Below are 69228 nucleotides of genomic sequence, written 5' to 3' on the forward strand. Positions count from 1 at the left end.
AGGACTGGCTGCTCCCTCAGAGCTGTGGCTCTCAGCAGAACCGTCTCATTGCTGAGGATGCACCTGTCCAGGAAGAGCATTGCAGAGGAGTAGGAGTCCAGCTCATTGCAGTAAGGGAATGGCTGAGGGATGTTTCCCAGGAGCAACTTTGCTGGAGGTGCCAGTTCCAGTCCGTGGCTCGCAGGATGCTGCAGCACTGCCATAGGAGAAGGGGTTTTGCATGGTGCTAGAGAAGATCCTCGAGCAGCAAAGGCAGGTGTTTGCAGCTCCAGGGAATACCCTGACGTCAGCAGTGGAGTAGCAGGATGAGGAAGATGTCCACGCTTGGGCTACTTGTGGCAAGAGCCTCCATCCCTGCCCTTGCCTGGGTGAGAGTTGCCGGAGCGCAGATGGAGGAAGGCCTTTGGACAGGTGCAAGGTAAGAATGATGCATGGTCGGCAGTCGTGGTGTAAACAGAAACATTTCTTGCAATCATCCTTACTGTTAGAGTAGTTTCACTTTCCGGTTTGAATAGCGAGAGCCTGGAAAGCCAATAGTCTAAATGTTCAGATGTCTGGTTCCCAGTAGTAGACATGAACTCAAGTCTCTCATAGAAACATGAGGTTTTTTCCTTAAGCCAAGTGCTGGGAAGGGAATTTCTTCTGCAAAACTACTGTGCTTCTGCTGCTTGTTCCATTTTAGAAAGTTTCCTCCCTTGGCCCTGCCTTGATTGAATAGTCCTTTGTCTTCTATCTAGGAGCTCCAGGTTTTCTTCTTACAAGTTGTCTTTGTTTTCTTTGTCCACAGACAGGAGTCCCTGCTCTCCCAGAGCCATGTCGATCATCAGAAGCTGCTTGTGGCTGCGGATGCAGATGGCCACGAAAGGCCTAGAAGTAAAAACTGGAGCAATGTCGTGTCCAAGAAGATTTTCCCAGAGAAAAGCATCCTAGGAGCAGAGAGTGTCCTGTAGCTGCCAGTTTCCAGTATATGACTCTCAGGATGCTGTGGCGCTGCCAAAGGCGAAGAGGCTCAGAGAGCTGCCAGACACGATCCTCGAGCAGGAAAGGCAGATTTTAGGAGCTCCAGGGAATTCCCTGACGTCAGCAGTGGAGGAGCAGGATGAGGAAGATGTCCACGCTTGGGCTACTTGTGGCAAGAGTGTCCAAGGCTCCCAGTGCCTCCGTGGGAGCTGCAGGAGTGGAGTCAGAGGAAGGCCTTTGGACAGGACTCGCTGCTCCCTCAGAGCCATGGCTCTCAGCAGAACCGTCTCATTGCTGAGGATGCACCTGTCCAGGAAGAGCCTTGCAGAGGAGTAGGAGTCCAGCTCATTGCAGTAAGGGAATGGCTGAATGATGTTTCCCAGGAGCAACTATGCTGAAGGTGCCAGTTCCAGTCCATGGCTCGCAGGATGCTGCAGCACTGCCATAGGAGAAGGGGTTTGGCATGGTGCTAGAGAAGGTCCTCGAGCAGCAAAGGCAGGTGTTTGCAGCTCCAGGGAATACCCTGACGTCAGCAGTGGAGTAGCAGGATGAGGAAGATGTGCACGCTTGGGCTACTTGTGGCAAGAGCCTCTATCCCTGCCCTTGCCTGGGTGAGAGTTGCCAGAGCGCAGACGGAGGAAGGCCTTTGGACAGGTGCAAGGTAAGAATGATGCATGGTCGGCAGTCGTTATGCGAGCAGAAACATTTCTTGCAATCATCCTTACTGTTAGAGTAGTTTCACTTTCCGGTTTGAATAGCGTGAGCCTGGAAAGCCAATAGTCTAAATGTTCAGATGTCTGGTACCCAGTAGTAGACATGAACTCAAGTCTCTCATAGAAACATGAGGTTTTTTCCTTAAGCCAAGTGCTGGGAAGGGAATTTCTTCTGCAAAACTACTGTGCTTCTGCTGCTTGTTCCATTTTAGAAAGTTTCCTCCCTTGGCCCTGCCTTGATTGAATAGTCCTTTCTCTTCTAACTAGAAGCTCCAGGTTTTCTTCTTACAAGTTGTCTTTGTTTTCTTTGTCCACAGACAGGGGTCCCTGCTCTCCCAGAGCCATGTTGATCATCAGAAGCTTCTTGTGGCTGAGAATGCAGATGGCCACGAAAGGCCTAGAAGTAAAAACTGGAGCAATGTCGTGTCCAAGAAGATTTTCCCAGAGAAAAGCATCCTAGGAGCAGCAAGTGTCCTGGAGGTGCCAGTTGCCAGTATATGACTCCTAGGATGCTGTGGCGCTGCCAAAGGCGAAGAGGCTCAGAGAGCTGCCAGACACGATCCTCGAGCAGGAAAGGCAGATTTTAGGAGCTCCAGGGAATTCCCTGACGTCAGCAGTGGAGGAGCAGGATGAGGAAGATGTCCACGCTTGGGCTACTTGTGGCAAGAGTGTCCAAGGCTCCCAGTGCCTCCGTGGGAGCTGCAGGAGTGGAGTCAGAGGAAGGCCTTTGGACAGGACTCGCTGCTCCCTCAGAGCCATGGCTCTCAGCAGAACCGTCTCATTGCTGAGGATGCACCTGTCCAGGAAGAGCCTTGCAAAGGAGTAGGAGTCCAGCTCATTGCAGTAAGGGAATGGCTGAAGGATGTTTCCCAGGAGCAACTATGCTGAAGGTGCCAGTTCCAGTCCATGGCTCGCAGGATGCTGCAGCACTGCCATAGGAGAAGGCGTTTGGCATGGTGCTAGAGAAGGTCCTCGAGCAGCAAAGGCAGGTGTTTGCAGCTCCAGGGAATACCCTGACGTCAGCAGTGGAGTAGCAGGATGAGGAAGATGTCCACGTTTGGGCTACTTGTGGCAAGAGCCTCTATCCCTGCCCTTGCCTGTGTGAGAGTTGCTGGAGCGCAGACGGAGGAAGGCCTTTGGACAGGTGCAAGGTAAGAATGATGCATGGTCGGCAGTCGTGGTGTAAACAGAAACATTTCTTGCAATCATCCCTACTGTTAGAGTAGTTTCACTTTCCGGTTTGAATAGCATGAGCCTGGAAAGCCAATAGTCCAAATGTTCAGATGTCTGGTACCCAATAGTAGACATGAACTCAAGTCTCTCATAGAAACATCAGACGTTTTCCTTAAGCCAAGTGCTGGGAGGGGAATTTCTTCTGCAATACTGCTGTGCTTCTGCTGCTTGTTCCATTTTAGAAAGTTTCCTCCCTTGGCTCTGCCTTGATTGAATAGTCCTTTCTCTTCTAACTAGAAGCTCCAGGTTTTAATCTTACAAGTTGTCTTTGTTTTCTTTGTCCACAGACAGGAGTCCCTGCTCTCCCAGAGCCATGTCGATCATCAGAAGCTTCTTGTGGCTGAGAATGCAGATGGCCACAAAAGGCCTAGAAGTAAAATCTGCAGCAAGGTTGTGTGCAAGAAGATTTTCCCAGAGAAAAGCATCCTAGGAGCAGCAAGTGTCCTGGAGGTGCCAGTTGCCAGTATATGACTCCTAGGATGCTGTTGCGCTTCCAAAGTGTAAGAGGCTCAGAGAGCTGCCAGACACGATCCTCGAGCAGGAAAGGCAGATGTTGGGAGCTCCAGGGAATTCCCTGATGTCAGCAGTGGAGGAGCAGGATGAGGAAGATCTCGACGCTTGGGCTACTTGTGGCAAGAGTGTCCGAGGCTCCCAGTGCCTCCGTGGGAGCTGCAGGACTGGTGACGGAGGAAGGCCTTTGGGCAGGACTGGCTGCTCCCTCAGAGCCGTGGCTCTCAGCAGAACCGTCTCATTGCTGAGGATGCACCTATCCAGGAAGAGCCTTGCAAAGGTGTAGGAGTCCAGCTCATTGCAGTAAGGGAATGGCTGAATGATGTTTCCCAGGAGCAACTATGCTGAAGGTGCCAGTTCCAGTCCATGGCTCGCAGGATGCTGCAGCACTGCCATAGGAGAAGGCATTTGGCATGGTGCTAGAGAAGATCCTCGAGCAGCAAAGGCAGGTGTTTGCAGCTCCAGGGAATTCCTAGATGTCAGCAGTGGAAGATCAGGATGAGGAATATCTCCAGGCTTGGGCTACTTGTGGCAAGAGCCTCCATCCCTGCCCGAGCTTGGGTGAGAGTTGCCAGAGCGCAGATGGAGGAAGGCCTTTGGACAGGTGCAAGGTAAGAATGATGCATGGTCGGCAGTCGTGGTGTAAACAGAAACATTTCTTGCAATCATCCCTACTGTTAGAGTAGTTTCACTTTCCGGTTTGAATAGCGTGAGCCTGGAAAGCCAATAGTCTAAATGTTCAGATGTCTGGTACCCAATAGTAGACATGAACTCAAGTCTCTCATAGAAACATCAGGCTTTTTCCTTAAGCCAAGTGCTGGGAGGGGAATTTCTTCTGCAAAACTGCTCTGCTTCTGCTGCTTGTTCCATTTTAGAAAGTTTCCTGCTTTGGCCCTGCCTTGATTGAATAGTCCTTTGTCTTCTAACTAGAAGCTCCAGGTTTTCTTCTTACAAGTTGTCTTTGTTTTCTTTGTCCACAGACAGGAGTCCCTGCTCTCCCAGAGCCCTGTTGATCATCAGAACCTGCTTGTGGCTGAGGATGCAGATGGCCACGAAAGGCCTAGAAGTAAAATCGGCAGCAAGGTCGTGTGCAAGAAGATTTTCGCAGAGAAAAGCATCCTAGGAGCAGCAAGTGTCCTGGAGGTGCCAGTTGCCAGTATATGACTCCTAGGATGCTGTGGCGCTGCCAAAGGCAAAGAGGCTCAGAGAGCTGCCAGACATGATCCTCCAGCTGGAAAGGCAGATGTTTGGAGCTCCAGGGAATTCCCTGTCGTCAGCAGTGGAGGAGCAGGATGAGGAAGATGTCCACGCTTGGGCTACTTGTGGCAAGAGTGTCCAAGGCTCCCAGTGCCTCCGTGAGAGCGGCAGGACTGGAGACGGAGGAAGGCCTTTGGACAGGTGCAAGGTAAGAATGATGCATGGTCCCCAGTTGTGGTGAGTACAGAAACATTTCTTCGAAGCATCTCTAGCTTTTGAAATAGTTTGACATTCTGGTTTGAATTGCGTGAGCCTGGAAAGCCAGTAGTCTAAATGTTCAGATGTCTGCTATCCAATAGTAGACATGAACTCAAGTCTCTCATAGAAACATCAGGCTTTTTCCTTAAGCCAAGTGCTGGGAGGGGAATTTCTTCTGCAAAACTACTGTGCTTCTGCTGCTTGTTCCATTTTAGAAAGTTTCCTCCCTTGGCCCTGCCTTGATTGAATAGTCCTTTCTCTTCTAACTAGAAGCTCCAGGTTTTAATCTTACAAGTTGTCTTTGTTTTCTTTGTCCACAGACAGGAGTCCCTGCTCTCCCAGAGCCATGTCGATCATCAGAACCTGCTTGTGGCTGCGGATGCAGATGGCCACAAAAGGCCTAGAAGTAAAATCTGGAGCAAGGTCGTGTGCAAGAAGATTTTCCCAGAGAAAAGCATCCTAGGAGCAGCAAGTGTCCTGGAGGTGCCAGTTGCCAGTATATGACTCCAAGGATGCTGTGGCGCAGCCAAAGGTGAAGAGGCTCAGAGAGCTGCCAGACACGATCCTCGAGCAGGAAAGGCAGGTGTTTGCAGCTCCAGGGAATTCCCTGCCGTCAGCAGTGGAGGAGCAGGATGAGGAAGATCTCGACGCTTGGGCTACTTGTGGCAAGAGTGTCCAAGGCTCCCAGTGCCTCCGTGGGAGCTGCGGGACTGGAGGCGGAGGAAGGCCTTTGGGCAGGACTGGCTGCTCCCTCAGAGCCGCGGCTCTCAGCAGAACCGTCTCATTGCTGAGGATGCACCTGTCCAGGAAGATCATTGCAGAGGAGTAGGAGTCCAGCTCATTGCAGTAAGGGAATGGCTGAGGGATGTTTCCCAGGAGCAACTTTGCTGGAGGTGCCAGTTCCAGTCCGTGACTTGCAGGATGCTGCAGCACTGCCATAGGAGAAGGCGTTTGGCATGGTGCTAGAGAAGATCCTCGAGCAGCAAAGGCAAGTGTTTGCAGCTCCAGGGAATTCCTAGATGTCAGCAGTGGAAGATCAGGATGAGGAATATCTCCAGGCTTGGGCTACTTGTGGCAAGAGCCTCCATCCCTGCCCGAGCTTGGGTGAGAGTTGCCAGAGCGCAGACGGAGGAAGGCCTTTGGACAGGTGCAAGGTAAGAATGATGCATGGTCGGCAGTCGTGGTGTAAACAGAAACATTTCTTGCAATCATCCCTACTGTTAGAGTAGTTTCACTTTCCGGTTTGAATAGCGTGAGCCTGGAAAGCCAATAGTCTAAGTGTTCAGATGTCTGGTACCCAATAGTAGACATGAACTCATGTCTCTCATAGAAACATCAGGCTTTTTCCTTAAGCCAAGTGCTGGGAGGGGAATTTCTTCTGCAAAAGTACTGTGCTTCTGCTGCTTGTTCCATTTTAGAAAGTTTCCTCCCTTGGCCCTGCCTTGATTGAATAGTCCTTTCTCTTCTAACTAGAAGCTCCAGGTTTTCTTCTTACAAGTTGTCTTTGTTTTCTTTGTCCACAGACAGGAGTCCCTGCTCTCCCAGAGCCATGTCGATCATCAGAAGCTTCTTGTGGCTGAGAATGCAGATGGCCACGAAAGGCCTAGGAGTAAAAACTGGAGCAAGGACGTGTGCAAGAAGATTTTCCTAGAGGAAAGCATCCTAGGAGCAGCAAGTGTCCTGGAGGTGCCAGTTGCCAGTATATGACTCCTAGGATGCTGTGGCGCTGCCAAAGGCAAAGAGGCTCAGAGATCTGCCAGACACGATCCTCCAGCTGGAAAGGCAGATGTTGGGAGCACCAGGGAATTCCCTGACGTCAGCAGTGGAGGAGCAGGATGAGGAAGATGTCCACGCTTGGGCTACTTGTGGCAAGAGTGTCCGAGGCTCCCAGTGCCTCCGTGGGAGCTGCAGGACTGGTGACGGAGGACAACCATTGGGCAGGACTGGCTGCTCCCTCAGAGCTGTGGCTCTCAGCAGAACCGTCTCATTGCTGAGGATGCACCTGTCCAGGAAGAGCATTGCAGAGGAGTAGGAGTCCAGCTCATTGCAGTAAGGGAATGGCTGAGGGATGTTTCCCAGGAGCAACTTTGCTGGAGGTGCCAGTTCCAGTCCGTGGCTCGCAGGATGCTGCAGCACTGCCATAGGAGAAGGGGTTTGGCATGGTGCTAGAGAAGATCCTCGAGCAGCAAAGGCAGGTGTTTGCAGCTCCAGGGAATACCCTGACGTCAGCAGTGGAGTAGCAGGATGAGGAAGATGTCCACGCTTGGGCTACTTGTGGCAAGAGCCTCCATCCCTGCCCTTGCCTGGGTGAGAGTTGCCGGAGCGCAGATGGAGGAAGGCCTTTGGACAGGTGCAAGGTAAGAATGATGCATGGTCGGCAGTCGTGGTGTAAACAGAAACATTTCTTGCAATCATCCCTACTGTTAGAGTAGTTTCACTTTCCGGTTTGAATAGCATGAGCCTGGAAAGCCAATAGTCTAAATGTTCAGATGTCTGGTACCCAGTAGTAGACATGAACTCAAGTCTCTCATAGAAACATGAGGTTTTTTCCTTAAGCCAAGTGCTGGGAAGGGAATTTCTTCTGCAAAACTACTGTGCTTCTGCTGCTTGTTCCATTTTAGAAAGTTTCCTCCCTTGGCTCTGCCTTGATTGAATAGTCCTTTCTCTTCTAACTAGAAGCTCCAGGTTTTAATCTTACAAGTTGTCTTTGTTTTCTTTGTCCACAGACAGGAGTCCCTGCTCTCCCAGAGCCATGTCGATCATCAGAAGCTTCTTGTGGCTGCGGATGCAGATGGCCACAAAAGGCCTAGAAGTAAAATCTGCAGCAAGGTTGTGTGCAAGAAGATTTTCCCAGAGAAAAGCATCCTAGGAGCAGCAAGTGTCCTGGAGGTGCCAGTTGCCAGTATATGACTCCTAGGATGCTGTTGCGCTTCCAAAGTGTAAGAGGCTCAGAGAGCTGCCAGACACGATCCTCGAGCAGGAAAGGCAGATGTTGGGAGCTCCAGGGAATTCCCTGATGTCAGCAGTGGAGGAGCAGGATGAGGAAGATCTCGACGCTTGGGCTACTTGTGGCAAGAGTGTCCAAGGCTCCCAGTGCCTCCGTGGGAGCTGCAGGACTGGTGACGGAGGAAGGCCTTTGGGCAGGACTGGCTGCTCCCTCAGAGCCGTGGCTCTCAGCAGAACCGTCTCATTGCTGAGGATGCACCTATCCAGGAAGAGCCTTGCAAAGGTGTAGGAGTCCAGCTCATTGCAGTAAGGGAATGGCTGAGGGATGTTTCCCAGGAGCAACTATGCTGAAGGTGCCAGTTCCAGTCCATGGCTCGCAGGATGCTGCAGCACTGCCATAGGAGAAGGCATTTGGCATGGTGCTAGAGAAGATCCTCGAGCAGCAAAGGCAGGTGTTTGCAGCTCCAGGGAATTCCTAGATGTCAGCAGTGGAAGATCAGGATGAGGAATATCTCCAGGCTTGGGCTACTTGTGGCAAGAGCCTCCATCCCTGCCCGAGCTTGGGTGAGAGTTGCCAGAGCGCAGACGGAGGAAGGCCTTTGGACAGGTGCAAGGTAAGAATGATGCATGGTCGGCAGTCGTGGTGTAAACAGAAACATTTCTTGCAATCATCCCTACTGTTAGAGTAGTTTCACTTTCCGGTTTGAATAGCGTGAGCCTGGAAAGCCAATAGTCTAAATGTTCAGATGTCTGGTACGCAGTAGTAGACATGAACTCAAGTCTCTCATAGAAACATGAGGTTTTTTCCTTAAGCCAAGTGCTGGGAAGGGAATTTCTTCTGCAAAAGTACTGTGCTTCTGCTGCTTGTTCCATTTTAGAAAGTTTCCTCCCTTGGCCCTGCCTTGATTGAATAGTCCTTTCTCTTCTAACTAGAAGCTCCAGGTTTTCTTCGTACAAGTTGTCTTTGTTTTCTTTGTCCACAGACAGGGGTCCCTGCTCTCCCAGAGCCATGTCGATAATCAGAACCTGCTTGTGGCTGAGAATGCAGATGGCCACGAAAGGCCTAGAAGTAAAAACTGGAGCAATGTCGTGTCCAAGAAGATTTTCCCAGAGAAAAGCATCCTAGGAGCAGCAAGTGTCCTGGAGGTGCCAGTTGCCAGTATATGACTCCTAGGATGCTGTGGCGCTGCCAAAGGTGAAGAGGCTCAGAGAGCTGCCAGACATTATCCTCCAGCTGGAAAGGCAGATGTTTGGAGCTCCAGGGAATTCCCTGACGTCAGCAGTGGAGGAGCAGGATGAGGAAGATGTCCACGCTTGGGCTACTTGTGGCAAGAGTGTCCAAGGCTCCCAGTGCCTCCGTGAGAGCGGCAGGACTGGAGACGGAGGAAGGCCTTTGGACAGGTGCAAGGTAAGAATGATGCATGGTCCCCAGTTGTGGTGAGTACAGAAACATTTCTTCGAAGCATCTCTAGCTTTTGAAATAGTTTGACATTCCGGTTTGAATTGCGTGAGCCTGGAAAGCCAGTAGTCTAAATGTTCAGATGTCTGCTATCCAATAGTAGACATGAACTCAAGTCTCTCATAGAAACATGAGGTTTTTTCCTTAAGCCAAGTGCTGGGAGGGGAATTTCTTCTGCAAAAGTACTGTGCTTCTGCTGCTTGTTCCATTTTAGAAAGTTTCCTCCCTTGGCCCTGCCTTGATTGAATAGTCCTTTCTCTTCTAACTAGAAGCTCCAGGTTTTAATCTTACAAGTTGTCTTTGTTTTCTTTGTCCACAGACAGGAGTCCCTGCTCTCCCAGAGCCATGTCGATCATCAGAAGCTGCTTGTGGCTGCGGATGCAGATGGCCACAAAAGGCCTAGAAGTAAAATCTGGAGCAAGGTCGTGTGCAAGAAGATTTTCCCAGAGAAAAGCATCCTAGGAGCAGCAAGTGTACTGGAGGTGCCAGTTGCCAGTATATGACTCCAAGGATGCTGTGGCGCAGCCAAAGGTGAAGAGGCTCAGAGAGCTGCCAGACACGATCCTCGAGCAGCAAAGGCAGGTGTTTGCAGCTCCAGGGAATTCCCTGCCGTCAGCAGTGGAGGAGCAGGATGAGGAAGATCTCGACGCTTGGGCTACTTGTGGCAAGAGTGTCCAAGGCTCCCAGTGCCTCCGTGGGAGCTGCGGGACTGGAGGCGGAGGAAGGCCTTTGGGCAGGACTGGCTGCTCCCTCAGAGCCGCGGCTCTCAGCAGAACCGTCTCATTGCTGAGGATGCACCTGTCCAGGAAGAGCATTGCAGAGGAGTAGGAGTCCAGCTCATTGCAGTAAGGGAATGGCTGAGGGATGTTTCCCAGGAGCAACTTTGCTGGAGGTGCCAGTTCCAGTCCGTGACTTGCAGGATGCTGCAGCACTGCCATAGGAGAAGGCGTTTGGCATGGTGCTAGAGAAGATCCTCGAGCAGCAAAGGCAAGTGTTTGCAGCTCCAGGGAATTCCTAGATGTCAGCAGTGGAAGATCAGGATGAGGAATATCTCCAGGCTTGGGCTACTTGTGGCAAGAGCCTCCATCCCTGCCCGAGCTTGGGTGAGAGTTGCCAGAGCGCAGACGGAGGAAGGCCTTTGGACAGGTGCAAGGTAAGAATGATGCATGGTCGGCAGTCGTGGTGTAAACAGAAACATTTCTTGCAATCATCCCTACTGTTAGAGTAGTTTCACTTTCCGGTTTGAATAGCGTGAGCCTGGAAAGCCAATAGTCTAAGTGTTCAGATGTCTGGTAGCCAATAGTAGACATGAACTCATGTCTCTCATAGAAACATCAGGCTTTTTCCTTAAGCCAAGTGCTGGGAGGGGAATTTCTTCTGCAAAAGTACTGTGCTTCTGCTGCTTGTTCCATTTTAGAAAGTTTCCTCCCTTGGCCCTGCCTTGATTGAATAGTCCTTTCTCTTCTAACTAGAAGCTCCAGGTTTTCTTCTTACAAGTTGTCTTTGTTTTCTTTGTCCACAGACAGGAGTCCCTGCTCTCCCAGAGCCATGTCGATCATCAGAAGCTTCTTGTGGCTGAGAATGCAGATGGCCACGAAAGGCCTAGGAGTAAAAACTGGAGCAAGGACGTGTGCAAGAAGATTTTCCTAGAGGAAAGCATCCTAGGAGCAGCAAGTGTCCTGGAGGTGCCAGTTGCCAGTATATGACTCCTAGGATGCTGTGGCGCTGCCAAAGGCAAAGAGGCTCAGAGATCTGCCAGACACGATCCTCCAGCAGGAAAGGCAGATGTTGGGAGCACCAGGGAATTCCCTGACGTCAGCAGTGGAGGAGCAGGATGAGGAAGATGTCCACGCGTGGGCTACTTGTGGCAAGAGTGTCCGAGGCTCCCAGTGCCTCCGTGGGAGCTGCAGGACTGGTGACGGAGGACAACCATTGGGCAGGACTGGCTGCTCCCTCAGAGCTGTGGCTCTCAGCAGAACCGTCTCATTGCTGAGGATGCACCTGTCCAGGAAGAGCATTGCAGAGGAGTAGGAGTCCAGCTCATTGCAGTAAGGGAATGGCTGAGGGATGTTTCCCAGGAGCAACTTTGCTGGAGGTGCCAGTTCCAGTCCGTGGCTCGCAGGATGCTGCAGCACTGCCATAGGAGAAGGGGTTTTGCATGGTGCTAGAGAAGATCCTCGAGCAGCAAAGGCAGGTGTTTGCAGCTCCAGGGAATACCCTGACGTCAGCAGTGGAGTAGCAGGATGAGGAAGATGTCCACGCTTGGGCTACTTGTGGCAAGAGCCTCCATCCCTGCCCTTGCCTGGGTGAGAGTTGCCGGAGCGCAGATGGAGGAAGGCCTTTGGACAGGTGCAAGGTAAGAATGATGCATGGTCGGCAGTCGTGGTGTAAACAGAAACATTTCTTGCAATCATCCTTACTGTTAGAGTAGTTTCACTTTCCGGTTTGAATAGCGAGAGCCTGGAAAGCCAATAGTCTAAATGTTCAGATGTCTGGTTCCCAGTAGTAGACATGAACTCAAGTCTCTCATAGAAACATGAGGTTTTTTCCTTAAGCCAAGTGCTGGGAAGGGAATTTCTTCTGCAAAACTACTGTGCTTCTGCTGCTTGTTCCATTTTAGAAAGTTTCCTCCCTTGGCCCTGCCTTGATTGAATAGTCCTTTGTCTTCTATCTAGGAGCTCCAGGTTTTCTTCTTACAAGTTGTCTTTGTTTTCTTTGTCCACAGACAGGAGTCCCTGCTCTCCCAGAGCCATGTCGATCATCAGAAGCTGCTTGTGGCTGCGGATGCAGATGGCCACGAAAGGCCTAGAAGTAAAAACTGGAGCAATGTCGTGTCCAAGAAGATTTTCCCAGAGAAAAGCATCCTAGGAGCAGAGAGTGTCCTGTAGCTGCCAGTTTCCAGTATATGACTCTCAGGATGCTGTGGCGCTGCCAAAGGCGAAGAGGCTCAGAGAGCTGCCAGACACGATCCTCGAGCAGGAAAGGCAGATTTTAGGAGCTCCAGGGAATTCCCTGACGTCAGCAGTGGAGGAGCAGGATGAGGAAGATGTCCACGCTTGGGCTACTTGTGGCAAGAGTGTCCAAGGCTCCCAGTGCCTCCGTGGGAGCTGCAGGAGTGGAGTCAGAGGAAGGCCTTTGGACAGGACTCGCTGCTCCCTCAGAGCCATGGCTCTCAGCAGAACCGTCTCATTGCTGAGGATGCACCTGTCCAGGAAGAGCCTTGCAGAGGAGTAGGAGTCCAGCTCATTGCAGTAAGGGAATGGCTGAATGATGTTTCCCAGGAGCAACTATGCTGAAGGTGCCAGTTCCAGTCCATGGCTCGCAGGATGCTGCAGCACTGCCATAGGAGAAGGGGTTTGGCATGGTGCTAGAGAAGGTCCTCGAGCAGCAAAGGCAGGTGTTTGCAGCTCCAGGGAATACCCTGACGTCAGCAGTGGAGTAGCAGGATGAGGAAGATGTGCACGCTTGGGCTACTTGTGGCAAGAGCCTCTATCCCTGCCCTTGCCTGGGTGAGAGTTGCCAGAGCGCAGACGGAGGAAGGCCTTTGGACAGGTGCAAGGTAAGAATGATGCATGGTCGGCAGTCGTTATGCGAGCAGAAACATTTCTTGCAATCATCCTTACTGTTAGAGTAGTTTCACTTTCCGGTTTGAATAGCGTGAGCCTGGAAAGCCAATAGTCTAAATGTTCAGATGTCTGGTACCCAGTAGTAGACATGAACTCAAGTCTCTCATAGAAACATGAGGTTTTTTCCTTAAGCCAAGTGCTGGGAAGGGAATTTCTTCTGCAAAACTACTGTGCTTCTGCTGCTTGTTCCATTTTAGAAAGTTTCCTCCCTTGGCCCTGCCTTGATTGAATAGTCCTTTCTCTTCTAACTAGAAGCTCCAGGTTTTCTTCTTACAAGTTGTCTTTGTTTTCTTTGTCCACAGACAGGGGTCCCTGCTCTCCCAGAGCCATGTTGATCATCAGAAGCTTCTTGTGGCTGAGAATGCAGATGGCCACGAAAGGCCTAGAAGTAAAAACTGGAGCAATGTCGTGTCCAAGAAGATTTTCCCAGAGAAAAGCATCCTAGGAGCAGCAAGTGTCCTGGAGGTGCCAGTTGCCAGTATATGACTCCTAGGATGCTGTGGCGCTGCCAAAGGCGAAGAGGCTCAGAGAGCTGCCAGACACGATCCTCGAGCAGGAAAGGCAGATTTTAGGAGCTCCAGGGAATTCCCTGACGTCAGCAGTGGAGGAGCAGGATGAGGAAGATGTCCACGCTTGGGCTACTTGTGGCAAGAGTGTCCAAGGCTCCCAGTGCCTCCGTGGGAGCTGCAGGAGTGGAGTCAGAGGAAGGCCTTTGGACAGGACTCGCTGCTCCCTCAGAGCCATGGCTCTCAGCAGAACCGTCTCATTGCTGAGGATGCACCTGTCCAGGAAGAGCCTTGCAAAGGAGTAGGAGTCCAGCTCATTGCAGTAAGGGAATGGCTGAAGGATGTTTCCCAGGAGCAACTATGCTGAAGGTGCCAGTTCCAGTCCATGGCTCGCAGGATGCTGCAGCACTGCCATAGGAGAAGGCGTTTGGCATGGTGCTAGAGAAGGTCCTCGAGCAGCAAAGGCAGGTGTTTGCAGCTCCAGGGAATACCCTGACGTCAGCAGTGGAGTAGCAGGATGAGGAAGATGTCCACGTTTGGGCTACTTGTGGCAAGAGCCTCTATCCCTGCCCTTGCCTGTGTGAGAGTTGCTGGAGCGCAGACGGAGGAAGGCCTTTGGACAGGTGCAAGGTAAGAATGATGCATGGTCGGCAGTCGTGGTGTAAACAGAAACATTTCTTGCAATCATCCCTACTGTTAGAGTAGTTTCACTTTCCGGTTTGAATAGCATGAGCCTGGAAAGCCAATAGTCCAAATGTTCAGATGTCTGGTACCCAATAGTAGACATGAACTCAAGTCTCTCATAGAAACATCAGACGTTTTCCTTAAGCCAAGTGCTGGGAGGGGAATTTCTTCTGCAATACTGCTGTGCTTCTGCTGCTTGTTCCATTTTAGAAAGTTTCCTCCCTTGGCTCTGCCTTGATTGAATAGTCCTTTCTCTTCTAACTAGAAGCTCCAGGTTTTAATCTTACAAGTTGTCTTTGTTTTCTTTGTCCACAGACAGGAGTCCCTGCTCTCCCAGAGCCATGTCGATCATCAGAAGCTTCTTGTGGCTGAGAATGCAGATGGCCACAAAAGGCCTAGAAGTAAAATCTGCAGCAAGGTTGTGTGCAAGAAGATTTTCCCAGAGAAAAGCATCCTAGGAGCAGCAAGTGTCCTGGAGGTGCCAGTTGCCAGTATATGACTCCTAGGATGCTGTTGCGCTTCCAAAGTGTAAGAGGCTCAGAGAGCTGCCAGACACGATCCTCGAGCAGGAAAGGCAGATGTTGGGAGCTCCAGGGAATTCCCTGATGTCAGCAGTGGAGGAGCAGGATGAGGAAGATCTCGACGCTTGGGCTACTTGTGGCAAGAGTGTCCGAGGCTCCCAGTGCCTCCGTGGGAGCTGCAGGACTGGTGACGGAGGAAGGCCTTTGGGCAGGACTGGCTGCTCCCTCAGAGCCGTGGCTCTCAGCAGAACCGTCTCATTGCTGAGGATGCACCTATCCAGGAAGAGCCTTGCAAAGGTGTAGGAGTCCAGCTCATTGCAGTAAGGGAATGGCTGAATGATGTTTCCCAGGAGCAACTATGCTGAAGGTGCCAGTTCCAGTCCATGGCTCGCAGGATGCTGCAGCACTGCCATAGGAGAAGGCATTTGGCATGGTGCTAGAGAAGATCCTCGAGCAGCAAAGGCAGGTGTTTGCAGCTCCAGGGAATTCCTAGATGTCAGCAGTGGAAGATCAGGATGAGGAATATCTCCAGGCTTGGGCTACTTGTGGCAAGAGCCTCCATCCCTGCCCGAGCTTGGGTGAGAGTTGCCAGAGCGCAGATGGAGGAAGGCCTTTGGACAGGTGCAAGGTAAGAATGATGCATGGTCGGCAGTCGTGGTGTAAACAGAAACATTTCTTGCAATCATCCCTACTGTTAGAGTAGTTTCACTTTCCGGTTTGAATAGCGTGAGCCTGGAAAGCCAATAGTCTAAATGTTCAGATGTCTGGTACCCAATAGTAGACATGAACTCAAGTCTCTCATAGAAACATCAGGCTTTTTCCTTAAGCCAAGTGCTGGGAGGGGAATTTCTTCTGCAAAACTGCTCTGCTTCTGCTGCTTGTTCCATTTTAGAAAGTTTCCTGCTTTGGCCCTGCCTTGATTGAATAGTCCTTTGTCTTCTAACTAGAAGCTCCAGGTTTTCTTCTTACAAGTTGTCTTTGTTTTCTTTGTCCACAGACAGGAGTCCCTGCTCTCCCAGAGCCCTGTTGATCATCAGAACCTGCTTGTGGCTGAGGATGCAGATGGCCACGAAAGGCCTAGAAGTAAAATCGGCAGCAAGGTCGTGTGCAAGAAGATTTTCGCAGAGAAAAGCATCCTAGGAGCAGCAAGTGTCCTGGAGGTGCCAGTTGCCAGTATATGACTCCTAGGATGCTGTGGCGCTGCCAAAGGCAAAGAGGCTCAGAGAGCTGCCAGACATGATCCTCCAGCTGGAAAGGCAGATGTTTGGAGCTCCAGGGAATTCCCTGTCGTCAGCAGTGGAGGAGCAGGATGAGGAAGATGTCCACGCTTGGGCTACTTGTGGCAAGAGTGTCCAAGGCTCCCAGTGCCTCCGTGAGAGCGGCAGGACTGGAGACGGAGGAAGGCCTTTGGACAGGTGCAAGGTAAGAATGATGCATGGTCCCCAGTTGTGGTGAGTACAGAAACATTTCTTCGAAGCATCTCTAGCTTTTGAAATAGTTTGACATTCTGGTTTGAATTGCGTGAGCCTGGAAAGCCAGTAGTCTAAATGTTCAGATGTCTGCTATCCAATAGTAGACATGAACTCAAGTCTCTCATAGAAACATCAGGCTTTTTCCTTAAGCCAAGTGCTGGGAGGGGAATTTCTTCTGCAAAACTACTGTGCTTCTGCTGCTTGTTCCATTTTAGAAAGTTTCCTCCCTTGGCCCTGCCTTGATTGAATAGTCCTTTCTCTTCTAACTAGAAGCTCCAGGTTTTAATCTTACAAGTTGTCTTTGTTTTCTTTGTCCACAGACAGGAGTCCCTGCTCTCCCAGAGCCATGTCGATCATCAGAAGCTGCTTGTGGCTGCGGATGCAGATGGCCACAAAAGGCCTAGAAGTAAAATCTGGAGCAAGGTCGTGTGCAAGAAGATTTTCCCAGAGAAAAGCATCCTAGGAGCAGCAAGTGTCCTGGAGGTGCCAGTTGCCAGTATATGACTCCAAGGATGCTGTGGCGCAGCCAAAGGTGAAGAGGCTCAGAGAGCTGCCAGACACGATCCTCGAGCAGGAAAGGCAGGTGTTTGCAGCTCCAGGGAATTCCCTGCCGTCAGCAGTGGAGGAGCAGGATGAGGAAGATCTCGACGCTTGGGCTACTTGTGGCAAGAGTGTCCAAGGCTCCCAGTGCCTCCGTGGGAGCTGCGGGACTGGAGGCGGAGGAAGGCCTTTGGGCAGGACTGGCTGCTCCCTCAGAGCCGCGGCTCTCAGCAGAACCGTCTCATTGCTGAGGATGCACCTGTCCAGGAAGAGCATTGCAGAGGAGTAGGAGTCCAGCTCATTGCAGTAAGGGAATGGCTGAGGGATGTTTCCCAGGAGCAACTTTGCTGGAGGTGCCAGTTCCAGTCCGTGACTTGCAGGATGCTGCAGCACTGCCATAGGAGAAGGCGTTTGGCATGGTGCTAGAGAAGATCCTCGAGCAGCAAAGGCAAGTGTTTGCAGCTCCAGGGAATTCCTAGATGTCAGCAGTGGAAGATCAGGATGAGGAATATCTCCAGGCTTGGGCTACTTGTGGCAAGAGCCTCCATCCCTGCCCGAGCTTGGGTGAGAGTTGCCAGAGCGCAGACGGAGGAAGGCCTTTGGACAGGTGCAAGGTAAGAATGATGCATGGTCGGCAGTCGTGGTGTAAACAGAAACATTTCTTGCAATCATCCCTACTGTTAGAGTAGTTTCACTTTCCGGTTTGAATAGCGTGAGCCTGGAAAGCCAATAGTCTAAGTGTTCAGATGTCTGGTAGCCAATAGTAGACATGAACTCATGTCTCTCATAGAAACATCAGGCTTTTTCCTTAAGCCAAGTGCTGGGAGGGGAATTTCTTCTGCAAAAGTACTGTGCTTCTGCTGCTTGTTCCATTTTAGAAAGTTTCCTCCCTTGGCCCTGCCTTGATTGAATAGTCCTTTCTCTTCTAACTAGAAGCTCCAGGTTTTCTTCTTACAAGTTGTCTTTGTTTTCTTTGTCCACAGACAGGAGTCCCTGCTCTCCCAGAGCCATGTCGATCATCAGAAGCTTCTTGTGGCTGAGAATGCAGATGGCCACGAAAGGCCTAGGAGTAAAAACTGGAGCAAGGACGTGTGCAAGAAGATTTTCCTAGAGGAAAGCATCCTAGGAGCAGCAAGTGTCCTGGAGGTGCCAGTTGCCAGTATATGACTCCTAGGATGCTGTGGCGCTGCCAAAGGCAAAGAGGCTCAGAGATCTGCCAGACACGATCCTCCAGCAGGAAAGGCAGATGTTGGGAGCACCAGGGAATTCCCTGACGTCAGCAGTGGAGGAGCAGGATGAGGAAGATGTCCACGCGTGGGCTACTTGTGGCAAGAGTGTCCGAGGCTCCCAGTGCCTCCGTGGGAGCTGCAGGACTGGTGACGGAGGACAACCATTGGGCAGGACTGGCTGCTCCCTCAGAGCTGTGGCTCTCAGCAGAACCGTCTCATTGCTGAGGATGCACCTGTCCAGGAAGAGCATTGCAGAGGAGTAGGAGTCCAGCTCATTGCAGTAAGGGAATGGCTGAGGGATGTTTCCCAGGAGCAACTTTGCTGGAGGTGCCAGTTCCAGTCCGTGGCTCGCAGGATGCTGCAGCACTGCCATAGGAGAAGGGGTTTTGCATGGTGCTAGAGAAGATCCTCGAGCAGCAAAGGCAGGTGTTTGCAGCTCCAGGGAATACCCTGACGTCAGCAGTGGAGTAGCAGGATGAGGAAGATGTCCACGCTTGGGCTACTTGTGGCAAGAGCCTCCATCCCTGCCCTTGCCTGGGTGAGAGTTGCCGGAGCGCAGATGGAGGAAGGCCTTTGGACAGGTGCAAGGTAAGAATGATGCATGGTCGGCAGTCGTGGTGTAAACAGAAACATTTCTTGCAATCATCCTTACTGTTAGAGTAGTTTCACTTTCCGGTTTGAATAGCGAGAGCCTGGAAAGCCAATAGTCTAAATGTTCAGATGTCTGGTTCCCAGTAGTAGACATGAACTCAAGTCTCTCATAGAAACATGAGGTTTTTTCCTTAAGCCAAGTGCTGGGAAGGGAATTTCTTCTGCAAAACTACTGTGCTTCTGCTGCTTGTTCCATTTTAGAAAGTTTCCTCCCTTGGCCCTGCCTTGATTGAATAGTCCTTTGTCTTCTATCTAGGAGCTCCAGGTTTTCTTCTTACAAGTTGTCTTTGTTTTCTTTGTCCACAGACAGGAGTCCCTGCTCTCCCAGAGCCATGTCGATCATCAGAAGCTGCTTGTGGCTGCGGATGCAGATGGCCACGAAAGGCCTAGAAGTAAAAACTGGAGCAATGTCGTGTCCAAGAAGATTTTCCCAGAGAAAAGCATCCTAGGAGCAGAGAGTGTCCTGTAGCTGCCAGTTTCCAGTATATGACTCTCAGGATGCTGTGGCGCTGCCAAAGGCGAAGAGGCTCAGAGAGCTGCCAGACACGATCCTCGAGCAGGAAAGGCAGATTTTAGGAGCTCCAGGGAATTCCCTGACGTCAGCAGTGGAGGAGCAGGATGAGGAAGATGTCCACGCTTGGGCTACTTGTGGCAAGAGTGTCCAAGGCTCCCAGTGCCTCCGTGGGAGCTGCAGGAGTGGAGTCAGAGGAAGGCCTTTGGACAGGACTCGCTGCTCCCTCAGAGCCATGGCTCTCAGCAGAACCGTCTCATTGCTGAGGATGCACCTGTCCAGGAAGAGCCTTGCAGAGGAGTAGGAGTCCAGCTCATTGCAGTAAGGGAATGGCTGAATGATGTTTCCCAGGAGCAACTATGCTGAAGGTGCCAGTTCCAGTCCATGGCTCGCAGGATGCTGCAGCACTGCCATAGGAGAAGGGGTTTGGCATGGTGCTAGAGAAGGTCCTCGAGCAGCAAAGGCAGGTGTTTGCAGCTCCAGGGAATACCCTGACGTCAGCAGTGGAGTAGCAGGATGAGGAAGATGTGCACGCTTGGGCTACTTGTGGCAAGAGCCTCTATCCCTGCCCTTGCCTGGGTGAGAGTTGCCAGAGCGCAGACGGAGGAAGGCCTTTGGACAGGTGCAAGGTAAGAATGATGCATGGTCGGCAGTCGTTATGCGAGCAGAAACATTTCTTGCAATCATCCTTACTGTTAGAGTAGTTTCACTTTCCGGTTTGAATAGCGTGAGCCTGGAAAGCCAATAGTCTAAATGTTCAGATGTCTGGTACCCAGTAGTAGACATGAACTCAAGTCTCTCATAGAAACATGAGGTTTTTTCCTTAAGCCAAGTGCTGGGAAGGGAATTTCTTCTGCAAAACTACTGTGCTTCTGCTGCTTGTTCCATTTTAGAAAGTTTCCTCCCTTGGCCCTGCCTTGATTGAATAGTCCTTTCTCTTCTAACTAGAAGCTCCAGGTTTTCTTCTTACAAGTTGTCTTTGTTTTCTTTGTCCACAGACAGGGGTCCCTGCTCTCCCAGAGCCATGTTGATCATCAGAAGCTTCTTGTGGCTGAGAATGCAGATGGCCACGAAAGGCCTAGAAGTAAAAACTGGAGCAATGTCGTGTCCAAGAAGATTTTCCCAGAGAAAAGCATCCTAGGAGCAGCAAGTGTCCTGGAGGTGCCAGTTGCCAGTATATGACTCCTAGGATGCTGTGGCGCTGCCAAAGGCGAAGAGGCTCAGAGAGCTGCCAGACACGATCCTCGAGCAGGAAAGGCAGATTTTAGGAGCTCCAGGGAATTCCCTGACGTCAGCAGTGGAGGAGCAGGATGAGGAAGATGTCCACGCTTGGGCTACTTGTGGCAAGAGTGTCCAAGGCTCCCAGTGCCTCCGTGGGAGCTGCAGGAGTGGAGTCAGAGGAAGGCCTTTGGACAGGACTCGCTGCTCCCTCAGAGCCATGGCTCTCAGCAGAACCGTCTCATTGCTGAGGATGCACCTGTCCAGGAAGAGCCTTGCAAAGGAGTAGGAGTCCAGCTCATTGCAGTAAGGGAATGGCTGAAGGATGTTTCCCAGGAGCAACTATGCTGAAGGTGCCAGTTCCAGTCCATGGCTCGCAGGATGCTGCAGCACTGCCATAGGAGAAGGCGTTTGGCATGGTGCTAGAGAAGGTCCTCGAGCAGCAAAGGCAGGTGTTTGCAGCTCCAGGGAATACCCTGACGTCAGCAGTGGAGTAGCAGGATGAGGAAGATGTCCACGTTTGGGCTACTTGTGGCAAGAGCCTCTATCCCTGCCCTTGCCTGTGTGAGAGTTGCTGGAGCGCAGACGGAGGAAGGCCTTTGGACAGGTGCAAGGTAAGAATGATGCATGGTCGGCAGTCGTGGTGTAAACAGAAACATTTCTTGCAATCATCCCTACTGTTAGAGTAGTTTCACTTTCCGGTTTGAATAGCATGAGCCTGGAAAGCCAATAGTCCAAATGTTCAGATGTCTGGTACCCAATAGTAGACATGAACTCAAGTCTCTCATAGAAACATCAGACGTTTTCCTTAAGCCAAGTGCTGGGAGGGGAATTTCTTCTGCAATACTGCTGTGCTTCTGCTGCTTGTTCCATTTTAGAAAGTTTCCTCCCTTGGCTCTGCCTTGATTGAATAGTCCTTTCTCTTCTAACTAGAAGCTCCAGGTTTTAATCTTACAAGTTGTCTTTGTTTTCTTTGTCCACAGACAGGAGTCCCTGCTCTCCCAGAGCCATGTCGATCATCAGAAGCTTCTTGTGGCTGAGAATGCAGATGGCCACAAAAGGCCTAGAAGTAAAATCTGCAGCAAGGTTGTGTGCAAGAAGATTTTCCCAGAGAAAAGCATCCTAGGAGCAGCAAGTGTCCTGGAGGTGCCAGTTGCCAGTATATGACTCCTAGGATGCTGTTGCGCTTCCAAAGTGTAAGAGGCTCAGAGAGCTGCCAGACACGATCCTCGAGCAGGAAAGGCAGATGTTGGGAGCTCCAGGGAATTCCCTGATGTCAGCAGTGGAGGAGCAGGATGAGGAAGATCTCGACGCTTGGGCTACTTGTGGCAAGAGTGTCCGAGGCTCCCAGTGCCTCCGTGGGAGCTGCAGGACTGGTGACGGAGGAAGGCCTTTGGGCAGGACTGGCTGCTCCCTCAGAGCCGTGGCTCTCAGCAGAACCGTCTCATTGCTGAGGATGCACCTATCCAGGAAGAGCCTTGCAAAGGTGTAGGAGTCCAGCTCATTGCAGTAAGGGAATGGCTGAATGATGTTTCCCAGGAGCAACTATGCTGAAGGTGCCAGTTCCAGTCCATGGCTCGCAGGATGCTGCAGCACTGCCATAGGAGAAGGCATTTGGCATGGTGCTAGAGAAGATCCTCGAGCAGCAAAGGCAGGTGTTTGCAGCTCCAGGGAATTCCTAGATGTCAGCAGTGGAAGATCAGGATGAGGAATATCTCCAGGCTTGGGCTACTTGTGGCAAGAGCCTCCATCCCTGCCCGAGCTTGGGTGAGAGTTGCCAGAGCGCAGATGGAGGAAGGCCTTTGGACAGGTGCAAGGTAAGAATGATGCATGGTCGGCAGTCGTGGTGTAAACAGAAACATTTCTTGCAATCATCCCTACTGTTAGAGTAGTTTCACTTTCCGGTTTGAATAGCGTGAGCCTGGAAAGCCAATAGTCTAAATGTTCAGATGTCTGGTACCCAATAGTAGACATGAACTCAAGTCTCTCATAGAAACATCAGGCTTTTTCCTTAAGCCAAGTGCTGGGAGGGGAATTTCTTCTGCAAAACTGCTCTGCTTCTGCTGCTTGTTCCATTTTAGAAAGTTTCCTGCTTTGGCCCTGCCTTGATTGAATAGTCCTTTGTCTTCTAACTAGAAGCTCCAGGTTTTCTTCTTACAAGTTGTCTTTGTTTTCTTTGTCCACAGACAGGAGTCCCTGCTCTCCCAGAGCCCTGTTGATCATCAGAACCTGCTTGTGGCTGAGGATGCAGATGGCCACGAAAGGCCTAGAAGTAAAATCGGCAGCAAGGTCGTGTGCAAGAAGATTTTCGCAGAGAAAAGCATCCTAGGAGCAGCAAGTGTCCTGGAGGTGCCAGTTGCCAGTATATGACTCCTAGGATGCTGTGGCGCTGCCAAAGGCAAAGAGGCTCAGAGAGCTGCCAGACATGATCCTCCAGCTGGAAAGGCAGATGTTTGGAGCTCCAGGGAATTCCCTGTCGTCAGCAGTGGAGGAGCAGGATGAGGAAGATGTCCACGCTTGGGCTACTTGTGGCAAGAGTGTCCAAGGCTCCCAGTGCCTCCGTGAGAGCGGCAGGACTGGAGACGGAGGAAGGCCTTTGGACAGGTGCAAGGTAAGAATGATGCATGGTCCCCAGTTGTGGTGAGTACAGAAACATTTCTTCGAAGCATCTCTAGCTTTTGAAATAGTTTGACATTCCGGTTTGAATTGCGTGAGCCTGGAAAGCCAGTAGTCTAAATGTTCAGATGTCTGCTATCCAATAGTAGACATGAACTCAAGTCTCTCATAGAAACATCAGGCTTTTTCCTTAAGCCAAGTGCTGGGAGGGGAATTTCTTCTGCAAAACTACTGTGCTTCTGCTGCTTGTTCCATTTTAGAAAGTTTCCTCCCTTGGCCCTGCCTTGATTGAATAGTCCTTTCTCTTCTAACTAGAAGCTCCAGGTTTTAATCTTACAAGTTGTCTTTGTTTTCTTTGTCCACAGACAGGAGTCCCTGCTCTCCCAGAGCCATGTCGATCATCAGAACCTGCTTGTGGCTGCGGATGCAGATGGCCACAAAAGGCCTAGAAGTAAAATCTGGAGCAAGGTCGTGTGCAAGAAGATTTTCCCAGAGAAAAGCATCCTAGGAGCAGCAAGTGTCCTGGAGGTGCCAGTTGCCAGTATATGACTCCAAGGATGCTGTGGCGCAGCCAAAGGTGAAGAGGCTCAGAGAGCTGCCAGACACGATCCTCGAGCAGGAAAGGCAGGTGTTTGCAGCTCCAGGGAATTCCCTGCCGTCAGCAGTGGAGGAGCAGGATGAGGAAGATCTCGACGCTTGGGCTACTTGTGGCAAGAGTGTCCAAGGCTCCCAGTGCCTCCGTGGGAGCTGCGGGACTGGAGGCGGAGGAAGGCCTTTGGGCAGGACTGGCTGCTCCCTCAGAGCCGCGGCTCTCAGCAGAACCGTCTCATTGCTGAGGATGCACCTGTCCAGGAAGAGCATTGCAGAGGAGTAGGAGTCCAGCTCATTGCAGTAAGGGAATGGCTGAGGGATGTTTCCCAGGAGCAACTTTGCTGGAGGTGCCAGTTCCAGTCCGTGACTTGCAGGATGCTGCAGCACTGCCATAGGAGAAGGCGTTTGGCATGGTGCTAGAGAAGATCCTCGAGCAGCAAAGGCAAGTGTTTGCAGCTCCAGGGAATTCCTAGATGTCAGCAGTGGAAGATCAGGATGAGGAATATCTCCAGGCTTGGGCTACTTGTGGCAAGAGCCTCCATCCCTGCCCGAGCTTGGGTGAGAGTTGCCAGAGCGCAGACGGAGGAAGGCCTTTGGACAGGTGCAAGGTAAGAATGATGCATGGTCGGCAGTCGTGGTGTAAACAGAAACATTTCTTGCAATCATCCCTACTGTTAGAGTAGTTTCACTTTCCGGTTTGAATAGCGTGAGCCTGGAAAGCCAATAGTCTAAGTGTTCAGATGTCTGGTACCCAATAGTAGACATGAACTCATGTCTCTCATAGAAACATCAGGCTTTTTCCTTAAGCCAAGTGCTGGGAGGGGAATTTCTTCTGCAAAAGTACTGTGCTTCTGCTGCTTGTTCCATTTTAGAAAGTTTCCTCCCTTGGCCCTGCCTTGATTGAATAGTCCTTTCTCTTCTAACTAGAAGCTCCAGGTTTTCTTCTTACAAGTTGTCTTTGTTTTCTTTGTCCACAGACAGGAGTCCCTGCTCTCCCAGAGCCATGTCGATCATCAGAAGCTTCTTGTGGCTGAGAATGCAGATGGCCACGAAAGGCCTAGGAGTAAAAACTGGAGCAAGGACGTGTGCAAGAAGATTTTCCTAGAGGAAAGCATCCTAGGAGCAGCAAGTGTCCTGGAGGTGCCAGTTGCCAGTATATGACTCCTAGGATGCTGTGGCGCTGCCAAAGGCAAAGAGGCTCAGAGATCTGCCAGACACGATCCTCCAGCTGGAAAGGCAGATGTTGGGAGCACCAGGGAATTCCCTGACGTCAGCAGTGGAGGAGCAGGATGAGGAAGATGTCCACGCTTGGGCTACTTGTGGCAAGAGTGTCCGAGGCTCCCAGTGCCTCCGTGGGAGCTGCAGGACTGGTGACGGAGGACAACCATTGGGCAGGACTGGCTGCTCCCTCAGAGCTGTGGCTCTCAGCAGAACCGTCTCATTGCTGAGGATGCACCTGTCCAGGAAGAGCATTGCAGAGGAGTAGGAGTCCAGCTCATTGCAGTAAGGGAATGGCTGAGGGATGTTTCCCAGGAGCAACTTTGCTGGAGGTGCCAGTTCCAGTCCGTGGCTCGCAGGATGCTGCAGCACTGCCATAGGAGAAGGGGTTTGGCATGGTGCTAGAGAAGATCCTCGAGCAGCAAAGGCAGGTGTTTGCAGCTCCAGGGAATACCCTGACGTCAGCAGTGGAGTAGCAGGATGAGGAAGATGTCCACGCTTGGGCTACTTGTGGCAAGAGCCTCCATCCCTGCCCTTGCCTGGGTGAGAGTTGCCGGAGCGCAGATGGAGGAAGGCCTTTGGACAGGTGCAAGGTAAGAATGATGCATGGTCGGCAGTCGTGGTGTAAACAGAAACATTTCTTGCAATCATCCCTACTGTTAGAGTAGTTTCACTTTCCGGTTTGAATAGCATGAGCCTGGAAAGCCAATAGTCTAAATGTTCAGATGTCTGGTACCCAGTAGTAGACATGAACTCAAGTCTCTCATAGAAACATGAGGTTTTTTCCTTAAGCCAAGTGCTGGGAAGGGAATTTCTTCTGCAAAACTACTGTGCTTCTGCTGCTTGTTCCATTTTAGAAAGTTTCCTCCCTTGGCTCTGCCTTGATTGAATAGTCCTTTCTCTTCTAACTAGAAGCTCCAGGTTTTAATCTTACAAGTTGTCTTTGTTTTCTTTGTCCACAGACAGGAGTCCCTGCTCTCCCAGAGCCATGTCGATCATCAGAAGCTTCTTGTGGCTGCGGATGCAGATGGCCACGAAAGGCCTAGAAGTAAAATCTGCAGCAAGGTTGTGTGCAAGAAGATTTTCCCAGAGAAAAGCATCCTAGGAGCAGCAAGTGTCCTGGAGGTGCCAGTTGCCAGTATATGACTCCTAGGATGCTGTTGCGCTTCCAAAGTGTAAGAGGCTCAGAGAGCTGCCAGACACGATCCTCGAGCAGGAAAGGCAGATGTTGGGAGCTCCAGGGAATTCCCTGATGTCAGCAGTGGAGGAGCAGGATGAGGAAGATCTCGACGCTTGGGCTACTTGTGGCAAGAGTGTCCAAGGCTCCCAGTGCCTCCGTGGGAGCTGCAGGACTGGTGACGGAGGAAGGCCTTTGGGCAGGACTGGCTGCTCCCTCAGAGCCGTGGCTCTCAGCAGAACCGTCTCATTGCTGAGGATGCACCTATCCAGGAAGAGCCTTGCAAAGGTGTAGGAGTCCAGCTCATTGCAGTAAGGGAATGGCTGAGGGATGTTTCCCAGGAGCAACTTTGCTGGAGGTGCCAGTTCCAGTCCATGGCTCGCAGGATGCTGCAGCACTGCCATAGGAGAAGGCGTTTGGCATGGTGCTAGAGAAGATCCTCGAGCAGCAAAGGCAGGTGTTTGCAGCTCCAGGGAATTCCTAGATGTCAGCAGTGGAAGATCAGGATGAGGAATATCTCCAGGCTTGGGCTACTTGTGGCAAGAGCCTCCATCCCTGCCCTTGCCTGGGTGAGAGTTGCCGGAGCGCAGACGGAGGAAGGCCTTTGGACAGGTGCAAGGTAAGAATGATGCATGGTCGGCAGTCGTGGTGTAAACAGAAACATTTCTTGCAATCATCCCTACTGTTAGAGTAGTTTCACTTTCCGGTTTGAATAGCGTGAGCATGGAAAGCCAATAGTCTAAATGTTCAGATGTCTGGTACCCAATAGTAGACATGAACTCAAGTCTCTCATAGAAACATCAGGCTTTTTCCTTAAGCCAAGTGCTGGGAGGGGAATTTCTTCTGCAAAACTACTGTGCTTCTGCTGCTTGTTCCATTTTAGAAAGTTTCCTCCCTTGGCCCTGCCTTGATTGAATAGTCCTTTCTCTTCTAACTAGAAGCTCCAGGTTTTCTTCTTACAAGTTGTCTTTGTTTTCTTTGTCCACAGACAGGGGTCCCTGTTTTCCCAGAGCCATGTCGATCATCAGAAGCTGCTTGTGGCTGCGGATGCAGATGGCCACGAAAGGCCTAGAAGTAAAAACTGGAGCAATGTCGTGTCCAAGAAGATTTTCCCAGAGAAAAGCATCCTAGGAGCAGCAAGTGTCCTGGAGGTGCCAGTTGCCAGTATATGACTCCTAGGATGCTGTGGCGCTGCCAAAGGCGAAGAGGCTCAGAGAGCTGCCAGACACGATCCTCGAGCAGGAAAGGCAGATTTTAGGAGCTCCAGGGAATTCCCTGACGTCAGCAGTGGAGGAGCAGGATGAGGAAGATGTCCACGCTTGGGCTACTTGTGGCAAGAGTGTCCAAGGCTCCCAGTGCCTCCGTGGGAGCTGCAGGAGTGGAGTCAGAGGAAGGCCTTTGGACAGGACTCGCTGCTCCCTCAGAGCCATGGCTCTCAGCAGAACCGTCTCATTGCTGAGGATGCACCTGTCCAGGAAGAGCCTTGCAGAGGAGTAGGAGTCCAGCTCATTGCAGTAAGGGAATGGCTGAAGGATGTTTCCCAGGAGCAACTATGCTGAAGGTGCCAGTTCCAGTCCATGGCTCGCAGGATGCTGCAGCACTGCCATAGGAGAAGGCGTTTGGCATGGTGCTAGAGAAGGTCCTCGAGCAGCAAAGGCAGGTGTTTGCAGCTCCAGGGAATACCCTGACGTCAGCAGTGGAGTAGCAGGATGAGGAAGATGTCCACGTTTGGGCTACTTGTGGCAAGAGCCTCTATCCCTGCCCTTGCCTGTGTGAGAGTTGCTGGAGCGCAGACGGAGGAAGGCCTTTGGACAGGTGCAAGGTAAGAATGATGCATGGTCGGCAGTCGTGGTGTAAACAGAAACATTTCTTGCAATCATCCCTACTGTTAGAGTAGTTTCACTTTCCGGTTTGAATAGCGTGAGCCTGGAAAGCCAATAGTCCAAATGTTCAGATGTCTGGTACCCAATAGTAGACATGAACTCAAGTCTCTCATAGAAACATCAGACGTTTTCCTTAAGCCAAGTGCTGGGAGGGGAATTTCTTCTGCAATACTGCTGTGCTTCTGCTGCTTGTTCCATTTTAGAAAGTTTCCTCCCTTGGCTCTGCCTTGATTGAATAGTCCTTTCTCTTCTAACTAGAAGCTCCAGGTTTTAATCTTACAAGTTGTCTTTGTTTTCTTTGTCCACAGACAGGAGTCCCTGCTCTCCCAGAGCCATGTCGATCATCAGAAGCTTCTTGTGGCTGAGAATGCAGATGGCCACAAAAGGCCTAGAAGTAAAATCTGCAGCAAGGTTGTGTGCAAGAAGATTTTCCCAGAGAAAAGCATCCTAGGAGCAGCAAGTGTCCTGGAGGTGCCAGTTGCCAGTATATGACTCCTAGGATGCTGTTGCGCTTCCAAAGTGTAAGAGGCTCAGAGAGCTGCCAGACACGATCCTCGAGCAGGAAAGGCAGATGTTGGGAGCTCCAGGGAATTCCCTGATGTCAGCAGTGGAGGAGCAGGATGAGGAAGATCTCGACGCTTGGGCTACTTGTGGCAAGAGTGTCCGAGGCTCCCAGTGCCTCCGTGGGAGCTGCAGGACTGGTGACGGAGGAAGGCCTTTGGGCAGGACTGGCTGCTCCCTCAGAGCCGTGGCTCTCAGCAGAACCGTCTCATTGCTGAGGATGCACCTATCCAGGAAGAGCCTTGCAAAGGTGTAGGAGTCCAGCTCATTGCAGTAAGGGAATGGCTGAAGGATGTTTCCCAGGAGCAACTATGCTGAAGGTGCCAGTTCCAGTCCATGGCTCGCAGGATGCTGCAGCACTGCCATAGGAGAAGGCATTTGGCATGGTGCTAGAGAAGATCCTCGAGCAGCAAAGGCAGGTGTTTGCAGCTCCAGGGAATTCCTAGATGTCAGCAGTGGAAGATCAGGATGAGGAATATCTCCAGGCTTGGGCTACTTGTGGCAAGAGCCTCCATCCCTGCCCGAGCTTGGGTGAGAGTTGCCAGAGCGCAGACGGAGGAAGGCCTTTGGACAGGTGCAAGGTAAGAATGAGGCATGGTCGGCAGTCGTGGTGTAAACAGAAACATTTCTTGCAATCATCCCTACTGTTAGAGTAGTTTCACTTTCCGGTTTGAATACCGTGAGCCTGGAAAGCCAATAGTCTAAATGTTCAGATGTCTGGTACCCAATAGTAGACATGAACTCAAGTCTCTCATAGAAACATCAGGCTTTTTCCTTAAGCCAAGTGCTGGGAGGGGAATTTCTTCTGCAAAACTGCTCTGCTTCTGCTGCTTGTTCCATTTTAGAAAGTTTCCTGCTTTGGCCCTGCCTTGATTGAATAGTCCTTTGTCTTCTAACTAGAAGCTCCAGGTTTTCTTCTTACAAGTTGTCTTTGTTTTCTTTGTCCACAGACAGGAGTCCCTGCTCTCCCAGAGCCCTGTTGATCATCAGAACCTGCTTGTGGCTGAGGATGCAGATGGCCACGAAAGGCCTAGAAGTAAAATCGGCAGCAAGGTCGTGTCCAAGAAGATTTTCCCAGAGAAAAGCATCCTAGGAGCAGCAAGTGTCCTGGAGGTGCCAGTTGCCAGTATATGACTCCTAGGATGCTGTGGCGCTGCCAAAGGTGAAGAGGCTCAGAGAGCTGCCAGACATGATCCTCCAGCTGGAAAGGCAGATGTTTGGAGCTCCAGGGAATTCCCTGACGTCAGCAGTGGAGGAGCAGGATGAGGAAGATGTCCACGCTTGGGCTACTTGTGGCAAGAGTGTCCAAGGCTCCCAGTGCCTCCGTGAGAGCGGCAGGACTGGAGACGGAGGAAGGCCTTTGGACAGGTGCAAGGTAAGAATGATGCATGGTCCCCAGTTGTGGTGAGTACAGAAACATTTCTTCGAAGCATCTCTAGCTTTTGAAATAGTTTGACATTCCGGTTTGAATTGCGTGAGCCTGGAAAGCCAGTAGTCTAAATGTTCAGATGTCTGCTATCCAATAGTAGACATGAACTCAAGTCTCTCATAGAAACATGAGGTTTTTTCCTTAAGCCAAGTGCTGGGAGGGGAATTTCTTCTGCAAAAGTACTGTGCTTCTGCTGCTTGTTCCATTTTAGAAAGTTTCCTCCCTTGGCCCTGCCTTGATTGAATAGTCCTTTCTCTTCTAACTAGAAGCTCCAGGTTTTAATCTTACAAGTTGTCTTTGTTTTCTTTGTCCACAGACAGGAGTCCCTGCTCTCCCAGAGCCATGTCGATCATCAGAAGCTGCTTGTGGCTGCGGATGCAGATGGCCACAAAAGGCCTAGAAGTAAAATCTGGAGCAAGGTCGTGTGCAAGAAGATTTTCCCAGAGAAAAGCATCCTAGGAGCAGCAAGTGTACTGGAGGTGCCAGTTGCCAGTATATGACTCCAAGGATGCTGTGGCGCAGCCAAAGGTGAAGAGGCTCAGAGAGCTGCCAGACACGATCCTCGAGCAGCAAAGGCAGGTGTTTGCAGCTCCAGGGAATTCCCTGCCGTCAGCAGTGGAGGAGCAGGATGAGGAAGATCTCGACGCTTGGGCTACTTGTGGCAAGAGTGTCCAAGGCTCCCAGTGCCTCCGTGGGAGCTGCGGGACTGGAGGCGGAGGAAGGCCTTTGGGCAGGACTGGCTGCTCCCTCAGAGCCGCGGCTCTCAGCAGAACCGTCTCATTGCTGAGGATGCACCTGTCCAGGAAGAGCATTGCAGAGGAGTAGGAGTCCAGCTCATTGCAGTAAGGGAATGGCTGAGGGATGTTTCCCAGGAGCAACTTTGCTGGAGGTGCCGGTTCCAGTCCGTGACTTGCAGGATGCTGCAGCACTGCCATAGGAGAAGGCGTTTGGCATGGTGCTAGAGAAGATCCTCGAGCAGCAAAGGCAAGTGTTTGCAGCTCCAGGGAATTCCTAGATGTCAGCAGTGGAAGATCAGGATGAGGAATATCTCCAGGCTTGGGCTACTTGTGGCAAGAGCCTCCATCCCTGCCCGAGCTTGGGTGAGAGTTGCCAGAGCGCAGACGGAGGAAGGCCTTTGGACAGGTGCAAGGTAAGAATGATGCATGGTCGGCAGTCGTGGTGTAAACAGAAACATTTCTTGCAATCATCCCTACTGTTAGAGTAGTTTCACTTTCCGGTTTGAATAGCGTGAGCCTGGAAAGCCAATAGTCTAAGTGTTCAGATGTCTGGTAGCCAATAGTAGACATGAACTCATGTCTCTCATAGAAACATCAGGCTTTTTCCTTAAGCCAAGTGCTGGGAGGGGAATTTCTTCTGCAAAAGTACTGTGCTTCTGCTGCTTGTTCCATTTTAGAAAGTTTCCTCCCTTGGCCCTGCCTTGATTGAATAGTCCTTTCTCTTCTAACTAGAAGCTCCAGGTTTTCTTCTTACAAGTTGTCTTTGTTTTCTTTGTCCACAGACAGGAGTCCCTGCTCTCCCAGAGCCATGTCGATCATCAGAAGCTTCTTGTGGCTGAGAATGCAGATGGCCACGAAAGGCCTAGGAGTAAAAACTGGAGCAAGGACGTGTGCAAGAAGATTTTCCTAGAGGAAAGCATCCTAGGAGCAGCAAGTGTCCTGGAGGTGCCAGTTGCCAGTATATGACTCCTAGGATGCTGTGGCGCTGCCAAAGGCAAAGAGGCTCAGAGATCTGCCAGACACGATCCTCCAGCAGGAAAGGCAGATGTTGGGAGCACCAGGGAATTCCCTGACGTCAGCAGTGGAGGAGCAGGATGAGGAAGATGTCCACGCGTGGGCTACTTGTGGCAAGAGTGTCCGAGGCTCCCAGTGCCTCCGTGGGAGCTGCAGGACTGGTGACGGAGGACAACCATTGGGCAGGACTGGCTGCTCCCTCAGAGCTGTGGCTCTCAGCAGAACCGTCTCATTGCTGAGGATGCACCTGTCCAGGAAGAGCATTGCAGAGGAGTAGGAGTCCAGCTCATTGCAGTAAGGGAATGGCTGAGGGATGTTTCCCAGGAGCAACTTTGCTGGAGGTGCCAGTTCCAGTCCGTGGCTCGCAGGATGCTGCAGCACTGCCATAGGAGAAGGGGTTTTGCATGGTGCTAGAGAAGATCCTCGAGCAGCAAAGGCAGGTGTTTGCAGCTCCAGGGAATACCCTGACGTCAGCAGTGGAGTAGCAGGATGAGGAAGATGTCCACGCTTGGGCTACTTGTGGCAAGAGCCTCCATCCCTGCCCTTGCCTGGGTGAGAGTTGCCGGAGCGCAGATGGAGGAAGGCCTTTGGACAGGTGCAAGGTAAGAATGATGCATGGTCGGCAGTCGTGGTGTAAACAGAAACATTTCTTGCAATCATCCTTACTGTTAGAGTAGTTTCACTTTCCGGTTTGAATAGCGAGAGCCTGGAAAGCCAATAGTCTAAATGTTCAGATGTCTGGTTCCCAGTAGTAGACATGAACTCAAGTCTCTCATAGAAACATGAGGTTTTTTCCTTAAGCCAAGTGCTGGGAAGGGAATTTCTTCTGCAAAACTACTGTGCTTCTGCTGCTTGTTCCATTTTAGAAAGTTTCCTCCCTTGGCCCTGCCTTGATTGAATAGTCCTTTGTCTTCTATCTAGGAGCTCCAGGTTTTCTTCTTACAAGTTGTCTTTGTTTTCTTTGTCCACAGACAGGAGTCCCTGCTCTCCCAGAGCCATGTCGATCATCAGAAGCTGCTTGTGGCTGAGGATGCAGATGGCCACGAAAGGCCTAGAAGTAAAAACTGGAGCAATGTCGTGTCCAAGAAGATTTTCCCAGAGAAAAGCATCCTAGGAGCAGAGAGTGTCCTGTAGCTGCCAGTTTCCAGTATATGACTCTCAGGATGCTGTGGCGCTGCCAAAGGCGAAGAGGCTCAGAGAGCTGCCAGACACGATCCTCGAGCAGGAAAGGCAGATTTTAGGAGCTCCAGGGAATTCCCTGATGTCAGCAGTGGAGGAGCAGGATGAGGAAGATCTCGACGCTTGGGCTACTTGTGGCAAGAGTGTCCAAGGCTCCCAGTGCCTCCGTGGGAGCTGCAGGAGTGGAGTCAGAGGAAGGCCTTTGGACAGGACTCGCTGCTCCCTCAGAGCCATGGCTCTCAGCAGAACCGTCTCATTGCTGAGGATGCACCTGTCCAGGAAGAGCCTTGCAGAGGAGTAGGAGTCCAGCTCATTGCAGTAAGGGAATGGCTGAATGATGTTTCCCAGGAGCAACTATGCTGAAGGTGCCAGTTCCAGTCCATGGCTCGCAGGATGCTGCAGCACTGCCATAGGAGAAGGGGTTTGGCATGGTGCTAGAGAAGGTCCTCGAGCAGCAAAGGCAGGTGTTTGCAGCTCCAGGGAATACCCTGACGTCAGCAGTGGAGTAGCAGGATGAGGAAGATGTGCACGCTTGGGCTACTTGTGGCAAGAGCCTCTATCCCTGCCCTTGCCTGGGTGAGAGTTGCCAGAGCGCAGACGGAGGAAGGCCTTTGGACAGGTGCAAGGTAAGAATGATGCATGGTCGGCAGTCGTTATGCGAGCAGAAACATTTCTTGCAATCATCCTTACTGTTAGAGTAGTTTCACTTTCCGGTTTGAATAGCGTGAGCCTGGAAAGCCAATAGTCTAAATGTTCAGATGTCTGGTACGCAGTAGTAGACATGAACTCAAGTCTCTCATAGAAACATGAGGTTTTTTCCTTAAGCCAAGTGCTGGGAAGGGAATTTCTTCTGCAAAACTACTGTGCTTCTGCTGCTTGTTCCATTTTAGAAAGTTTCCTCCCTTGGCCCTGCCTTGATTGAATAGTCCTTTCTCTTCTAACTAGAAGCTCCAGGTTTTCTTCTTACAAGTTGTCTTTGTTTTCTTTGTCCACAGACAGGGGTCCCTGCTCTCCCAGAGCCATGTTGATCATCAGAAGCTTCTTGTGGCTGAGAATGCAGATGGCCACGAAAGGCCTAGAAGTAAAAACTGGAGCAATGTCGTGTCCAAGAAGATTTTCCCAGAGAAAAGCATCCTAGGAGCAGCAAGTGTCCTGGAGGTGCCAGTTGCCAGTATATGACTCCTAGGATGCTGTGGCGCTGCCAAAGGCGAAGAGGCTCAGAGAGCTGCCAGACACGATCCTCGAGCAGGAAAGGCAGATTTTAGGAGCTCCAGGGAATTCCCTGACGTCAGCAGTGGAGGAGCAGGATGAGGAAGATGTCCACGCTTGGGCTACTTGTGGCAAGAGTGTCCAAGGCTCCCAGTGCCTCCGTGGGAGCTGCAGGAGTGGAGTCAGAGGAAGGCCTTTGGACAGGACTCGCTGCTCCCTCAGAGCCATGGCTCTCAGCAGAACCGTCTCATTGCTGAGGATGCACCTGTCCAGGAAGAGCCTTGCAAAGGAGTAGGAGTCCAGCTCATTGCAGTAAGGGAATGGCTGAAGGATGTTTCCCAGGAGCAACTATGCTGAAGGTGCCAGTTCCAGTCCATGGCTCGCAGGATGCTGCAGCACTGCCATAGGAGAAGGCGTTTGGCATGGTGCTAGAGAAGGTCCTCGAGCAGCAAAGGCAGGTGTTTGCAGCTCCAGGGAATACCCTGACGTCAGCAGTGGAGTAGCAGGATGAGGAAGATGTCCACGTTTGGGCTACTTGTGGCAAGAGCCTCTATCCCTGCCCTTGCCTGTGTGAGAGTTGCTGGAGCGCAGACGGAGGAAGGCCTTTGGACAGGTGCAAGGTAAGAATGATGCATGGTCGGCAGTCGTGGTGTAAACAGAAACATTTCTTGCAATCATCCCTACTGTTAGAGTAGTTTCACTTTCCGGTTTGAATAGCATGAGCCTGGAAAGCCAATAGTCCAAATGTTCAGATGTCTGGTACCCAGTAGTAGACATGAACTCAAGTCTCTCATAGAAACATGAGGTTTTTTCCTTAAGCCAAGTGCTGGGAAGGGAATTTCTTCTGCAAAACTACTGTGCTTCTGCTGCTTGTTCCATTTTAGAAAGTTTCCTCCCTTGGCTCTGCCTTGATTGAATAGTCCTTTCTCTTCTAACTAGAAGCTCCAGGTTTTAATCTTACAAGTTGTCTTTGTTTTCTTTGTCCACAGACAGGAGTCCCTGCTCTCCCAGAGCCATGTCGATCATCAGAAGCTGCTTGTGGCTGCGGATGCAGATGGCCACAAAAGGCCTAGAAGTAAAATCTGCAGCAAGGTTGTGTGCAAGAAGATTTTCCCAGAGAAAAGCATCCTAGGAGCAGCAAGTGTCCTGGAGGTGCCAGTTGCCAGTATATGACTCCTAGGATGCTGTTGCGCTTCCAAAGTGTAAGAGGCTCAGAGAGCTGCCAGACACGATCCTCGAGCAGGAAAGGCAGATGTTGGGAGCTCCAGGGAATTCCCTGATGTCAGCAGTGGAGGAGCAGGATGAGGAAGATCTCGACGCTTGGGCTACTTGTGGCAAGAGTGTCCAAGGCTCCCAGTGCCTCCGTGGGAGCTTCAGGACTGGTGACGGAGGAAGGCCTTTGGGCAGGACTGGCTGCTCCCTCAGAGCCGTGGCTCTCAGCAGAACCGTCTCATTGCTGAGGATGCACCTATCCAGGAAGAGCCTTGCAAAGGTGTAGGAGTCCAGCTCATTGCAGTAAGGGAATGGCTGAATGATGTTTCCCAGGAGCAACTATGCTGAAGGTGCCAGTTCCAGTCCATGGCTCGCAGGATGCTGCAGCACTGCCATAGGAGAAGGCATTTGGCATGGTGCTAGAGAAGATCCTCGAGCAGCAAAGGCAGGTGTTTGCAGCTCCAGGGAATTCCTAGATGTCAGCAGTGGAAGATCAGGATGAGGAATATCTCCAGGCTTGGGCTACTTGTGGCAAGAGCCTCCATCCCTGCCCGAGCTTGGGTGAGAGTTGCCAGAGCGCAGACGGAGGAAGGCCTTTGGACAGGTGCAAGGTAAGAATGATGCATGGTCGGCAGTCGTGGTGTAAACAGAAACATTTCTTGCAATCATCCCTACTGTTAGAGTAGTTTCACTTTCCGGTTTGAATAGCGTGAGCCTGGAAAGCCAATAGTCTAAATGTTCAGATGTCTGGTACCCAATAGTAGACATGAACTCAAGTCTCTCATAGAAACATCAGGCTTTTTCCTTAAGCCAAGTGCTGGGAGGGGAATTTCTTCTGCAAAACTGCTCTGCTTCTGCTGCTTGTTCCATTTTAGAAAGTTTCCTCCCTTGGCCCTGCCTTGATTGAATAGTCCTTTCTCTTCTAACTAGAAGCTCCAGGTTTTAATCTTACAAGTTGTCTTTGTTTTCTTTGTCCACAGACAGGAGTCCCTGCTCTCCCAGAGCCATGTCGATCATCAGAAGCTGCTTGTGGCTGCGGATGCAGATGGCCACAAAAGGCCTAGAAGTAAAATCTGGAGCAAGGTCGTGTGCAAGAAGATTTTCCCAGAGAAAAGCATCCTAGGAGCAGCAAGTGTCCTGGAGGTGCCAGTTGCCAGTATATGACTCCAAGGATGCTGTGGCGCAGCCAAAGGTGAAGAGGCTCAGAGAGCTGCCAGACACGATCCTCGAGCAGCAAAGGCAGGTGTTTGCAGCTCCAGGGAATTCCCTGCCGTCAGCAGTGGAGGAGCAGGATGAGGAAGATCTCGACGCTTGGGCTACTTGTGGCAAGAGTGTCCAAGGCTCCCAGTGCCTCCGTGGGAGCTGCGGGACTGGAGGCGGAGGAAGGCCTTTGGGCAGGACTGGCTGCTCCCTCAGAGCCGCGGCTCTCAGCAGAACCGTCTCATTGCTGAGGATGCACCTGTCCAGGAAGAGCATTGCAGAGGAGTAGGAGTCCAGCTCATTGCAGTAAGGGAATGGCTGAGGGATGTTTCCCAGGAGCAACTTTGCTGGAGGTGCCAGTTCCAGTCCGTGACTTGCAGGATGCTGCAGCACTGCCATAGGAGAAGGCGTTTGGCATGGTGCTAGAGAAGATCCTCGAGCAGCAAAGGCAAGTGTTTGCAGCTCCAGGGAATTCCTAGATGTCAGCAGTGGAAGATCAGGATGAGGAATATCTCCAGGCTTGGGCTACTTGTGGCAAGAGCCTCCATCCCTGCCCGAGCTTGGGTGAGAGTTGCCAGAGCGCAGACGGAGGAAGGCCTTTGGACAGGTGCAAGGTAAGAATGATGCATGGTCGGCAGTCGTGGTGTAAACAGAAACATTTCTTGCAATCATCCCTACTGTTAGAGTAGTTTCACTTTCCGGTTTGAATAGCGTGAGCCTGGAAAGCCAATAGTCTAAGTGTTCAGATGTCTGGTAGCCAATAGTAGACATGAACTCATGTCTCTCATAGAAACATCAGGCTTTTTCCTTAAGCCAAGTGCTGGGAGGGGAATTTCTTCTGCAAAACTACTGTGCTTCTGCTGCTTGTTCCATTTTAGAAAGTTTCCTGCTTTGGCCCTGCCTTGATTGAATAGTCCTTTGTCTTCTAACTAGAAGCTCCAGGTTTTCTTCTTACAAGTTGTCTTTGTTTTCTTTGTCCACAGACAGGAGTCCCTGCTCTCCCAGAGCCATGTCGATCATCAGAAGCTTCTTGTGGCTGAGAATGCAGATGGCCACGAAAGGCCTAGGAGTAAAAACTGGAGCAAGGACGTGTGCAAGAAGATTTTCCTAGAGGAAAGCATCCTAGGAGCAGCAAGTGTCCTGGAGGTGCCAGTTGCCAGTATATGACTCCTAGGATGCTGTGGCGCTGCCAAAGGCAAAGAGGCTCAGAGATCTGCCAGACACGATCCTCCAGCAGGAAAGGCAGATGTTGGGAGCACCAGGGAATTCCCTGACGTCAGCAGTGGAGGAGCAGGATGAGGAAGATGTCCACGCGTGGGCTACTTGTGGCAAGAGTGTCCGAGGCTCCCAGTGCCTCCGTGGGAGCTGCAGGACTGGTGACGGAGGACAACCATTGGGCAGGACTGGCTGCTCCCTCAGAGCTGTGGCTCTCAGCAGAACCGTCTCATTGCTGAGGATGCACCTGTCCAGGAAGAGCATTGCAGAGGAGTAGGAGTCCAGCTCATTGCAGTAAGGGAATGGCTGAGGGATGTTTCCCAGGAGCAACTTTGCTGGAGGTGCCAGTTCCAGTCCGTGGCTCGCAGGATGCTGCAGCACTGCCATAGGAGAAGGGGTTTTGCATGGTGCTAGAGAAGATCCTCGAGCAGCAAAGGCAGGTGTTTGCAGCTCCAGGGAATACCCTGACGTCAGCAGTGGAGTAGCAGGATGAGGAAGATGTCCACGCTTGGGCTACTTGTGGCAAGAGCCTCCATCCCTGCCCTTGCCTGGGTGAGAGTTGCCGGAGCGCAGATGGAGGAAGGCCTTTGGACAGGTGCAAGGTAAGAATGATGCATGGTCGGCAGTCGTGGTGTAAACAGAAACATTTCTTGCAATCATCCTTACTGTTAGAGTAGTTTCACTTTCCGGTTTGAATAGCGTGAGCCTGGAAAGCCAATAGTCTAAATGTTCAGATGTCTGGTTCCCAGTAGTAGACATGAACTCAAGTCTCTCATAGAAACATGAGGTTTTTTCCTTAAGCCAAGTGCTGGGAAGGGAATTTCTTCTGCAAAACTACTGTGCTTCTGCTGCTTGTTCCATTTTAGAAAGTTTCCTCCCTTGGCCCTGCCTTGATTGAATAGTCCTTTGTCTTCTATCTAGGAGCTCCAGGTTTTCTTCTTACAAGTTGTCTTTGTTTTCTTTGTCCACAGACAGGAGTCCCTGCTCTCCCAGAGCCATGTCGATCATCAGAAGCTGCTTGTGGCTGCGGATGCAGATGGCCACGAAAGGCCTAGAAGTAAAAACTGGAGCAATGTCGTGTCCAAGAAGATTTTCCCAGAGAAAAGCATCCTAGGAGCAGAGAGTGTCCTGTAGCTGCCAGTTTCCAGTATATGACTCTCAGGATGCTGTGGCGCTGCCAAAGGCGAAGAGGCTCAGAGAGCTGCCAGACACGATCCTCGAGCAGGAAAGGCAGATTTTAGGAGCTCCAGGGAATTCCCTGACGTCAGCAGTGGAGGAGCAGGATGAGGAAGATGTCCACGCTTGGGCTACTTGTGGCAAGAGTGTCCAAGGCTCCCAGTGCCTCCGTGGGAGCTGCAGGAGTGGAGTCAGAGGAAGGCCTTTGGACAGGACTCGCTGCTCCCTCAGAGCCATGGCTCTCAGCAGAACCGTCTCATTGCTGAGGATGCACCTGTCCAGGAAGAGCCTTGCAGAGGAGTAGGAGTCCAGCTCATTGCAGTAAGGGAATGGCTGAATGATGTTTCCCAGGAGCAACTATGCTGAAGGTGCCAGTTCCAGTCCATGGCTCGCAGGATGCTGCAGCACTGCCATAGGAGAAGGGGTTTGGCATGGTGCTAGAGAAGGTCCTCGAGCAGCAAAGGCAGGTGTTTGCAGCTCCAGGGAATACCCTGACGTCAGCAGTGGAGTAGCAGGATGAGGAAGATGTGCACGCTTGGGCTACTTGTGGCAAGAGCCTCTATCCCTGCCCTTGCCTGGGTGAGAGTTGCCAGAGCGCAGACGGAGGAAGGCCTTTGGACAGGTGCAAGGTAAGAATGATGCATGGTCGGCAGTCGTTATGCGAGCAGAAACATTTCTTGCAATCATCCTTACTGTTAGAGTAGTTTCACTTTCCGGTTTGAATAGCGTGAGCCTGGAAAGCCAATAGTCTAAATGTTCAGATGTCTGGTACGCAGTAGTAGACATGAACTCAAGTCTCTCATAGAAACATGAGGTTTTTTCCTTAAGCCAAGTGCTGGGAAGGGAATTTCTTCTGCAAAACTACTGTGCTTCTGCTGCTTGTTCCATTTTAGAAAGTTTCCTCCCTTGGCCCTGCCTTGATTGAATAGTCCTTTCTCTTCTAACTAGAAGCTCCAGGTTTTCTTCTTACAAGTTGTCTTTGTTTTCTTTGTCCACAGACAGGGGTCCCTGCTCTCCCAGAGCCATGTTGATCATCAGAAGCTTCTTGTGGCTGAGAATGCAGATGGCCACGAAAGGCCTAGAAGTAAAAACTGGAGCAATGTCGTGTCCAAGAAGATTTTCCCAGAGAAAAGCATCCTAGGAGCAGCAAGTGTCCTGGAGGTGCCAGTTGCCAGTATATGACTCCTAGGATGCTGTGGCGCTGCCAAAGGCGAAGAGGCTCAGAGAGCTGCCAGACACGATCCTCGAGCAGGAAAGGCAGATTTTAGGAGCTCCAGGGAATTCCCTGACGTCAGCAGTGGAGGAGCAGGATGAGGAAGATGTCCACGCTTGGGCTACTTGTGGCAAGAGTGTCCAAGGCTCCCAGTGCCTCCGTGGGAGCTGCAGGAGTGGAGTCAGAGGAAGGCCTTTGGACAGGACTCGCTGCTCCCTCAGAGCCATGGCTCTCAGCAGAACCGTCTCATTGCTGAGGATGCACCTGTCCAGGAAGAGCCTTGCAAAGGAGTAGGAGTCCAGCTCATTGCAGTAAGGGAATGGCTGAAGGATGTTTCCCAGGAGCAACTATGCTGAAGGTGCCAGTTCCAGTCCATGGCTCGCAGGATGCTGCAGCACTGCCATAGGAGAAGGCGTTTGGCATGGTGCTAGAGAAGGTCCTCGAGCAGCAAAGGCAGGTGTTTGCAGCTCCAGGGAATACCCTGACGTCAGCAGTGGAGTAGCAGGATGAGGAAGATGTCCACGTTTGGGCTACTTGTGGCAAGAGCCTCTATCCCTGCCCTTGCCTGTGTGAGAGTTGCTGGAGCGCAGACGGAGGAAGGCCTTTGGACAGGTGCAAGGTAAGAATGATGCATGGTCGGCAGTCGTGGTGTAAACAGAAACATTTCTTGCAATCATCCCTACTGTTAGAGTAGTTTCACTTTCCGGTTTGAATAGCATGAGCCTGGAAAGCCAATAGTCCAAATGTTCAGATGTCTGGTACCCAGTAGTAGACATGAACTCAAGTCTCTCATAGAAACATGAGGTTTTTTCCTTAAGCCAAGTGCTGGGAAGGGAATTTCTTCTGCAAAACTACTGTGCTTCTGCTGCTTGTTCCATTTTAGAAAGTTTCCTCCCTTGGCTCTGCCTTGATTGAATAGTCCTTTCTCTTCTAACTAGAAGCTCCAGGTTTTAATCTTACAAGTTGTCTTTGTTTTCTTTGTCCACAGACAGGAGTCCCTGCTCTCCCAGAGCCATGTCGATCATCAGAAGCTTCTTGTGGCTGCGGATGCAGATGGCCACAAAAGGCCTAGAAGTAAAATCTGCAGCAAGGTTGTGTGCAAGAAGATTTTCCCAGAGAAAAGCATCCTAGGAGCAGCAAGTGTCCTGGAGGTGCCAGTTGCCAGTATATGACTCCTAGGATGCTGTTGCGCTTCCAAAGTGTAAGAGGCTCAGAGAGCTGCCAGACACGATCCTCGAGCAGGAAAGGCAGATGTTGGGAGCTCCAGGGAATTCCCTGATGTCAGCAGTGGAGGAGCAGGATGAGGAAGATCTCGACGCTTGGGCTACTTGTGGCAAGAGTGTCCAAGGCTCCCAGTGCCTCCGTGGGAGCTGCAGGACTGGTGACGGAGGAAGGCCTTTGGACAGGACTGGCTGCTCCCTCAGAGCCGTGGCTCTCAGCAGAACCGTCTCATTGCTGAGGATGCACCTATCCAGGAAGAGCCTTGCAAAGGTGTAGGAGTCCAGCTCATTGCAGTAAGGGAATGGCTGAATGATGTTTCCCAGGAGCAACTATGCTGAAGGTGCCAGTTCCAGTCCATGGCTCGCAGGATGCTGCAGCACTGCCATAGGAGAAGGCATTTGGCATGGTGCTAGAGAAGATCCTCGAGCAGCAAAGGCAGGTGTTTGCAGCTCCAGGGAATTCCTAGATGTCAGCAGTGGAAGATCAGGATGAGGAATATCTCCAGGCTTGGGCTACTTGTGGCAAGAGCCTCCATCCCTGCCCGAGCTTGGGTGAGAGTTGCCAGAGCGCAGACGGAGGAAGGCCTTTGGACAGGTGCAAGGTAAGAATGATGCATGGTCGGCAGTCGTGGTGTAAACAGAAACATTTCTTGCAATCATCCCTACTGTTAGAGTAGTTTCACTTTCCGGTTTGAATAGCGTGAGCCTGGAAAGCCAATAGTCTAAATGTTCAGATGTCTGGTACCCAATAGTAGACATGAACTCAAGTCTCTCATAGAAACATCAGGCTTTTTCCTTAAGCCAAGTGCTGGGAGGGGAATTTCTTCTGCAAAACTGCTCTGCTTCTGCTGCTTGTTCCATTTTAGAAAGTTTCCTCCCTTGGCCCTGCCTTGATTGAATAGTCCTTTCTCTTCTAACTAGAAGCTCCAGGTTTTAATCTTACAAGTTGTCTTTGTTTTCTTTGTCCACAGACAGGAGTCCCTGCTCTCCCAGAGCCATGTCGATCATCAGAAGCTGCTTGTGGCTGCGGATGCAGATGGCCACAAAAGGCCTAGAAGTAAAATCTGGAGCAAGGTCGTGTGCAAGAAGATTTTCCCAGAGAAAAGCATCCTAGGAGCAGCAAGTGTCCTGGAGGTGCCAGTTGCCAGTATATGACTCCAAGGATGCTGTGGCGCAGCCAAAGGTGAAGAGGCTCAGAGAGCTGCCAGACACGATCCTCGAGCAGCAAAGGCAGGTGTTTGCAGCTCCAGGGAATTCCCTGCCGTCAGCAGTGGAGGAGCAGGATGAGGAAGATCTCGACGCTTGGGCTACTTGTGGCAAGAGTGTCCAAGGCTCCCAGTGCCTCCGTGGGAGCTGCGGGACTGGAGGCGGAGGAAGGCCTTTGGGCAGGACTGGCTGCTCCCTCAGAGCCGCGGCTCTCAGCAGAACCGTCTCATTGCTGAGGATGCACCTGTCCAGGAAGAGCATTGCAGAGGAGTAGGAGTCCAGCTCATTGCAGTAAGGGAATGGCTGAGGGATGTTTCCCAGGAGCAACTTTGCTGGAGGTGCCAGTTCCAGTCCGTGACTTGCAGGATGCTGCAGCACTGCCATAGGAGAAGGCGTTTGGCATGGTGCTAGAGAAGATCCTCGAGCAGCAAAGGCAAGTGTTTGCAGCTCCAGGGAATTCCTAGATGTCAGCAGTGGAAGATCAGGATGAGGAATATCTCCAGGCTTGGGCTACTTGTGGCAAGAGCCTCCATCCCTGCCCGAGCTTGGGTGAGAGTTGCCAGACCGCAGACGGAGGAAGGCCTTTGGACAGGTGCAAGGTAAGAATGATGCATGGTCGGCAGTCGTGGTGTAAACAGAAACATTTCTTGCAATCATCCCTACTGTTAGAGTAGTTTCACTTTCCGGTTTGAATAGCGTGAGCCTGGAAAGCCAATAGTCTAAGTGTTCAGATGTCTGGTAGCCAATAGTAGACATGAACTCATGTCTCTCATAGAAACATCAGGCTTTTTCCTTAAGCCAAGTGCTGGGAGGGGAATTTCTTCTGCAAAAGTACTGTGCTTCTGCTGCTTGTTCCATTTTAGAAAGTTTCCTCCCTTGGCCCTGCCTTGATTGAATAGTCCTTTCTCTTCTAACTAGAAGCTCCAGGTTTTCTTCTTACAAGTTGTCTTTGTTTTCTTTGTCCACAGACAGGAGTCCCTGCTCTCCCAGAGCCATGTCGATCATCAGAAGCTTCTTGTGGCTGAGAATGCAGATGGCCACGAAAGGCCTAGGAGTAAAAACTGGAGCAAGGACGTGTGCAAGAAGATTTTCCTAGAGGAAAGCATCCTAGGAGCAGCAAGTGTCCTGGAGGTGCCAGTTGCCAGTATATGACTCCTAGGATGCTGTGGCGCTGCCAAAGGCAAAGAGGCTCAGAGATCTGCCAGACACGATCCTCCAGCAGGAAAGGCAGATGTTGGGAGCACCAGGGAATTCCCTGACGTCAGCAGTGGAGGAGCAGGATGAGGAAGATGTCCACGCGTGGGCTACTTGTGGCAAGAGTGTCCGAGGCTCCCAGTGCCTCCGTGGGAGCTGCAGGACTGGTGACGGAGGACAACCATTGGGCAGGACTGGCTGCTCCCTCAGAGCTGTGGCTCTCAGCAGAACCGTCTCATTGCTGAGGATGCACCTGTCCAGGAAGAGCATTGCAGAGGAGTAGGAGTCCAGCTCATTGCAGTAAGGGAATGGCTGAGGGATGTTTCCCAGGAGCAACTTTGCTGGAGGTGCCAGTTCCAGTCCGTGGCTCGCAGGATGCTGCAGCACTGCCATAGGAGAAGGGGTTTTGCATGGTGCTAGAGAAGATCCTCGAGCAGCAAAGGCAGGTGTTTGCAGCTCCAGGGAATACCCTGACGTCAGCAGTGGAGTAGCAGGATGAGGAAGATGTCCACGCTTGGGCTACTTGTGGCAAGAGCCTCCATCCCTGCCCTTGCCTGGGTGAGAGTTGCCGGAGCGCAGATGGAGGAAGGCCTTTGGACAGGTGCAAGGTAAGAATGATGCATGGTCGGCAGTCGTGGTGTAAACAGAAACATTTCTTGCAATCATCCTTACTGTTAGAGTAGTTTCACTTTCCGGTTTGAATAGCGTGAGCCTGGAAAGCCAATAGTCTAAATGTTCAGATGTCTGGTTCCCAGTAGTAGACATGAACTCAAGTCTCTCATAGAAACATGAGGTTTTTTCCTTAAGCCAAGTGCTGGGAAGGGAATTTCTTCTGCAAAACTACTGTGCTTCTGCTGCTTGTTCCATTTTAGAAAGTTTCCTCCCTTGGCCCTGCCTTGATTGAATAGTCCTTTGTCTTCTATCTAGGAGCTCCAGGTTTTCTTCTTACAAGTTGTCTTTGTTTTCTTTGTCCACAGACAGGAGTCCCTGCTCTCCCAGAGCCATGTCGATCATCAGAAGCTGCTTGTGGCTGCGGATGCAGATGGCCACGAAAGGCCTAGAAGTAAAAACTGGAGCAATGTCGTGTCCAAGAAGATTTTCCCAGAGAAAAGCATCCTAGGAGCAGCAAGTGTCCTGTAGCTGCCAGTTTCCAGTATATGACTCTCAGGATGCTGTGGCGCTGCCAAAGGCGAAGAGGCTCAGAGAGCTGCCAGACACGATCCTCGAGCAGGAAAGGCAGATTTTAGGAGCTCCAGGGAATTCCCTGATGTCAGCAGTGGAGGAGCAGGATGAGGAAGATCTCGACGCTTGGGCTACTTGTGGCAAGAGTGTCCAAGGCTCCCAGTGCCTCCGTGGGAGCTGCAGGAGTGGAGTCAGAGGAAGGCCTTTGGACAGGACTCGCTGCTCCCTCGGAGCCATGGCTCTCAGCAGAACCGTCTCATTGCTGAGGATGCACCTGTCCAGGAAGAGCCTTGCAGAGGAGTAGGAGTCCAGCTCATTGCAGTAAGGGAATGGCTGAGGGATGTTTCCCAGGAGCAACTTTGCTGGAGGTGCCAGTTCCAGTCCATGGCTCGCAGGATGCTGCAGCACTGCCATAGGAGAAGGCGTTTGGCATGGTGCTAGAGAAGATCCTCGAGCAGCAAAGGCAGGTGTTTGCAGCTCCAGGGAATTCCTAGATGTCAGCAGTGGAAGATCAGGATGAGGAATATCTCCAGGCTTGGGCTACTTGTGGCAAGAGCCTCCATCCCTGCCCTTGCCTGGGTGAGAGTTGCCGGAGCGCAGACGGAGGAAGGCCTTTGGACAGGTGCAAGGTAAGAATGATGCATGGTCGGCAGTCGTGGTGTAAACAGAAACATTTCTTGCAATCATCCCTACTGTTAGAGTAGTTTCACTTTCCGGTTTGAATAGCGTGAGCATGGAAAGCCAATAGTCTAAATGTTCAGATGTCTGGTACCCAATAGTAGACATGAACTCAAGTCTCTCATAGAAACATCAGGCTTTTTCCTTAAGCCAAGTGCTGGGAGGGGAATTTCTTCTGCAAAACTACTGTGCTTCTGCTGCTTGTTCCATTTTAGAAAGTTTCCTCCCTTGGCCCTGCCTTGATTGAATAGTCCTTTCTCTTCTAACTAGAAGCTCCAGGTTTTCTTCTTACAAGTTGTCTTTGTTTTCTTTGTCCACAGACAGGGGTCCCTGTTTTCCCAGAGCCATGTCGATCATCAGAAGCTGCTTGTGGCTGCGGATGCAGATGGCCACGAAAGGCCTAGAAGTAAAAACTGGAGCAATGTCGTGTCCAAGAAGATTTTCCCAGAGAAAAGCATCCTAGGAGCAGCAAGTGTCCTGTAGCTGCCAGTTTCCAGTATATGACTCTCAGGATGCTGTGGCGCTGCCAAAGGCGAAGAGGCTCAGAGAGCTGCCAGACACGATCCTCGAGCAGGAAAGGCAGATTTTAGGAGCTCCAGGGAATTCCCTGACGTCAGCAGTGGAGGAGCAGGATGAGGAAGATGTCCACGCTTGGGCTACTTGTGGCAAGAGTGTCCAAGGCTCCCAGTGCCTCCGTGGGAGCTGCAGGAGTGGAGTCAGAGGAAGGCCTTTGGACAGGACTCGCTGCTCCCTCAGAGCCATGGCTCTCAGCAGAACCGTCTCATTGCTGAGGATGCACCTGTCCAGGAAGAGCCTTGCAGAGGAGTAGGAGTCCAGCTCATTGCAGTAAGGGAATGGCTGAAGGATGTTTCCCAGGAGCAACTATGCTGAAGGTGCCAGTTCCAGTCCATGGCTCGCAGGATGCTGCAGCACTGCCATAGGAGAAGGCGTTTGGCATGGTGCTAGAGAAGGTCCTCGAGCAGCAAAGGCAGGTGTTTGCAGCTCCAGGGAATACCCTGACGTCAGCAGTGGAGTAGCAGGATGAGGAAGATGTCCACGTTTGGGCTACTTGTGGCAAGAGCCTCTATCCCTGCCCTTGCCTGTGTGAGAGTTGCTGGAGCGCAGACGGAGGAAGGCCTTTGGACAGGTGCAAGGTAAGAATGATGCATGGTCGGCAGTCGTGGTGTAAACAGAAACATTTCTTGCAATCATCCCTACTGTTAGAGTAGTTTCACTTTCCGGTTTGAATAGCGTGAGCCTGGAAAGCCAATAGTCTAAATGTTCAGATGTCTGGTACCCAATAGTAGACATGAACTCAAGTCTCTCATAGAAACATCAGACGTTTTCCTTAAGCCAAGTGCTGGGAGGGGAATTTCTTCTGCAATACTGCTGTGCTTCTGCTGCTTGTTCCATTTTAGAAAGTTTCCTCCCTTGGCTCTGCCTTGATTGAATAGTCCTTTCTCTTCTAACTAGAAGCTCCAGGTTTTAATCTTACAAGTTGTCTTTGTTTTCTTTGTCCACAGACAGGAGTCCCTGCTCTCCCAGAGCCATGTCGATCATCAGAAGCTTCTTGTGGCTGAGAATGCAGATGGCCACAAAAGGCCTAGAAGTAAAATCTGCAGCAAGGTTGTGTGCAAGAAGATTTTCCCAGAGAAAAGCATCCTAGGAGCAGCAAGTGTCCTGGAGGTGCCAGTTGCCAGTATATGACTCCTAGGATGCTGTTGCGCTTCCAAAGTGTAAGAGGCTCAGAGAGCTGCCAGACACGATCCTCGAGCAGGAAAGGCAGATGTTGGGAGCTCCAGGGAATTCCCTGATGTCAGCAGTGGAGGAGCAGGATGAGGAAGATCTCGACGCTTGGGCTACTTGTGGCAAGAGTGTCCGAGGCTCCCAGTGCCTCCGTGGGAGCTGCAGGACTGGTGACGGAGGAAGGCCTTTGGGCAGGACTGGCTGCTCCCTCAGAGCCGTGGCTCTCAGCAGAACCGTCTCATTGCTGAGGATGCACCTATCCAGGAAGAGCCTTGCAAAGGTGTAGGAGTCCAGCTCATTGCAGTAAGGGAATGGCTGAAGGATGTTTCCCAGGAGCAACTATGCTGAAGGTGCCAGTTCCAGTCCATGGCTCGCAGGATGCTGCAGCACTGCCATAGGAGAAGGCATTTGGCATGGTGCTAGAGAAGATCCTCGAGCAGCAAAGGCAGGTGTTTGCAGCTCCAGGGAATTCCTAGATGTCAGCAGTGGAAGATCAGGATGAGGAATATCTCCAGGCTTGGGCTACTTGTGGCAAGAGCCTCCATCCCTGCCCGAGCTTGGGTGAGAGTTGCCAGAGCGCAGACGGAGGAAGGCCTTTGGACAGGTGCAAGGTAAGAATGAGGCATGGTCGGCAGTCGTGGTGTAAACAGAAACATTTCTTGCAATCATCCCTACTGTTAGAGTAGTTTCACTTTCCGGTTTGAATAGCGTGAGCCTGGAAAGCCAATAGTCTAAATGTTCAGATGTCTGGTACCCAATAGTAGACATGAACTCAAGTCTCTCATAGAAACATCAGGCTTTTTCCTTAAGCCAAGTGCTGGGAGGGGAATTTCTTCTGCAAAACTGCTCTGCTTCTGCTGCTTGTTCCATTTTAGAAAGTTTCCTGCTTTGGCCCTGCCTTGATTGAATAGTCCTTTGTCTTCTAACTAGAAGCTCCAGGTTTTCTTCTTACAAGTTGTCTTTGTTTTCTTTGTCCACAGACAGGAGTCCCTGCTCTCCCAGAGCCCTGTTGATCATCAGAACCTGCTTGTGGCTGAGGATGCAGATGGCCACGAAAGGCCTAGAAGTAAAATCGGCAGCAAGGTCGTGTGCAAGAAGATTTTCGCAGAGAAAAGCATCCTAGGAGCAGCAAGTGTCCTGGAGGTGCCAGTTGCCAGTATATGACTCCTAGGATGCTGTGGCGCTGCCAAAGGTGAAGAGGCTCAGAGAGCTGCCAGACATGATCCTCCAGCTGGAAAGGCAGATGTTTGGAGCTCCAGGGAATTCCCTGATGTCAGCAGTGGAGGAGCAGGATGAGGAAGATGTCCACGCTTGGGCTACTTGTGGCAAGAGTGTCCAAGGCTCCCAGTGCCTCCGTGAGAGCGGCAGGACTGGAGACGGAGGAAGGCCTTTGGACAGGTGCAAGGTAAGAATGATGCATGGTCCCCAGTTGTGGTGAGTACAGAAACATTTCTTCGAAGCATCTCTAGCTTTTGAAATAGTTTGACATTCCGGTTTGAATTGCGTGAGCCTGGAAAGCCAGTAGTCTAAATGTTCAGATGTCTGCTATCCAATAGTAGACATGAACTCAAGTCTCTCATAGAAACATGAGGTTTTTTCCTTAAGCCAAGTGCTGGGAGGGGAATTTCTTCTGCAAAAGTACTGTGCTTCTGCTGCTTGTTCCATTTTAGAAAGTTTCCTCCCTTGGCCCTGCCTTGATTGAATAGTCCTTTCTCTTCTAACTAGAAGCTCCAGGTTTTAATCTTACAAGTTGTCTTTGTTTTCTTTGTCCACAGACAGGAGTCCCTGCTCTCCCAGAGCCATGTCGATCATCAGAAGCTGCTTGTGGCTGCGGATGCAGATGGCCACAAAAGGCCTAGAAGTAAAATCTGGAGCAAGGTCGTGTGCAAGAAGATTTTCCCAGAGAAAAGCATCCTAGGAGCAGCAAGTGTACTGGAGGTGCCAGTTGCCAGTATATGACTCCAAGGATGCTGTGGCGCAGCCAAAGGTGAAGAGGCTCAGAGAGCTGCCAGACACGATCCTCGAGCAGCAAAGGCAGGTGTTTGCAGCTCCAGGGAATTCCCTGCCGTCAGCAGTGGAGGAGCAGGATGAGGAAGATCTCGACGCTTGGGCTACTTGTGGCAAGAGTGTCCAAGGCTCCCAGTGCCTCCGTGGGAGCTGCGGGACTGGAGGCGGAGGAAGGCCTTTGGGCAGGACTGGCTGCTCCCTCAGAGCCGCGGCTCTCAGCAGAACCGTCTCATTGCTGAGGATGCACCTGTCCAGGAAGAGCATTGCAGAGGAGTAGGAGTCCAGCTCATTGCAGTAAGGGAATGGCTGAGGGATGTTTCCCAGGAGCAACTTTGCTGGAGGTGCCAGTTCCAGTCCGTGACTTGCAGGATGCTGCAGCACTGCCATAGGAGAAGGCGTTTGGCATGGTGCTAGAGAAGATCCTCGAGCAGCAAAGGCAAGTGTTTGCAGCTCCAGGGAATTCCTAGATGTCAGCAGTGGAAGATCAGGATGAGGAATATCTCCAGGCTTGGGCTACTTGTGGCAAGAGCCTCCATCCCTGCCCGAGCTAGGGTGAGAGTTGCCAGAGCGCAGACGGAGGAAGGCCTTTGGACAGGTGCAAGGTAAGAATGATGCATGGTCGGCAGTCGTGGTGTAAACAGAAACATTTCTTGCAATCATCCCTACTGTTAGAGTAGTTTCACTTTCCGGTTTGAATAGCGTGAGCCTGGAAAGCCAATAGTCTAAGTGTTCAGATGTCTGGTAGCCAATAGTAGACATGAACTCATGTCTCTCATAGAAACATCAGGCTTTTTCCTTAAGCCAAGTGCTGGGAGGGGAATTTCTTCTGCAAAAGTACTGTGCTTCTGCTGCTTGTTCCATTTTAGAAAGTTTCCTCCCTTGGCCCTGCCTTGATTGAATAGTCCTTTCTCTTCTAACTAGAAGCTCCAGGTTTTCTTCTTACAAGTTGTCTTTGTTTTCTTTGTCCACAGACAGGAGTCCCTGCTCTCCCAGAGCCATGTCGATCATCAGAAGCTTCTTGTGGCTGAGAATGCAGATGGCCACGAAAGGCCTAGGAGTAAAAACTGGAGCAAGGACGTGTGCAAGAAGATTTTCCTAGAGGAAAGCATCCTAGGAGCAGCAAGTGTCCTGGAGGTGCCAGTTGCCAGTATATGACTCCTAGGATGCTGTGGCGCTGCCAAAGGCAAAGAGGCTCAGAGATCTGCCAGACACGATCCTCCAGCAGGAAAGGCAGATGTTGGGAGCACCAGGGAATTCCCTGACGTCAGCAGTGGAGGAGCAGGATGAGGAAGATGTCCACGCGTGGGCTACTTGTGGCAAGAGTGTCCGAGGCTCCCAGTGCCTCCGTGGGAGCTGCAGGACTGGTGACGGAGGACAACCATTGGGCAGGACTGGCTGCTCCCTCAGAGCTGTGGCTCTCAGCAGAACCGTCTCATTGCTGAGGATGCACCTGTCCAGGAAGAGCATTGCAGAGGAGTAGGAGTCCAGCTCATTGCAGTAAGGGAATGGCTGAGGGATGTTTCCCAGGAGCAACTTTGCTGGAGGTGCCAGTTCCAGTCCGTGGCTCGCAGGATGCTGCAGCACTGCCATAGGAGAAGGGGTTTTGCATGGTGCTAGAGAAGATCCTCGAGCAGCAAAGGCAGGTGTTTGCAGCTCCAGGGAATACCCTGACGTCAGCAGTGGAGTAGCAGGATGAGGAAGATGTCCACGCTTGGGCTACTTGTGGCAAGAGCCTCCATCCCTGCCCTTGCCTGGGTGAGAGTTGCCGGAGCGCAGATGGAGGAAGGCCTTTGGACAGGTGCAAGGTAAGAATGATGCATGGTCGGCAGTCGTGGTGTAAACAGAAACATTTCTTGCAATCATCCTTACTGTTAGAGTAGTTTCACTTTCCGGTTTGAATAGCGAGAGCCTGGAAAGCCAATAGTCTAAATGTTCAGATGTCTGGTTCCCAGTAGTAGACATGAACTCAAGTCTCTCATAGAAACATGAGGTTTTTTCCTTAAGCCAAGTGCTGGGAAGGGAATTTCTTCTGCAAAAGTACTGTGCTTCTGCTGCTTGTTCCATTTTAGAAAGTTTCCTCCCTTGGCCCTGCCTTGATTGAATAGTCCTTTGTCTTCTATCTAGGAGCTCCAGGTTTTCTTCTTACAAGTTGTCTTTGTTTTCTTTGTCCACAGACAGGAGTCCCTGCTCTCCCAGAGCCATGTCGATCATCAGAAGCTGCTTGTGGCTGCGGATGCAGATGGCCACGAAAGGCCTAGAAGTAAAAACTGGAGCAATGTCGTGTCCAAGAAGATTTTCCCAGAGAAAAGCATCCTAGGAGCAGAGAGTGTCCTGTAGCTGCCAGTTTCCAGTATATGACTCTCAGGATGCTGTGGCGCTGCCAAAGGCGAAGAGGCTCAGAGAGCTGCCAGACACGATCCTCGAGCAGGAAAGGCAGATTTTAGGAGCTCCAGGGAATTCCCTGACGTCAGCAGTGGAGGAGCAGGATGAGGAAGATGTCCACGCTTGGGCTACTTGTGGCAAGAGTGTCCAAGGCTCCCAGTGCCTCCGTGGGAGCTGCAGGAGTGGAGTCAGAGGAAGGCCTTTGGACAGGACTCGCTGCTCCCTCAGAGCCATGGCTCTCAGCAGAACCGTCTCATTGCTGAGGATGCACCTGTCCAGGAAGAGCCTTGCAGAGGAGTAGGAGTCCAGCTCATTGCAGTAAGGGAATGGCTGAATGATGTTTCCCAGGAGCAACTATGCTGAAGGTGCCAGTTCCAGTCCATGGCTCGCAGGATGCTGCAGCACTGCCATAGGAGAAGGGGTTTGGCATGGTGCTAGAGAAGGTCCTCGAGCAGCAAAGGCAGGTGTTTGCAGCTCCAGGGAATACCCTGACGTCAGCAGTGGAGTAGCAGGATGAGGAAGATGTGCACGCTTGGGCTACTTGTGGCAAGAGCCTCTATCCCTGCCCTTGCCTGGGTGAGAGTTGCCAGAGCGCAGACGGAGGAAGGCCTTTGGACAGGTGCAAGGTAAGAATGATGCATGGTCGGCAGTCGTTATGCGAGCAGAAACATTTCTTGCAATCATCCTTACTGTTAGAGTAGTTTCACTTTCCGGTTTGAATAGCGTGAGCCTGGAAAGCCAATAGTCTAAATGTTCAGATGTCTGGTACGCAGTAGTAGACATGAACTCAAGTCTCTCATAGAAACATGAGGTTTTTTCCTTAAGCCAAGTGCTGGGAAGGGAATTTCTTCTGCAAAACTACTGTGCTTCTGCTGCTTGTTCCATTTTAGAAAGTTTCCTCCCTTGGCCCTGCCTTGATTGAATAGTCCTTTCTCTTCTAACTAGAAGCTCCAGGTTTTCTTCTTACAAGTTGTCTTTGTTTTCTTTGTCCACAGACAGGGGTCCCTGCTCTCCCAGAGCCATGTTGATCATCAGAAGCTTCTTGTGGCTGAGAATGCAGATGGCCACGAAAGGCCTAGAAGTAAAAACTGGAGCAATGTCGTGTCCAAGAAGATTTTCCCAGAGAAAAGCATCCTAGGAGCAGCAAGTGTCCTGGAGGTGCCAGTTGCCAGTATATGACTCCTAGGATGCTGTGGCGCTGCCAAAGGCGAAGAGGCTCAGAGAGCTGCCAGACACGATCCTCGAGCAGGAAAGGCAGATGTTGGGAGCTCCAGGGAATTCCCTGATGTCAGCAGTGGAGGAGCAGGATGAGGAAGATCTCGACGCTTGGGCTACTTGTGGCAAGAGTGTCCAAGGCTCCCAGTGCCTCCGTGGGAGCTGCAGGACTGGTGACGGAGGAAGGCCTTTGGACAGGACTGGCTGCTCCCTCAGAGCCGTGGCTCTCAGCAGAACCGTCTCATTGCTGAGGATGCACCTATCCAGGAAGAGCCTTGCAAAGGTGTAGGAGTCCAGCTCATTGCAGTAAGGGAATGGCTGAATGATGTTTCCCAGGAGCAACTATGCTGAAGGTGCCAGTTCCAGTCCATGGCTCGCAGGATGCTGCAGCACTGCCATAGGAGAAGGCATTTGGCATGGTGCTAGAGAAGATCCTCGAGCAGCAAAGGCAGGTGTTTGCAGCTCCAGGGAATTCCTAGATGTCAGCAGTGGAAGATCAGGATGAGGAATATCTCCAGGCTTGGGCTACTTGTGGCAAGAGCCTCCATCCCTGCCCGAGCTTGGGTGAGAGTTGCCAGAGCGCAGACGGAGGAAGGCCTTTGGACAGGTGCAAGGTAAGAATGATGCATGGTCGGCAGTCGTGGTGTAAACAGAAACATTTCTTGCAATCATCCCTACTGTTAGAGTAGTTTCACTTTCCGGTTTGAATAGCGTGAGCCTGGAAAGCCAATAGTCTAAATGTTCAGATGTCTGGTACCCAATAGTAGACATGAACTCAAGTCTCTCATAGAAACATCAGGCTTTTTCCTTAAGCCAAGTGCTGGGAGGGGAATTTCTTCTGCAAAACTGCTCTGCTTCTGCTGCTTGTTCCATTTTAGAAAGTTTCCTCCCTTGGCCCTGCCTTGATTGAATAGTCCTTTCTCTTCTAACTAGAAGCTCCAGGTTTTAATCTTACAAGTTGTCTTTGTTTTCTTTGTCCACAGACAGGAGTCCCTGCTCTCCCAGAGCCATGTCGATCATCAGAAGCTGCTTGTGGCTGCGGATGCAGATGGCCACAAAAGGCCTAGAAGTAAAATCTGGAGCAAGGTCGTGTGCAAGAAGATTTTCCCAGAGAAAAGCATCCTAGGAGCAGCAAGTGTCCTGGAGGTGCCAGTTGCCAGTATATGACTCCAAGGATGCTGTGGCGCAGCCAAAGGTGAAGAGGCTCAGAGAGCTGCCAGACACGATCCTCGAGCAGCAAAGGCAGGTGTTTGCAGCTCCAGGGAATTCCCTGCCGTCAGCAGTGGAGGAGCAGGATGAGGAAGATCTCGACGCTTGGGCTACTTGTGGCAAGAGTGTCCAAGGCTCCCAGTGCCTCCGTGGGAGCTGCGGGACTGGAGGCGGAGGAAGGCCTTTGGGCAGGACTGGCTGCTCCCTCAGAGCCGCGGCTCTCAGCAGAACCGTCTCATTGCTGAGGATGCACCTGTCCAGGAAGAGCATTGCAGAGGAGTAGGAGTCCAGCTCATTGCAGTAAGGGAATGGCTGAGGGATGTTTCCCAGGAGCAACTTTGCTGGAGGTGCCAGTTCCAGTCCGTGACTTGCAGGATGCTGCAGCACTGCCATAGGAGAAGGCGTTTGGCATGGTGCTAGAGAAGATCCTCGAGCAGCAAAGGCAAGTGTTTGCAGCTCCAGGGAATTCCTAGATGTCAGCAGTGGAAGATCAGGATGAGGAATATCTCCAGGCTTGGGCTACTTGTGGCAAGAGCCTCCATCCCTGCCCGAGCTTGGGTGAGAGTTGCCAGACCGCAGACGGAGGAAGGCCTTTGGACAGGTGCAAGGTAAGAATGATGCATGGTCGGCAGTCGTGGTGTAAACAGAAACATTTCTTGCAATCATCCCTACTGTTAGAGTAGTTTCACTTTCCGGTTTGAATAGCGTGAGCCTGGAAAGCCAATAGTCTAAGTGTTCAGATGTCTGGTAGCCAATAGTAGACATGAACTCATGTCTCTCATAGAAACATCAGGCTTTTTCCTTAAGCCAAGTGCTGGGAGGGGAATTTCTTCTGCAAAAGTACTGTGCTTCTGCTGCTTGTTCCATTTTAGAAAGTTTCCTCCCTTGGCCCTGCCTTGATTGAATAGTCCTTTCTCTTCTAACTAGAAGCTCCAGGTTTTCTTCTTACAAGTTGTCTTTGTTTTCTTTGTCCACAGACAGGAGTCCCTGCTCTCCCAGAGCCATGTCGATCATCAGAAGCTTCTTGTGGCTGAGAATGCAGATGGCCACGAAAGGCCTAGGAGTAAAAACTGGAGCAAGGACGTGTGCAAGAAGATTTTCCTAGAGGAAAGCATCCTAGGAGCAGCAAGTGTCCTGGAGGTGCCAGTTGCCAGTATATGACTCCTAGGATGCTGTGGCGCTGCCAAAGGCAAAGAGGCTCAGAGATCTGCCAGACACGATCCTCCAGCAGGAAAGGCAGATGTTGGGAGCACCAGGGAATTCCCTGACGTCAGCAGTGGAGGAGCAGGATGAGGAAGATGTCCACGCGTGGGCTACTTGTGGCAAGAGTGTCCGAGGCTCCCAGTGCCTCCGTGGGAGCTGCAGGACTGGTGACGGAGGACAACCATTGGGCAGGACTGGCTGCTCCCTCAGAGCTGTGGCTCTCAGCAGAACCGTCTCATTGCTGAGGATGCACCTGTCCAGGAAGAGCATTGCAGAGGAGTAGGAGTCCAGCTCATTGCAGTAAGGGAATGGCTGAGGGATGTTTCCCAGGAGCAACTTTGCTGGAGGTGCCAGTTCCAGTCCGTGGCTCGCAGGATGCTGCAGCACTGCCATAGGAGAAGGGGTTTTGCATGGTGCTAGAGAAGATCCTCGAGCAGCAAAGGCAGGTGTTTGCAGCTCCAGGGAATACCCTGACGTCAGCAGTGGAGTAGCAGGATGAGGAAGATGTCCACGCTTGGGCTACTTGTGGCAAGAGCCTCCATCCCTGCCCTTGCCTGGGTGAGAGTTGCCGGAGCGCAGATGGAGGAAGGCCTTTGGACAGGTGCAAGGTAAGAATGATGCATGGTCGGCAGTCGTGGTGTAAACAGAAACATTTCTTGCAATCATCCTTACTGTTAGAGTAGTTTCACTTTCCGGTTTGAATAGCGTGAGCCTGGAAAGCCAATAGTCTAAATGTTCAGATGTCTGGTTCCCAGTAGTAGACATGAACTCAAGTCTCTCATAGAAACATGAGGTTTTTTCCTTAAGCCAAGTGCTGGGAAGGGAATTTCTTCTGCAAAACTACTGTGCTTCTGCTGCTTGTTCCATTTTAGAAAGTTTCCTCCCTTGGCCCTGCCTTGATTGAATAGTCCTTTGTCTTCTATCTAGGAGCTCCAGGTTTTCTTCTTACAAGTTGTCTTTGTTTTCTTTGTCCACAGACAGGAGTCCCTGCTCTCCCAGAGCCATGTCGATCATCAGAAGCTGCTTGTGGCTGCGGATGCAGATGGCCACGAAAGGCCTAGAAGTAAAAACTGGAGCAATGTCGTGTCCAAGAAGATTTTCCCAGAGAAAAGCATCCTAGGAGCAGCAAGTGTCCTGTAGCTGCCAGTTTCCAGTATATGACTCTCAGGATGCTGTGGCGCTGCCAAAGGCGAAGAGGCTCAGAGAGCTGCCAGACACGATCCTCGAGCAGGAAAGGCAGATTTTAGGAGCTCCAGGGAATTCCCTGATGTCAGCAGTGGAGGAGCAGGATGAGGAAGATCTCGACGCTTGGGCTACTTGTGGCAAGAGTGTCCAAGGCTCCCAGTGCCTCCGTGGGAGCTGCAGGAGTGGAGTCAGAGGAAGGCCTTTGGACAGGACTCGCTGCTCCCTCGGAGCCATGGCTCTCAGCAGAACCGTCTCATTGCTGAGGATGCACCTGTCCAGGAAGAGCCTTGCAGAGGAGTAGGAGTCCAGCTCATTGCAGTAAGGGAATGGCTGAGGGATGTTTCCCAGGAGCAACTTTGCTGGAGGTGCCAGTTCCAGTCCATGGCTCGCAGGATGCTGCAGCACTGCCATAGGAGAAGGCGTTTGGCATGGTGCTAGAGAAGATCCTCGAGCAGCAAAGGCAGGTGTTTGCAGCTCCAGGGAATTCCTAGATGTCAGCAGTGGAAGATCAGGATGAGGAATATCTCCAGGCTTGGGCTACTTGTGGCAAGAGCCTCCATCCCTGCCCTTGCCTGGGTGAGAGTTGCCGGAGCGCAGACGGAGGAAGGCCTTTGGACAGGTGCAAGGTAAGAATGATGCATGGTCGGCAGTCGTGGTGTAAACAGAAACATTTCTTGCAATCATCCCTACTGTTAGAGTAGTTTCACTTTCCGGTTTGAATAGCGTGAGCATGGAAAGCCAATAGTCTAAATGTTCAGATGTCTGGTACCCAATAGTAGACATGAACTCAAGTCTCTCATAGAAACATCAGGCTTTTTCCTTAAGCCAAGTGCTGGGAGGGGAATTTCTTCTGCAAAACTACTGTGCTTCTGCTGCTTGTTCCATTTTAGAAAGTTTCCTCCCTTGGCCCTGCCTTGATTGAATAGTCCTTTCTCTTCTAACTAGAAGCTCCAGGTTTTCTTCTTACAAGTTGTCTTTGTTTTCTTTGTCCACAGACAGGGGTCCCTGTTTTCCCAGAGCCATGTCGATCATCAGAAGCTGCTTGTGGCTGCGGATGCAGATGGCCACGAAAGGCCTAGAAGTAAAAACTGGAGCAATGTCGTGTCCAAGAAGATTTTCCCAGAGAAAAGCATCCTAGGAGCAGCAAGTGTCCTGTAGCTGCCAGTTTCCAGTATATGACTCTCAGGATGCTGTGGCGCTGCCAAAGGCGAAGAGGCTCAGAGAGCTGCCAGACACGATCCTCGAGCAGGAAAGGCAGATTTTAGGAGCTCCAGGGAATTCCCTGACGTCAGCAGTGGAGGAGCAGGATGAGGAAGATGTCCACGCTTGGGCTACTTGTGGCAAGAGTGTCCAAGGCTCCCAGTGCCTCCGTGGGAGCTGCAGGAGTGGAGTCAGAGGAAGGCCTTTGGACAGGACTCGCTGCTCCCTCAGAGCCATGGCTCTCAGCAGAACCGTCTCATTGCTGAGGATGCACCTGTCCAGGAAGAGCCTTGCAGAGGAGTAGGAGTCCAGCTCATTGCAGTAAGGGAATGGCTGAAGGATGTTTCCCAGGAGCAACTATGCTGAAGGTGCCAGTTCCAGTCCATGGCTCGCAGGATGCTGCAGCACTGCCATAGGAGAAGGCGTTTGGCATGGTGCTAGAGAAGGTCCTCGAGCAGCAAAGGCAGGTGTTTGCAGCTCCAGGGAATACCCTGACGTCAGCAGTGGAGTAGCAGGATGAGGAAGATGTCCACGTTTGGGCTACTTGTGGCAAGAGCCTCTATCCCTGCCCTTGCCTGTGTGAGAGTTGCTGGAGCGCAGACGGAGGAAGGCCTTTGGACAGGTGCAAGGTAAGAATGATGCATGGTCGGCAGTCGTGGTGTAAACAGAAACATTTCTTGCAATCATCCCTACTGTTAGAGTAGTTTCACTTTCCGGTTTGAATAGCGTGAGCCTGGAAAGCCAATAGTCTAAATGTTCAGATGTCTGGTACCCAATAGTAGACATGAACTCAAGTCTCTCATAGAAACATCAGACGTTTTCCTTAAGCCAAGTGCTGGGAGGGGAATTTCTTCTGCAATACTGCTGTGCTTCTGCTGCTTGTTCCATTTTAGAAAGTTTCCTCCCTTGGCTCTGCCTTGATTGAATAGTCCTTTCTCTTCTAACTAGAAGCTCCAGGTTTTAATCTTACAAGTTGTCTTTGTTTTCTTTGTCCACAGACAGGAGTCCCTGCTCTCCCAGAGCCATGTCGATCATCAGAAGCTTCTTGTGGCTGAGAATGCAGATGGCCACAAAAGGCCTAGAAGTAAAATCTGCAGCAAGGTTGTGTGCAAGAAGATTTTCCCAGAGAAAAGCATCCTAGGAGCAGCAAGTGTCCTGGAGGTGCCAGTTGCCAGTATATGACTCCTAGGATGCTGTTGCGCTTCCAAAGTGTAAGAGGCTCAGAGAGCTGCCAGACACGATCCTCGAGCAGGAAAGGCAGATGTTGGGAGCTCCAGGGAATTCCCTGATGTCAGCAGTGGAGGAGCAGGATGAGGAAGATCTCGACGCTTGGGCTACTTGTGGCAAGAGTGTCCGAGGCTCCCAGTGCCTCCGTGGGAGCTGCAGGACTGGTGACGGAGGAAGGCCTTTGGGCAGGACTGGCTGCTCCCTCAGAGCCGTGGCTCTCAGCAGAACCGTCTCATTGCTGAGGATGCACCTATCCAGGAAGAGCCTTGCAAAGGTGTAGGAGTCCAGCTCATTGCAGTAAGGGAATGGCTGAAGGATGTTTCCCAGGAGCAACTATGCTGAAGGTGCCAGTTCCAGTCCATGGCTCGCAGGATGCTGCAGCACTGCCATAGGAGAAGGCATTTGGCATGGTGCTAGAGAAGATCCTCGAGCAGCAAAGGCAGGTGTTTGCAGCTCCAGGGAATTCCTAGATGTCAGCAGTGGAAGATCAGGATGAGGAATATCTCCAGGCTTGGGCTACTTGTGGCAAGAGCCTCCATCCCTGCCCGAGCTTGGGTGAGAGTTGCCAGAGCGCAGACGGAGGAAGGCCTTTGGACAGGTGCAAGGTAAGAATGAGGCATGGTCGGCAGTCGTGGTGTAAACAGAAACATTTCTTGCAATCATCCCTACTGTTAGAGTAGTTTCACTTTCCGGTTTGAATAGCGTGAGCCTGGAAAGCCAATAGTCTAAATGTTCAGATGTCTGGTACCCAATAGTAGACATGAACTCAAGTCTCTCATAGAAACATCAGGCTTTTTCCTTAAGCCAAGTGCTGGGAGGGGAATTTCTTCTGCAAAACTGCTCTGCTTCTGCTGCTTGTTCCATTTTAGAAAGTTTCCTGCTTTGGCCCTGCCTTGATTGAATAGTCCTTTGTCTTCTAACTAGAAGCTCCAGGTTTTCTTCTTACAAGTTGTCTTTGTTTTCTTTGTCCACAGACAGGAGTCCCTGCTCTCCCAGAGCCCTGTTGATCATCAGAACCTGCTTGTGGCTGAGGATGCAGATGGCCACGAAAGGCCTAGAAGTAAAATCGGCAGCAAGGTCGTGTGCAAGAAGATTTTCGCAGAGAAAAGCATCCTAGGAGCAGCAAGTGTCCTGGAGGTGCCAGTTGCCAGTATATGACTCCTAGGATGCTGTGGCGCTGCCAAAGGTGAAGAGGCTCAGAGAGCTGCCAGACATGATCCTCCAGCTGGAAAGGCAGATGTTTGGAGCTCCAGGGAATTCCCTGATGTCAGCAGTGGAGGAGCAGGATGAGGAAGATGTCCACGCTTGGGCTACTTGTGGCAAGAGTGTCCAAGGCTCCCAGTGCCTCCGTGAGAGCGGCAGGACTGGAGACGGAGGAAGGCCTTTGGACAGGTGCAAGGTAAGAATGATGCATGGTCCCCAGTTGTGGTGAGTACAGAAACATTTCTTCGAAGCATCTCTAGCTTTTGAAATAGTTTGACATTCCGGTTTGAATTGCGTGAGCCTGGAAAGCCAGTAGTCTAAATGTTCAGATGTCTGCTATCCAATAGTAGACATGAACTCAAGTCTCTCATAGAAACATGAGGTTTTTTCCTTAAGCCAAGTGCTGGGAGGGGAATTTCTTCTGCAAAAGTACTGTGCTTCTGCTGCTTGTTCCATTTTAGAAAGTTTCCTCCCTTGGCCCTGCCTTGATTGAATAGTCCTTTCTCTTCTAACTAGAAGCTCCAGGTTTTAATCTTACAAGTTGTCTTTGTTTTCTTTGTCCACAGACAGGAGTCCCTGCTCTCCCAGAGCCATGTCGATCATCAGAAGCTGCTTGTGGCTGCGGATGCAGATGGCCACAAAAGGCCTAGAAGTAAAATCTGGAGCAAGGTCGTGTGCAAGAAGATTTTCCCAGAGAAAAGCATCCTAGGAGCAGCAAGTGTACTGGAGGTGCCAGTTGCCAGTATATGACTCCAAGGATGCTGTGGCGCAGCCAAAGGTGAAGAGGCTCAGAGAGCTGCCAGACACGATCCTCGAGCAGCAAAGGCAGGTGTTTGCAGCTCCAGGGAATTCCCTGCCGTCAGCAGTGGAGGAGCAGGATGAGGAAGATCTCGACGCTTGGGCTACTTGTGGCAAGAGTGTCCAAGGCTCCCAGTGCCTCCGTGGGAGCTGCGGGACTGGAGGCGGAGGAAGGCCTTTGGGCAGGACTGGCTGCTCCCTCAGAGCCGCGGCTCTCAGCAGAACCGTCTCATTGCTGAGGATGCACCTGTCCAGGAAGAGCATTGCAGAGGAGTAGGAGTCCAGCTCATTGCAGTAAGGGAATGGCTGAGGGATGTTTCCCAGGAGCAACTTTGCTGGAGGTGCCAGTTCCAGTCCGTGACTTGCAGGATGCTGCAGCACTGCCATAGGAGAAGGCGTTTGGCATGGTGCTAGAGAAGATCCTCGAGCAGCAAAGGCAAGTGTTTGCAGCTCCAGGGAATTCCTAGATGTCAGCAGTGGAAGATCAGGATGAGGAATATCTCCAGGCTTGGGCTACTTGTGGCAAGAGCCTCCATCCCTGCCCGAGCTAGGGTGAGAGTTGCCAGAGCGCAGACGGAGGAAGGCCTTTGGACAGGTGCAAGGTAAGAATGATGCATGGTCGGCAGTCGTGGTGTAAACAGAAACATTTCTTGCAATCATCCCTACTGTTAGAGTAGTTTCACTTTCCGGTTTGAATAGCGTGAGCCTGGAAAGCCAATAGTCTAAGTGTTCAGATGTCTGGTAGCCAATAGTAGACATGAACTCATGTCTCTCATAGAAACATCAGGCTTTTTCCTTAAGCCAAGTGCTGGGAGGGGAATTTCTTCTGCAAAAGTACTGTGCTTCTGCTGCTTGTTCCATTTTAGAAAGTTTCCTCCCTTGGCCCTGCCTTGATTGAATAGTCCTTTCTCTTCTAACTAGAAGCTCCAGGTTTTCTTCTTACAAGTTGTCTTTGTTTTCTTTGTCCACAGACAGGAGTCCCTGCTCTCCCAGAGCCATGTCGATCATCAGAAGCTTCTTGTGGCTGAGAATGCAGATGGCCACGAAAGGCCTAGGAGTAAAAACTGGAGCAAGGACGTGTGCAAGAAGATTTTCCTAGAGGAAAGCATCCTAGGAGCAGCAAGTGTCCTGGAGGTGCCAGTTGCCAGTATATGACTCCTAGGATGCTGTGGCGCTGCCAAAGGCAAAGAGGCTCAGAGATCTGCCAGACACGATCCTCCAGCAGGAAAGGCAGATGTTGGGAGCACCAGGGAATTCCCTGACGTCAGCAGTGGAGGAGCAGGATGAGGAAGATGTCCACGCGTGGGCTACTTGTGGCAAGAGTGTCCGAGGCTCCCAGTGCCTCCGTGGGAGCTGCAGGACTGGTGACGGAGGACAACCATTGGGCAGGACTGGCTGCTCCCTCAGAGCTGTGGCTCTCAGCAGAACCGTCTCATTGCTGAGGATGCACCTGTCCAGGAAGAGCATTGCAGAGGAGTAGGAGTCCAGCTCATTGCAGTAAGGGAATGGCTGAGGGATGTTTCCCAGGAGCAACTTTGCTGGAGGTGCCAGTTCCAGTCCGTGGCTCGCAGGATGCTGCAGCACTGCCATAGGAGAAGGGGTTTTGCATGGTGCTAGAGAAGATCCTCGAGCAGCAAAGGCAGGTGTTTGCAGCTCCAGGGAATACCCTGACGTCAGCAGTGGAGTAGCAGGATGAGGAAGATGTCCACGCTTGGGCTACTTGTGGCAAGAGCCTCCATCCCTGCCCTTGCCTGGGTGAGAGTTGCCGGAGCGCAGATGGAGGAAGGCCTTTGGACAGGTGCAAGGTAAGAATGATGCATGGTCGGCAGTCGTGGTGTAAACAGAAACATTTCTTGCAATCATCCTTACTGTTAGAGTAGTTTCACTTTCCGGTTTGAATAGCGAGAGCCTGGAAAGCCAATAGTCTAAATGTTCAGATGTCTGGTTCCCAGTAGTAGACATGAACTCAAGTCTCTCATAGAAACATGAGGTTTTTTCCTTAAGCCAAGTGCTGGGAAGGGAATTTCTTCTGCAAAAGTACTGTGCTTCTGCTGCTTGTTCCATTTTAGAAAGTTTCCTCCCTTGGCCCTGCCTTGATTGAATAGTCCTTTGTCTTCTATCTAGGAGCTCCAGGTTTTCTTCTTACAAGTTGTCTTTGTTTTCTTTGTCCACAGACAGGAGTCCCTGCTCTCCCAGAGCCATGTCGATCATCAGAAGCTGCTTGTGGCTGCGGATGCAGATGGCCACGAAAGGCCTAGAAGTAAAAACTGGAGCAATGTCGTGTCCAAGAAGATTTTCCCAGAGAAAAGCATCCTAGGAGCAGAGAGTGTCCTGTAGCTGCCAGTTTCCAGTATATGACTCTCAGGATGCTGTGGCGCTGCCAAAGGCGAAGAGGCTCAGAGAGCTGCCAGACACGATCCTCGAGCAGGAAAGGCAGATTTTAGGAGCTCCAGGGAATTCCCTGACGTCAGCAGTGGAGGAGCAGGATGAGGAAGATGTCCACGCTTGGGCTACTTGTGGCAAGAGTGTCCAAGGCTCCCAGTGCCTCCGTGGGAGCTGCAGGAGTGGAGTCAGAGGAAGGCCTTTGGACAGGACTCGCTGCTCCCTCAGAGCCATGGCTCTCAGCAGAACCGTCTCATTGCTGAGGATGCACCTGTCCAGGAAGAGCCTTGCAGAGGAGTAGGAGTCCAGCTCATTGCAGTAAGGGAATGGCTGAATGATGTTTCCCAGGAGCAACTATGCTGAAGGTGCCAGTTCCAGTCCATGGCTCGCAGGATGCTGCAGCACTGCCATAGGAGAAGGGGTTTGGCATGGTGCTAGAGAAGGTCCTCGAGCAGCAAAGGCAGGTGTTTGCAGCTCCAGGGAATACCCTGACGTCAGCAGTGGAGTAGCAGGATGAGGAAGATGTGCACGCTTGGGCTACTTGTGGCAAGAGCCTCTATCCCTGCCCTTGCCTGGGTGAGAGTTGCCAGAGCGCAGACGGAGGAAGGCCTTTGGACAGGTGCAAGGTAAGAATGATGCATGGTCGGCAGTCGTTATGCGAGCAGAAACATTTCTTGCAATCATCCTTACTGTTAGAGTAGTTTCACTTTCCGGTTTGAATAGCGTGAGCCTGGAAAGCCAATAGTCTAAATGTTCAGATGTCTGGTACGCAGTAGTAGACATGAACTCAAGTCTCTCATAGAAACATGAGGTTTTTTCCTTAAGCCAAGTGCTGGGAAGGGAATTTCTTCTGCAAAACTACTGTGCTTCTGCTGCTTGTTCCATTTTAGAAAGTTTCCTCCCTTGGCCCTGCCTTGATTGAATAGTCCTTTCTCTTCTAACTAGAAGCTCCAGGTTTTCTTCTTACAAGTTGTCTTTGTTTTCTTTGTCCACAGACAGGGGTCCCTGCTCTCCCAGAGCCATGTTGATCATCAGAAGCTTCTTGTGGCTGAGAATGCAGATGGCCACGAAAGGCCTAGAAGTAAAAACTGGAGCAATGTCGTGTCCAAGAAGATTTTCCCAGAGAAAAGCATCCTAGGAGCAGCAAGTGTCCTGGAGGTGCCAGTTGCCAGTATATGACTCCTAGGATGCTGTGGCGCTGCCAAAGGCGAAGAGGCTCAGAGAGCTGCCAGACACGATCCTCGAGCAGGAAAGGCAGATTTTAGGAGCTCCAGGGAATTCCCTGACGTCAGCAGTGGAGGAGCAGGATGAGGAAGATGTCCACGCTTGGGCTACTTGTGGCAAGAGTGTCCAAGGCTCCCAGTGCCTCCGTGGGAGCTGCAGGAGTGGAGTCAGAGGAAGGCCTTTGGACAGGACTCGCTGCTCCCTCAGAGCCATGGCTCTCAGCAGAACCGTCTCATTGCTGAGGATGCACCTGTCCAGGAAGAGCCTTGCAAAGGAGTAGGAGTCCAGCTCATTGCAGTAAGGGAATGGCTGAAGGATGTTTCCCAGGAGCAACTATGCTGAAGGTGCCAGTTCCAGTCCATGGCTCGCAGGATGCTGCAGCACTGCCATAGGAGAAGGCGTTTGGCATGGTGCTAGAGAAGGTCCTCGAGCAGCAAAGGCAGGTGTTTGCAGCTCCAGGGAATACCCTGACGTCAGCAGTGGAGTAGCAGGATGAGGAAGATGTCCACGTTTGGGCTACTTGTGGCAAGAGCCTCTATCCCTGCCCTTGCCTGTGTGAGAGTTGCTGGAGCGCAGACGGAGGAAGGCCTTTGGACAGGTGCAAGGTAAGAATGATGCATGGTCGGCAGTCGTGGTGTAAACAGAAACATTTCTTGCAATCATCCCTACTGTTAGAGTAGTTTCACTTTCCGGTTTGAATAGCATGAGCCTGGAAAGCCAATAGTCCAAATGTTCAGATGTCTGGTACCCAATAGTAGACATGAACTCAAGTCTCTCATAGAAACATCAGACGTTTTCCTTAAGCCAAGTGCTGGGAGGGGAATTTCTTCTGCAATACTGCTGTGCTTCTGCTGCTTGTTCCATTTTAGAAAGTTTCCTCCCTTGGCTCTGCCTTGATTGAATAGTCCTTTCTCTTCTAACTAGAAGCTCCAGGTTTTAATCTTACAAGTTGTCTTTGTTTTCTTTGTCCACAGACAGGAGTCCCTGCTCTCCCAGAGCCATGTCGATCATCAGAAGCTTCTTGTGGCTGAGAATGCAGATGGCCACAAAAGGCCTAGAAGTAAAATCTGCAGCAAGGTTGTGTGCAAGAAGATTTTCCCAGAGAAAAGCATCCTAGGAGCAGCAAGTGTCCTGGAGGTGCCAGTTGCCAGTATATGACTCCTAGGATGCTGTTGCGCTTCCAAAGTGTAAGAGGCTCAGAGAGCTGCCAGACACGATCCTCGAGCAGGAAAGGCAGATGTTGGGAGCTCCAGGGAATTCCCTGATGTCAGCAGTGGAGGAGCAGGATGAGGAAGATCTCGACGCTTGGGCTACTTGTGGCAAGAGTGTCCGAGGCTCCCAGTGCCTCCGTGGGAGCTGCAGGACTGGTGACGGAGGAAGGCCTTTGGGCAGGACTGGCTGCTCCCTCAGAGCCGTGGCTCTCAGCAGAACCGTCTCATTGCTGAGGATGCACCTATCCAGGAAGAGCCTTGCAAAGGTGTAGGAGTCCAGCTCATTGCAGTAAGGGAATGGCTGAATGATGTTTCCCAGGAGCAACTATGCTGAAGGTGCCAGTTCCAGTCCATGGCTCGCAGGATGCTGCAGCACTGCCATAGGAGAAGGCATTTGGCATGGTGCTAGAGAAGATCCTCGAGCAGCAAAGGCAGGTGTTTGCAGCTCCAGGGAATTCCTAGATGTCAGCAGTGGAAGATCAGGATGAGGAATATCTCCAGGCTTGGGCTACTTGTGGCAAGAGCCTCCATCCCTGCCCGAGCTTGGGTGAGAGTTGCCAGAGCGCAGATGGAGGAAGGCCTTTGGACAGGTGCAAGGTAAGAATGATGCATGGTCGGCAGTCGTGGTGTAAACAGAAACATTTCTTGCAATCATCCCTACTGTTAGAGTAGTTTCACTTTCCGGTTTGAATAGCGTGAGCCTGGAAAGCCAATAGTCTAAATGTTCAGATGTCTGGTACCCAATAGTAGACATGAACTCAAGTCTCTCATAGAAACATCAGGCTTTTTCCTTAAGCCAAGTGCTGGGAGGGGAATTTCTTCTGCAAAACTGCTCTGCTTCTGCTGCTTGTTCCATTTTAGAAAGTTTCCTGCTTTGGCCCTGCCTTGATTGAATAGTCCTTTGTCTTCTAACTAGAAGCTCCAGGTTTTCTTCTTACAAGTTGTCTTTGTTTTCTTTGTCCACAGACAGGAGTCCCTGCTCTCCCAGAGCCCTGTTGATCATCAGAAGCTGCTTGTGGCTGAGGATGCAGATGGCCACGAAAGGCCTAGAAGTAAAATCGGCAGCAAGGTCGTGTGCAAGAAGATTTTCGCAGAGAAAAGCATCCTAGGAGCAGCAAGTGTCCTGGAGGTGCCAGTTGCCAGTATATGACTCCTAGGATGCTGTGGCGCTGCCAAAGGCAAAGAGGCTCAGAGAGCTGCCAGACATGATCCTCCAGCTGGAAAGGCAGATGTTTGGAGCTCCAGGGAATTCCCTGTCGTCAGCAGTGGAGGAGCAGGATGAGGAAGATGTCCACGCTTGGGCTACTTGTGGCAAGAGTGTCCAAGGCTCCCAGTGCCTCCGTGAGAGCGGCAGGACTGGAGACGGAGGAAGGCCTTTGGACAGGTGCAAGGTAAGAATGATGCATGGTCCCCAGTTGTGGTGAGTACAGAAACATTTCTTCGAAGCATCTCTAGCTTTTGAAATAGTTTGACATTCCGGTTTGAATTGCGTGAGCCTGGAAAGCCAGTAGTCTAAATGTTCAGATGTCTGCTATCCAATAGTAGACATGAACTCAAGTCTCTCATAGAAACATCAGGCTTTTTCCTTAAGCCAAGTGCTGGGAGGGGAATTTCTTCTGCAAAACTACTGTGCTTCTGCTGCTTGTTCCATTTTAGAAAGTTTCCTCCCTTGGCCCTGCCTTGATTGAATAGTCCTTTCTCTTCTAACTAGAAGCTCCAGGTTTTAATCTTACAAGTTGTCTTTGTTTTCTTTGTCCACAGACAGGAGTCCCTGCTCTCCCAGAGCCATGTCGATCATCAGAACCTGCTTGTGGCTGCGGATGCAGATGGCCACAAAAGGCCTAGAAGTAAAATCTGGAGCAAGGTCGTGTGCAAGAAGATTTTCCCAGAGAAAAGCATCCTAGGAGCAGCAAGTGTCCTGGAGGTGCCAGTTGCCAGTATATGACTCCAAGGATGCTGTGGCGCAGCCAAAGGTGAAGAGGCTCAGAGAGCTGCCAGACACGATCCTCGAGCAGGAAAGGCAGGTGTTTGCAGCTCCAGGGAATTCCCTGCCGTCAGCAGTGGAGGAGCAGGATGAGGAAGATCTCGACGCTTGGGCTACTTGTGGCAAGAGTGTCCAAGGCTCCCAGTGCCTCCGTGGGAGCTGCGGGACTGGAGGCGGAGGAAGGCCTTTGGGCAGGACTGGCTGCTCCCTCAGAGCCGCGGCTCTCAGCAGAACCGTCTCATTGCTGAGGATGCACCTGTCCAGGAAGATCATTGCAGAGGAGTAGGAGTCCAGCTCATTGCAGTAAGGGAATGGCTGAAGGATGTTTCCCAGGAGCAACTATGCTGAAGGTGCCAGTTCCAGTCCATGGCTCGCAGGATGCTGCAGCACTGCCATAGGAGAAGGCGTTTGGCATGGTGCTAGAGAAGGTCCTCGAGCAGCAAAGGCAGGTGTTTGCAGCTCCAGGGAATACCCTGACGTCAGCAGTGGAGTAGCAGGATGAGGAAGATGTCCACGTTTGGGCTACTTGTGGCAAGAGCCTCTATCCCTGCCCTTGCCTGTGTGAGAGTTGCTGGAGCGCAGACGGAGGAAGGCCTTTGGACAGGTGCAAGGTAAGAATGATGCATGGTCGGCAGTCGTGGTGTAAACAGAAACATTTCTTGCAATCATCCCTACTGTTAGAGTAGTTTCACTTTCCGGTTTGAATAGCGTGAGCCTGGAAAGCCAATAGTCCAAATGTTCAGATGTCTGGTACCCAATAGTAGACATGAACTCAAGTCTCTCATAGAAACATCAGACGTTTTCCTTAAGCCAAGTGCTGGGAGGGGAATTTCTTCTGCAATACTGCTGTGCTTCTGCTGCTTGTTCCATTTTAGAAAGTTTCCTCCCTTGGCTCTGCCTTGATTGAATAGTCCTTTCTCTTCTAACTAGAAGCTCCAGGTTTTAATCTTACAAGTTGTCTTTGTTTTCTTTGTCCACAGACAGGAGTCCCTGCTCTCCCAGAGCCATGTCGATCATCAGAAGCTTCTTGTGGCTGAGAATGCAGATGGCCACAAAAGGCCTAGAAGTAAAATCTGCAGCAAGGTTGTGTGCAAGAAGATTTTCCCAGAGAAAAGCATCCTAGGAGCAGCAAGTGTCCTGGAGGTGCCAGTTGCCAGTATATGACTCCTAGGATGCTGTTGCGCTTCCAAAGTGTAAGAGGCTCAGAGAGCTGCCAGACACGATCCTCGAGCAGGAAAGGCAGATGTTGGGAGCTCCAGGGAATTCCCTGATGTCAGCAGTGGAGGAGCAGGATGAGGAAGATCTCGACGCTTGGGCTACTTGTGGCAAGAGTGTCCGAGGCTCCCAGTGCCTCCGTGGGAGCTGCAGGACTGGTGACGGAGGAAGGCCTTTGGGCAGGACTGGCTGCTCCCTCAGAGCCGTGGCTCTCAGCAGAACCGTCTCATTGCTGAGGATGCACCTATCCAGGAAGAGCCTTGCAAAGGTGTAGGAGTCCAGCTCATTGCAGTAAGGGAATGGCTGAAGGATGTTTCCCAGGAGCAACTATGCTGAAGGTGCCAGTTCCAGTCCATGGCTCGCAGGATGCTGCAGCACTGCCATAGGAGAAGGCATTTGGCATGGTGCTAGAGAAGATCCTCGAGCAGCAAAGGCAGGTGTTTGCAGCTCCAGGGAATTCCTAGATGTCAGCAGTGGAAGATCAGGATGAGGA

Source organism: Aphelocoma coerulescens, unplaced genomic scaffold (genome assembly GCF_041296385.1).
Source record: "Aphelocoma coerulescens isolate FSJ_1873_10779 unplaced genomic scaffold, UR_Acoe_1.0 HiC_scaffold_76, whole genome shotgun sequence".
Lineage (NCBI taxonomy): Eukaryota > Metazoa > Chordata > Aves > Passeriformes > Corvidae > Aphelocoma > Aphelocoma coerulescens.